Genomic DNA, 71,287 nt, shown 5'->3' with positions numbered 1-71,287 from the left:
TTACTTTTTTAACTTTTACTTATTACTAGTTTCCCAACAAGAACATACACATTAACAGTAAATGAAATACACACTTGCAAATTTCCAGTACATTCACGTTTAGTGTACTTTTAGCAACAACAACACATTGACCATACATTACTTCTTATGCAAAATACACGAGCCGAAGTCACACACACAGGCCGGCACATACAGAACGATCCCCAACTCAAACCCGTTGCAGGCCTGTTACGATGCTCGGGGGCGGTGAGACCTAAAACCAATGGTCACTTCACTCTATTGAGCCAAACAAAAATAATGGTACCGTGTGTAGTGCTGTGTGTGTCTGTCTATCAGTGATACCTCCCTCCGACCGCAGGACAACGAGGGATGGCCGTTGTTCGACGAGTAGCGAGCGTTGGTGTCTACGTTCTTCCTCCAACGTGGCCAGAGGAACCGTGAGCATCCACGTAGCTCACGGCGCTATCTGGTTTTCTGACGGTTTTAACAAGAAACTCCCGTGCAAATTGTCCCCGCGCAGGCAACAAACTTGACTGGCTTTATTCAGCCGGGTTGGCTAACAGCTAGCTATTTAATTCACTGAGTTAGTGAATACAACACGCAGTGCTAGCTAGCTAGCTTACACACAGTAAGTTAGACTAGCTTGAGCATATTTTCTTTGCTTCTTGTCCGTAGAATTAATGTCTGTGTCTTTACTATCTCGCCGATAATAAAACAACAAACAACAATATCATACACGTTCTCTTCTCTTACACTCACACGCGGACTTCCAACTCTTTCGCCATTCTCCTATATCGCATTTCTCCCTTCTTCTCCTTCACTCCACTCTACCAATCCACAAAACAGCAGACACGACATCATCACTCCCAACCCTTCACAATAAAATATGTACCGTTCTAAATTATTAAATGTACCATATTGTTTCTTACACAATAACCTTTTTAACTGTTCAACATATCTATTGAGATATAACATTTTAAACATATTTAACATTATAAATCGTACAATTTCAAATAAAATAACCAAATGACAATACAATGATTGTGGAAATACCCCAAAATCCCACAGGGCTACACTTCTTTCAGCCCAGTCGACTACAGCAGCCTCCCAACACAGGCCTGGAGGAGCATAAAACGACGAGCACTTCTATCAGACGCTCGTTTGTCTCCCGATGTTTTATCGAATCTTTTTTTTTTTTTTTTTTTACAAGCTAGCTATGGATTTCTTGTCTGAGACTCTGACTGACTGAGTATAAGTGGAAGCATATCATTAGCAAGATGTCAGTGCTTATTTAAAACAGATGTATATCTGCTGTGGCGTCTGTTTCCCTTCAGTGTGTGTCCTGTCCGGGTGTTGAGTGTTTGTGTAGGACCGTATTTAAGGGGCGCTGGGGTTTAAGCTGGGGCGGTGATGGGCCCTGTCCCGTCAGTTAGCGGTCAAAGTGTGGAGGTTTGTTGGGGGCCGTGTGGGAAAGGGTGGTGGTTTGGGGGTTTGTCTGGGAAGGCAGGGGCAGGGAGGGGGGGAAGGGGATGGTTCCAAGTTCCGTTCCAAAATGTAGTGGAAGTGCTGTTTGTTTGTGTTAGGGGTGGAGGGGCGGGGTGGTGCATCTTTAACATCTGTTACATCTAGTAAATGGTGAGAGTCACTGTTGTGGTAATGTGCTGCATGATAGATTATAAATACAGTAGAACAAAGTAGAACAGAGTATGGTAGAGTTGAGCAGACTAGTGCAGAATAGAGCAGAGCAGAGTAGAGTAAAAGAGAACAGAGTAGAGTAGGGTATGACAGTAGAACAGAGTAGAAAAGAGTAGAGCTGAGTAGAATAGAACAGAGTACATTACTTTGACAGTGCATGTCCCCCCCATCCGTAAAGCAGAAACCTCAGTGTCTGGAACTACCAGAGTGACTGTGGATGGTTGTTGGGTCACCAGTAGCAATGATTCACAGCATTTGGACATGGTAAAATCTGGCAGTAGCTTAGTCTATTTAAGATGACCTGACAGTGGGGACTGACTGGCTGAGAATTGAAGCACACACACATATACACACACACACACACACACACACACAGATGCACACAAACATATTCACACACACACACACACTCTTCGTTTTACATAACTTGGGAATATTGGTTTCAGTGGCTGGTCTTGACAGAATGCTGTACAATTCTTAATTGCACATTGTGCTAGAGGATGGGATGCACTTTAATAACCCAACATGTGATTATTATGACACATTTGAAGGTTAAATAAATACTAGGGGCGTTATTGTGCCAGTAGATTTTCAATAGTGTGTGTGTGTAGGTTGTTGGAGGGTGGGGCCAGATACAATTTACTGCCATGTCTTTAAACTCCTTTAAAGGTAATGACTTTGCTCTCTCTGGACTAGGGTGTGGTCTCTGATGAAGATATAGAAAGCCAGTCATGTTTTCCTACAGTAGGTCAGCTTGTGTTTGATAGTCACATTCTCTTAGTTTGATAAATGCCATGTGTTTGTTTGTGATTGTGAGTGTTTGTTTGACATGCATGTGTGTGTGTGTACAGTATGAGTGTGTGTGTGTGTGTGTGTGTGTGTGTGTGTGTGATGGTGTCAGGGTTATGCACTGCTATATATCCACACTAGATTTGATGTAATTTTGCTGACAGTGCTGAAGTCATGTCCTCTGGGACAATGAAATCCAAACCATCTGGACTCCATCTGCTGTTCCAGTCTGGGTGTGAGGGTGTGTGTGGCCGCATGTGTCGCAACATGTGTGTGACTGTGTGTTTGTAACCGGCTTATCCATTTTTTTGTCAGCATACTGCAGGCTAATTCCCTCAGAATGTCTAATAGGCTTGTGTGTTATAATTATAAATCTTTGCTTGTACAGGGATATCAGATGTCACTACTGACTGTGTGTGTGTGTGTGTGTGTGATGGGCCTGCAGGTCTCACAGAGGTGCCTAAGAACATCCCCTCTGACACCAAACTCCTGGACCTGCAGAACAACCGCATCACTGAGCTGAAAGAGAATGACTTCAAAGGCCTGGCCAACCTCTATGTGAGACAGACCAGCCTCTCCCTCCACATCTCTCCCAAAGGCTTCTTTCCTTGTCTCCTGTCTGCCTCCCCCCTCCCTCCCTCCTCCTTCTTCTCCTCCTTCTGTTTACCTCACTTATTTCTCCCTCTCTTTACCGAGTGCCGTACTTGATTTTCCGCCCACATCTTTCTCTTTCACTTTCTCATCGTTGCCCACCCTCTTGCTCTCCCTTTTTCTTTCTCTCTTTCTCTGTGCCTCCTCTATCTCCCTCCCTCTCTCTCTTCTAACAATCTGTCTTTCTTTCTCTCCCTCCTCCTCTCTTGTTCCCCTTCCCCCCTCCCTCTCCATCTCCCTGTCTTTCCTGTGTGGATTACTTGTGCTTACGCTAGGCTTTCATGCCCTGGGAGCCAGAAGGGGGATTTTCTTGCTCACGTCCTTTCCTCTCTACCAGAGAGACTCGTCTCGTTCACATCCCTGCGTGCAGGAGAACACACCAAGAGCAATATTGAGCCTGGCGGGAGACAGAACTCCCAACACTGGACAATGGCATCTTTATTACGAGATGTTTTCTTCAGCCATGTCTTGTCCTGTCCTGTCCTGTACTCTGCCTGCATACCTGCCTGCCTGTCTTCCTGTCTGTCTGTCTGTCTGTCTACCTGTCTGTCTGTCTGTCTACCTGTCTGCCTGCCGGCCTATCTGTCTGTCTGCCTGTCTGTCTGTCTGCCTGTCTCCATGCTTGTCTGTCTGCCTGCCTGTATGTTGGTCTGTCTGTCACTTTTCTGTGTCAAAATGAAAGGCTGTGATTCACCGTCTACTCTGGTGCTCAGTAGCTTCTGTATGCAAGAGAGGAGCAACCAAACTCACTTCCTGTACTCTCTCTTTCTCCCTGCGCTGTTTCTCGTGTCCCTTTTCCCCCCTGTCTTCATCTGTCTCTCTCTCTCTCCTGATATCTTGTTCTCTCTCTCAATCCAGGGATTGTTGACATAACACACGATAGCCCTCATACTGCCAAGAGTACAATCAAAAGTGATAAATCAGCAGTAATTACAGATGTATCATGCTCTCTCTCTCTCTCTCTGTTTTTCCCGGACACCTTCCCCAGGCCTTGTCCCTGGTCAACAACAAGATCTCCAAGGTCCACCCCAAAGCCTTCTCCCCCCTCAAGCACATACAGAAGCTCTACTTCTCCCGGAACTTGCTGACAGGGGTACCCAAGAACCTGCCCCCCTCCCTGGTGGAGCTCCGCATCCATGATAACCGCATCAAGAAGGTGGCAGAGGGGGCCTTCTCAGGCTTGGGCAGCATGAACTGCATAGGTCAGCCCCTGCTTTCTACTCTGTAGTCTGAAGTCTGGCCACGCCTTGTGTGATTGATCGATACAACTTGATTATTGCGGTGCTTGACTGCAGGTTTTTTATACAAATCAAGTCGTAACTGACCTTATTCGTTTTCTCCATTAGCTAATGATTCGAATTGGACTATATTAGGCTTGAAGTAAAGGGATAACAGCCCCCCAGTACAGCCCTGGAATATAATTCAGTGCATGTGCAATTAATGGCAAATTGTATTGCTGTCCCATAGAGGACTCAGTATAAACAATTGTTTTTGTACATTGATTGTGATATATCATTATAATTCCTTTAGGGGAAATAGAGACTTTTAATGCATGCAGGGCTAAGGTGTTAACCCCGGCCCGATATTAAGGTTCTGACCTAGTGGCTGTCTGTTGTAGAGATGGGTGGAAACCCCATCCAGAACAGTGGATTTGAACCTGGCGCCTTCAAGGGACTGAAACTCAACTATCTTCGTATCTCAGATGCCAAGCTTACTGGGGTTCCTAAAGGTAACTGCACACACACACAAATTATCTGTGTCTCACACACACACACTTGTTCCCTCACTTGGATGTGTGTGTGATTTCCCCCCTCTAGACCTTCCAGACAGTCTCCATGAGCTTCATCTGGACCACAACCAGATCCAGGCTATCGAGCTGGAGGACCTGAGCCGCTACAAACACGTGTACAGGTACACACAAACACACATACAGTACAAACACGTGTACAGGTACACACAAACACACATACAGTACAAACACGTGTACAGGTACACACAAACACACATACAGTACAAACACGTGTACAGGTACACACAAACACACATACAGTACAAACACGTGTACAGGTACACACAAACACACATACAGTACAAACACACACCCACACACACAGATCAACCACTGTCCATTCTTTAAGGCTGTTACGACTGAAAAATACACTATCAAGGCCTTTACTGGCACATTATTGGTCAATAGTGCCACTCAGTGGTGATTGTTGGCACTGTAAATAAACGGCATTGCAATTACCTTTATTCCTCTCTTCTCTTCTTGCCTCTTCTTTACTCTACTCTACACTTCTCCTCTCTTTTTCCCTCCCTCCCTCCCTCCCTCCCTCCCTCCCTCCCTCCCTCCCTCCCCCCCCTCTCTCTCTCTCTCTCTCTCTCTCTCTCTCTCTCTCTCTCTCTCTGTGTGTTTCGCTCTCTGTCTCTCTCTCTGGTTGGCAGGTTGGGCCTGGGCTTCAACCACATCCGTATGATAGAGAACGGCAGCCTGGCGTACATTCCCCGTCTGAGAGAGCTGCACCTGGAGAACAACCGACTCACTCGTGTGCCCAAGGGTCTGCCTGACATGAAGTACCTACAGGTGTGTGTGTGGGGTGTGTGTGTGTGTGTGTGAGCTTGTGTAAGTATAAGTCTCTTTTACATAATATTTACCGTACTTAGTTTTGTATGTGGTACCAAGGTGAGCACAGTGCTACTGTACAAGCCAAGCTACGTCCACCCTCAGCTAAAATCCTGTTCCCTGCCACGCCCTGTTCCCCTCCTATCCCCTAGGTGGTGTATCTCCATTCTAACAACATCAGTCAGGTGGAGGTGGACGACTTCTGTCCCCGAGGCTTTGGGATGAAGAGAACGTTCTACAACGGCATCAGCCTCTTTGCCAACCCTGTGCAATACTGGGAGGTCCAGCCCGCAGCCTTCCGCTGCGTCAGCGACCGCTTGGCCATCCAGTTTGGCAACTACAAGAAGTAAAGAGAGCCAGAGAGCCAGGGAGACAGAGGAGAGGAAGGGATGAGGAAAAAGGGAAGAAGGGGAGAGGAGAGAAGAGAGAGGAGAAAGGGAGTGGTTGACATGATTGATGTTGTGAGGGGAGGAGAGAGAGAGACGGGGGGCAGGAGGTATTGGTTAAGGAAGAAAATGATTCATAAAATTGACATGTATTTGATTCTTTTTATATTTTCGGGAGAAAGAGAGGGGGAGAAAACAAGCAAAATTGAGCATGCAGTGAAAATGTTAACCTTAACAAAGGAACCTTGAGTGTGAAAGATTTCTGTTGTTTTGAGTCCGACACCGCTGATTGGACCATAAAATATAAAAGAGTATTTGTTGTCAGGGACAAAACACAGATCTATGTTTTTTTGTGGTTTGGATTTTCCGGAGAATGGTGCTTTTCCCTTTTGTGAGATTATAAAGAACAGACATAAAGTATGCAGGTATTGAACATTTGTGAAACATTTCATTCCACTTTTATACAATAGGTTTTAATGTTTTAGTAGTTATTATTGTAAATCATCATTTTAGTGAAGATTATATACATGCAAGCAATAGATACGTTATATACAGTTTTTATCTAAACACACTTCTTGTGTTGATTTTCGTAGTTGCATTCCATCCTTTACCTTTGTAAATGCTGAAGCTACAGTGAATGACATTTCCAGGCTTCTAATCATGGTCAGTTTCAAAGAATTTTGTTAAATCTGCAATTGTATAATTGGTCTCCCACATGAGGAACTAGGTGGTATTGACCCAGATCTTTAACATCCAAAGTCTGTCAGTTTTCCAGTAATTACTTGGTCTTTGGCACAGGAAACTGTATCATCCACCTTCCTGTGTGGACGTTGATTTGTGTCATCAAGCCCAGCACATGGTATTATACTGCACCTTTATAAAGGAATCAACTTGACCTGCAGGACTTGACCAGTAACCACATGGACACAGAGTGAGCAGTTCCTTCCTGTGCTTTGGGGCCAACAGGACTCTGACTCTCTTGGTTAAACACATATCATCGCTCCTGTCAACAAGAGCAGTGTCTGTGATGCTTGATGTTAACTGGGTTCCATGGGGAGGGTGGAGTTGCCATTAATGCTATACTGTATTCTGCCAAGCGGCCGCATGTGAGAATAAATATCTTCAAACTTGACAATTTGTGCGAAGCAGAGAGAAAGAGAGAGATTGAGAGAGCAAACGTGCCCCTAGTTTTGGAGGCTGGTATGTGAGAAATAAAAGAGAATTACAACCGTTTCTGAAAGTTTTGAAGTATGTGAAAGGGAGATGCATTTGTGTTGGATTGGTTGGTTGACTGTTCTTGATGTAAAAAAAAAACAGTACAATCACTAAATGCAATGATGGATGGAATGTTTTATCTACACATATTAGTGTAAAGAAACAGGGGAGAGTGATATGTAAAAGTCTCCTTTAACGGTCTTTAGCGCATTCTTCATACACACACCATTCCATCCACAATCAGCTGTTGGCGCATTTTCAATTTGCCCCGCAAATCACGTCATCGCACTGGCCGACCACAAGTCTCTCCGAGGGGCAAAATGCTAGGCTACAATGTGAGAGATGGACTGTTGACATCGGACGGATGCGGCCGTAGCGGTGCTTTTGCGTGAGAACAGCCCGATGACAGTGGGTTCTAGGCTATGGGAGGATTTCGTCCATAAGATGAGAGATTACGAGGAACAGTCGATGTGAGAATCAGGAGCATCTGGACTATACTGTGTGTGTGCTTCTCCTCGCTCGGCCCAACCGATCAACCATCAAAGCCGGGGGCTGAATTTGAAATGTCGCAGGAATATGGGGGTGAGCCGAAGAGCAGAAATCACATTTAGGTCTTTAAATGTAGGCTGCAAACGCAAAATATACAACAATATTCAAATGAAACCATTTATAAAATCGAGTGAATCATCTGCAGATATCACAATATTGTAACTATATGCGCGTTATTTCTTAACGATTGCACAATTATTCTTTTAGTTAGCCTATTTGTTATTAATTGCATTATAGATCATATTAATTGATTCCTTCACCTGTCAGTTTTGTCGTCTGATCGTTGGAAACTTGAGTAGCCTATTTGCACATGGACGCATTGATTCCTTTGACTTTGAGACCAGCCTCATTAATGTCATATTAAAATGTTACAACTGTAAATAAATAGGCCATGATGGTTTTATCGGTTTGTACACCTGTCTGGAAAACAGAAAGTATGGTATTCGACTTTATTTGATATTCGTAAACCCCAAAAGTCGACGGTCGCTTTAGGGATCGGGGTAAAAGTTCCTTTATAATAATATATAATAATCAAAATGTCTAGGCCTGTATATTTTTTATGAAATCACAAAATATTTTATGGCGGAATACAAAGAGTGTGAAGGTAATATCAAATGAATGCTGCTAAATGTTAATCCAGCAAATATTTATCATTCCTTATCCTACAAAAAAAATGAATGAGCCAGATATGCCGACATTCAGAGTATAGCTCACTACTAATTTCTCTGTTAAAAGGCACAATGACAGAAAGAGTAAAGAAGAGTCAAACTAAACGTTCCCAGCTTGACAGCACCAACACACAAAAACTCAAATAAAACTCAGATACGACAATTGTAGGCTAACATTGCACACACACAGACAGTATTACACATTTTACAACATTACTCTGTGGACAGTGTAGAATCACATAGTTTAGATGTAGCAAAAATGAATTACTCATTCAGTATGCAATTTTAAGTTATTATTGTTTTTTTTACATTTCTTTTGCAGTGACTTGTCTGGTCTTGAGACAATGGATGTACCTGCTTGGCTACATGGTTGCAACCTCCCATTCATAGTCATGGATACCACCCTCTGAACTTCCTGAGGCTCCCTCATCCTCATAGCCCTCCCCACCCCTCCCTCTGTCTTCCCTTCTCCACCTCCCTTGCCTATCCTTCCTTTACTTTTCTCTATATTCTCTCCCTCCTGGTCTTCTCTAGTCTCTCTGTGTTGGTCACTCTATCTGTCTCGAACACGCCTACACACACGCGCGCACACACACACACACACGCACACACACATTTAAACACACACACAAGCAGTCAACTTGATCTTTTCTCCCCCCCCCCCTCTCTCTCTCTCTCTCTCTCTCTCTCTCTCTCTCTCTCTCTCTCTCTCTCTCTCTCTCTCTCTCTCTCTCTCTCCCCTTCTCCCTCCCCCCCACCATGCCTTGTTTTGGCCGTTCTCTGGACTCCCCATGCACGCTGGCCCTCCTGGTGGGCTTCCAGTTTGCCTTCGTGCTCTACTTCTCCCTGGGGGGGTTCCGGGGGCTCGTGTCCGTGTTGGTCCACACCATCGAGCCCGAGTTCGACTACTCGCGCCCCCACGATGTCTACACCAACCTCAGCCACCTGGGGGTGCTGTCGCTGCCTGTGGCCCACACAGGCACAGGACCCCCAAGCACAGCAGCGCCTTTAAAGGACTGCCTGATCCCTTCACCGCTGCTGGGTGCGTGCGCGTGTGTGCTTGTGTGTTTCTAGCAAGGGTTTTCCATTAGGGACGTGTGTGTAAGTGTGTGTCTCTCTCTGCAGAGTAATGCACAGCAGTGTAAAGGTTTTCTCCGGTTTATGCAAGACTGTGTGTGCGTGCGTGCTTGCATGTGTGTAGTCGCCTACAGTACATTTGTGACCCGTCCTGTTTTTCCCAGTGTTGTGACCAGAACCGCATCGTTTTCATTGTTCTTTTTTGGGTCTCCTCCAGTGGGCCCCGTTTCTGTCCGTCTGTCCTCTCCTCTGTCCCTGGAGGAGATCCGACAGAGGAACCCTCTGGTGTTGCCGGGCGGACGCTACCGGCCGCCGGACTGCGAGCCCCGCCACCACACGGCCATCGTGGTGCCTTACCGTAACCGTCAGACTCACCTCCGCTCTCTCCTCTACCACCTCCACCCGTTCCTGCAAAGGCAGCAGATTCACTACAGCATCTATATTGTGCACCAGGTGTGTGTGTGTGAGTAAGCGTGTTAGGAAGGGTTTGTGTGTCTGCCCTGCTGACTTGTCCTTTTCGTCTCGCTGACAGTAACCCCCCTCGCTCCCCCTACCCCCCCCCCTTCCCTCCCCCGTGTCTTCCTGTGTTGCAGTGGGGGAACGCCACCTTCAACCGGGCCAAGCTGCTGAACGTGGGGGTCCGCGAGGCTCTGAGGGACGAGGACTGGAGCTGCATCTTCCTCCACGACGTGGACCTGCTGCCTGAGAACGACCACAACACCTACACCTGCCACAAGCAGTTCCCTACACACCTGTCTGTAGCCATGGACAAGTTCAGATACAGGTAGCTTACGCGCGTGTGTGTGTGGTGTCTGTGTGTGTCAGATGTGTGTGGGTTTGTGACATCTTCACCTGTACCGAGCAGTTCCCGCACACACCTATTTGTGACAATTGTACAAGTCTTTCATGTGCTTATATTTTATTTTTATTGTTGGTAAATCGAGATGAAATCTTAACAGAAGCAAGGATAAACTTTTTCCTCCACTTACCACAGTGGTGCTTGTGAACATTTGGCGAATTAAAAAAGCTACTGTACAACAATGCTTCTAAAGCTATAGACATCTCAGAAAAAGCTATTTCTTACGTACACATAAAACATTTTTGTGAGGAATTATAATCGTATTCTCGATGGTTACTTGCCGCTGCAGATCTACATAATGCCATACATCATCCAAATGTGCTTGTAAGTTTAAAGTGAAGTATTTGTCCCCCTTAGGCTGCCGTACCCCCAGTATTTCGGAGGGGTGTCAGCGGTCACCCCGGATCAGTATATGAAGATGAACGGCTTCCCCAATCACTACTGGGGATGGGGCGGGGAGGATGACGACATCGCTGCCAGGTGAGAGGAAGTGGGTCTAGGAGAGACAGGAAGAGGAAGTGGGTCTAGGAGAGACAGGAAGAGGAAGTGGGTCTAGGAGAGACAGGAAGAGGAAGTCACTGTCATGTTCAGCCTCACCTGTGAGAAACATGGGGGTGAGGGAGAGGAGGGCATTCTGGGAGTGTTACAAAGCAACCTCCAGTCGATGTACGTAGGTGAGGACTAGCATCATCACATACATTTGTGGCATGTTCCTCTCTCTCTCTTCCACCTCTTTTTCTGTTAACCTCTCCCCCGCTCACACAAGTGCATTTGTTGTTCATTTAACGTTTGCCGCTTCCGGTACTTTTTGTCGCGTCATCACTTCTGTCTGTGTTCATCCCACGTCTTCCATATTCTTCCCCCTCTCCACCACCAGGCCATGGCTGTGCCATGTCTCTCTTTCCTGCTGCTCTCTCTCCCTGCTGCTCACACTTTCTCTCTCCCAGTCCTGACATCGACAGATGAGTATACTCACTGGGTGTGCAAGAGGTCACCATCAGAGCTCCTGGTTTGTATACAGGCAACACTTTTTTTCCGGAAGGTCCCTTATGATTTTGCAAACCAACTGCAAACAAACGTTGAGCTAGCCCTATCCTTCATGCTAAACTACATCAGCAAGAAAGCAACTTTGAAGTTGCAGTCGCTATATAGTAACTGTCTGGCTTGAGCAAAGATGCGATTCCATACTCAAACCAAGCGGGTGCTACCATGCACATTTTTACCTCAAGCGTACAGATATCCTGAGTCCAAACCAAACCAATCTAGGACAAGTCAACATGGGTTTGTACTTGTTTCATTATAATATGCTTCCCCTGAGCTTAGACGTCAGCTACTTTTTAGTTATACTTATTTTTGTGACCCCCTAACTAGTTACTCTATTCCACAGTGTCTACATTTGACAAAATGGCTTTAACTTGGAGGGACCTGAGATGGAATGAGGGCATTCATTTTACTGTTCACTGTCACCATTTTTAAGCCTACATAAGCTTTATGTGTCGCATCATATTGTATGTATATATGCATATTGTACGGCTCCTTATCTGCATGCTGTCTACTGTGTTGTCTTGGTGTTTGTGCCCTTGTTTTGGATTTGAGAATATTAGAGTACAGTATTTAGTACTTGTATTGTGTGGTATAGCAGTGCACTACAGTACAGTTTAGTTTAGTACATTACAGTATAGTACACATACCTAGTACCTATGCTTTACTGTGAGAAAACCTTGTTTTTGAATAGTATGTCTGTCCAGTAATGATCATGTCCTGTATCCTCTGTCTGATTCCTCCTCTGCCTCTCTCCAGAGTGCGTCTCTCTGGGATGAAGATAGTACGCCCTCCTGTGGCCATTGGCCATTACAAGATGATCAAGCATAAAGGTGACAAGGGCAACGAGCAGAACCCACGCAGGTATGAATGACAGGGGGCAGATGAGCATGTCACACACACTCTCTCTCACACACACACACACACACACACACACACACACACTGGCAACCATACATAAACTGGATACACACACACCGTATCACTCTCTCCTCTCCTCCCTCATTGGAAAGGTTTGACCTGCTGAAGAGGACCAGGCTGAACTGGCGCTCTGACGGCCTCAACTCACTGACCTACGACCTTTTATCCAAAGAGCTGGAGCCACTCTACACCAACCTGTCTGTCAACATAGGCGACGACCCCCGTCTTCCCCTGGCCAAACTCCCGCCCCCTGTCCCCAAACACGGCGTCAAGAGAGCTGGGGGAAGGCCTAACTTCTCCCATCACGGCACCCAGAGGGAGGGGCAGATTGGGAAAGTGTCTTTGCCTGCCAATGTGACTACAGCCAAGCTTGTCGGTGAGCAGACAGACCCCGCCCAGTCTAAGAAGGCAGCGAATGAGACGACAGAGGAAAAGATGGGTGTGGTCAAATAGGAGCAGGAAACCGATGGAAATACGGGCCGCTTCTTCAAAGTCTTAACTGGCCGTGCTCCCTTTTGATCAGCGCCGATCAAAAATTACATTGATTGTCATCGAGTTTAGTCCTTTCACAGTAACGCAATGGAGACACAGGAAAAGGGGAAGAAATCCACTTCAGACTACTGGAATGCATTAAAGAAAGCTGTTGGAACTGCCTTTCTGCTTTATGGAATCCTGTGTGTTCCTACTGTGAACGAAAACGACGAGCGATGCTAGTTAGCCACATCCGTAGGTGAACATCGAGCACTGTTTCCAACCAGCCTCAAAAACATGGCACTCAACCCTGGACAGCATTAAAAGTCCACCACAAGTCCTCGAAGCATGTATGTTGAATATGAAGCATTAGAAAGAGAGAGAGAGAGAGTGTGTGTTTGCTTGTGTGTTTATTTTAACTTCAAATGCCTGAATAACTCAATGAGGATTCAGACAAACCTCTCTCTGCCATTCGGACACCAGGTTCGCAAACTATCTGCCCACTGCTGCTGTCAGCCAATCATATTCCAGCTGACTTTTAACTTCAGCCAATCTGCTCAGACGCTGCTGCTGTTGGTCCGCCCTACTGTGTGGGTTTGTGTTTCTGTGCCTTCTCTCTTTAACGTCCCATTTTATAGATTTGGATGAAGATTCAGATCTCATAAATTAAAGGTTTCAAATTGCTATTGGGGGAGGCTAAACTGATTCCAAATCTGTGCTAAAGTACCTATCTGGAGCAGCATTTTATATGTTGTGCAACGATCAGCTCTCTCACACTCCAGAAATGATCAGATGACTGTAGAGTTTATATTTCTATGAAGAAAAGTGTGTTTATTTGTTTACATTGATGTATCTATTTACTGTTTGGTGCCTCTTTAGATTGTGATCTTTTGATTTTAAGACAATCCGAGCGTAGAAGTGAAACTGTGTTACTTACCGATTGCCTCACAAAATAGATGAATCTCATAACTATCTTCATGCCTGCCAGATATTGTAGACTTGGCTATATGTAGTTATAGTTTGAATATATATACTGTATATGTACATATATTCTCTTTATGTGAATGAACTTGTGCTCACTGATTTTGGTGATTTTCCTTTTTTGTAGCCAGTATGAACATTTTGGGTTATACTGTAGACATGTGACTTAACATTTGCCAGTTCATGATTGTGTTTTGATATGAGAAAAGCTGCTGTTATGACAATGCACTTGGAAAGACATTAGGTGTTCTTTATTTCCACTATCCACAGCAAGGTGTCCTTGGTTCGTGCTATGGGGTTATATAAACCTTTCTAGTCTCTCACTCAATAGGCACCAACCTCTAAACATGGGGGAAAACATCTTTCACCACAGCGCAAAGGAAAGGAAGATGAACTATTACATTTAGACATGATGACAGAGATTTACGATATGTGATTATGGGTCCCTTTAGTATTCATATACACATATTTTGTTTTCCATCTCTTCCATTTTGAATGTAATGTTCATACTAAAGCACTGTTGGTGATGGAAATGACTGCTTGGAGCATGTAGCAGAGGGCGCCTGTGTTGGTTTATATTTCCTGCTGTTGATGTGTACAGTATATCACATCAGTATATCACATCAGTATTTCACATCAGTTCCCAATATGATTGGATAAGGGTCTAATAAGTACATCTGAACATCATATTTATGCTACTAGAATAATTCAAAAGAATCTGTAATATCTTGTTTTTAGGATGACTGATTATATCGTATTGTACAATAATTTTACTTTGACTTACTGTAACTTTTACTCATACGTAATATTACAGATAATAAGCTAATCTGAATATATTTTCAGTCAACCACTGTTTGTACTAACTCTACTATACTATACTCAAGCATAAACTATACTCAAGCATAAAAGTAAAAAAGTAAGGAAAGTGAGCTACATTTCATTTAAATGTTTAATTTATTTTACTTGTACCATTCTAGACAAAGTACTATACTGCATAGTAATGTACTATACTAACAGTTAATAACTGTAGCTGTTCTACAGATTCTGTCATAAATACTGTGGATTTGATTTAACCTAATGATGGATTTTATACTTGATTGTACACCCAGAGAGCGATGCAGCAGGTATAAATAACGAGGGGAATGTACTGTATGAAACACACTTAATATACAGTACAGTACAAATACAGTATTTGACCTTGGAATCCAATCCTATCATTATGTATCATGCATTATGACGACTATTATGATATTAATGTTCAGAAGCGACCAGTGTTCAACAGTATGGATCCAGCTCTTGATCCAACTCATGTCTACACCAGTAGACATATTCCAGCCAACAAGTCGTATTCATCATAGCATTATAGACCGTTCGTGGTATTATTATCAGTCGAAAAATCGGACCTTTTAACTTGAGAGTAGCAAACAGAACAAATAACTGTGTTGAAAAATATGTGTTGCTGCCGATAGTACAGTATTTACAGTATGTGCAATTAGCAGCACAACCTGCTAATGTTTTCCTACTGTATCTTTGAGAGTTAGGATACAGATAAATGGGGGCTACTGTTAAGCATTGTGCTCTTTGGTTGTAGCTGAATACCTACTGTTTGGTGGCATATCACTTTTTCAGTGTTTATGTAATTATTTCTGGTACATATCACTTGTTTGCAACCACTGACAGTAATCTTTACTAAATACTCTGATCAGACTAGTGAGTATTATAGGACATAGTGTGCTAAACTGGAGATTGTTGTATATTTACTAAAATAGCTAGTTTTATATAATAGCTAGAGATATTTTGATGAGAATGCATTAGGGAGATATACTATAGGCAAAATCTACCAAACTCACTTTTCGTGACATATCTTAGGTAATTTCAGTGCAATGTTTTTTTTTATGACGATAGGATTGTGGGAGTAGACGAGTAAACATTTTTTTAAGAACCTTTTGTATTCATTTAATGGTTATGCACCATGCCAGCAGAAGGATTGACGTGTGACATGTAATGTACAGTATTGGTTGCATCTCAGTTGCGTTTAGGACAAGTACATTATCAAGCTTTCAGCTGGATTAGCGTTGTAGTTGGTGATGACGTCCTCTGGTTTGCTGTATCCACTGGTCTGGTGCATGTCTGGGATGAGGACAGGTTGATGGATTGGTGTGTGTGGAAAGCAAGACCAGCAGAGTAGGCCACCCAAGACAGTCAAGGGACTATGACTTGTAGTGTGGATGATACATCTATGTAACATGACATACTGAGAGACAAACAGACCAATAAAACATCAAAACAAACAAAAAAGATGCCTTGTTTCTTTTCTCTTTCGTCCATAACCTGCCACTGGCAAGGAGTGCACATTCGTTTAATAGGTTTTAAGTTACACATCCATTATAATATTTTGCATTCATATTTTCTTTATTTACACAGATACTGCTAATTCAGTCACTAAGATTGCTATGGCATCAAATGATTAGCCTATCAGTGCAGCAGCTAAATGGGAAGTCACTAGTGCAAAAATGTTTTCGTTTGTATTTTTTTCACATCATTTTAAATGGTCGTGATTTAAAAAAAATACAAAAGTTACACTCCCTTCCATTTCTTAACCCTAGTTGGTTTGATAAGCTAGCATTTTTATCAAGCAAAATTATCTAGGTGAACTAGTAGTTATCTTGCTAAATCGCTTAATTCAATGACAAGTAGACCTAGGCCTATAGATTCCTTTAACTTGATAAAATGGCTTCAAAGTGATTTATTTTTATATACTTTTTGAAGTACAGCTGATCAGACCCCCTATTTTCTCTGAAACACAACTCAGAGATTCAATCTCAATGCAAGAAGGGTACCAACCAACAATTTTGGCTTTTTTGCTTAGGCGGGTAGTACAGTATTTGGTAGTAGGCTATATTGTGGAGCATATCTTCAGGCTCACATAGCAAATCTACAAAATGTCTCTGAGTCATTAATGACATTACAGCCTACATTATGTTTTTAGTAGAGGTGGTGCTGTATGCGTCTTTAAAGTGTATGTGTGTACTGTAGCTACACTTGTTCTCAGCTAAATGAATAAAGATATTTGCTCATCCAGCATCCTAAAAGCTTCACACACACATCTAACTTCTCTGTGATGTCCCTGTGTTCATTTCCAGTGTTGAGGTTTCCAAACAGCCCTTCCACCAGGATTCATGGTGCATCACTGGTTCCCAACAGTGAAAGTACTGACAACAAACACGGCAGAACCTCCCCTTTAAGCACTGCTTTTGCCTGCTTCTCTGCTAAAAAGCTATTCAATGGCATCGGTGGACAGTATTTAAACTGAGTAGGCCCTATGAACAAACACACAGCAATGTACCATCCAGGAGTCTACACCAAGGGTTCTAAATCAGATAGCAATGTCAGAGGCTGTTCTGTAGGTTGTAACGTACGTGTGTATTCACACATGACATACATCTGTGTCCAAATGATGACATCACACTGTATGTTCCATAACAGGCCATAAAAAGCAGGATTAGAGAGACAGCTAGAGATGAGATCATGCTTAGAAATAGATTTCTGGTTTTTGTGTTTGATCTGTTTCATAATCTCTGAGTCAGAGATGCATAGAATCACGACGCTGAATCTGCCCCTTTAAAATCAAGGAGATGAAAGGGAAGTTCACACCAGTTCAAGGTGCTCAACGCACCACAATAAAATGACTCATCGACAGCTCCCAAAGTTGCTGGCCGGTCATTTGTCCCGTGTAAAAAATAATCACAGATCTTTGTACGTCGATGTCTTTCTCAGCAGAATGGTAGCTGTTTGGACTGACGTGGGGGCCTGCTGAAGTGACAGGGCAGCAGGGGCACAGAGAGGTCTGAGACAGGCGTTAGTCTCCTCCTGTTAGCTCCTCAAAGACATGACTGACCTCTCCTATCCTGCAGAATCTGCGCGTGTGTGTGTTTTGCGTGTATCTGATTCGTATACACACACATATTGTATTTACGCATACTGTACCCGCATGTACGTGGCACGCAGGGTTAGTTGGGGAAGTCTGGAACCTTCTGAAGATTCCAAACGGATTTTTATGGTAATCATTCAAACATTTTTGTCATGAATACCACAAATACTCCTTGAAGTCCCCCTTTACCTAATCAGTCATATCACTTCACCTGCTCCAGTGTCCCTGTCAGCAGAAGCACATACACGCAAACATGAATACTTACTCATGTACACACACACATACTTGCTTACACACACTCACACACACACACACACACATACACAAACACAGACAGTGCGTGTCTGGAGCAGGAAGCTTTTAATATGAGAACGTTAGCAAATTAAGAGGGGTTAAGAGTAACCAAATATACAATTAACACATTAATGTCCCACTGCGTAAAACCTAACTTTAGAAGAACTTCTTTCCACCCATATATTTACTGTAATTACTATGAAATCAGTGTTTTGAAATTTTTTGTGAGATATCTTTTTAGATTTCTTTCTATGTGACACCTTGACCAAATCTGGTATAAACACATCCCCCGAAAGTCGTTCCACTGGGGACATTTTAACTCTTCTTCCTCAAACCAGGTCAGACTGAGCAGGGCAGAGCACCGTCACAGAAAAACATCTGAGCAGGATCCTGACGCCTCGTCACCGACTGACATGCTGTTATAAACAGGAAAACAGAAGCTGTCGTGGCTGTGGGTCGCTGGCACCACAGACACATCCCATCCCGTAGCAGCAGCAGTTCAGCTGCATTTCAGCTGTTTCTGGGATCCATATTTTCAGCCCCAGTGGTCAATGTCCTCTGCCCTGGGCCCTGCACTATTCACAACTACACATACATCAAGTACATTAATTCCGCTGTTGTGGCCGCACAGTGCGGATCTAGGTCATGCAGTAATTGCAACTTGTTTTTTTGTAATCTTTTTTTTTTTTGCCAACGCTTATAATAATGGCAACATCCTGTCCTACACAATCTGACCTTGACGTCTTTCAGGTGAGTTCCAGCGAGCGCATGTGTGCATGTGTGTGTAGGCGTGCGTGCACATGTGTTTGTGTGTTGTTAAGATGGGGTAGGTATAATGAGACACGGGGTGAAAGAGAATAAGCCGCTGTCTATACTTAGTGTTTGCCTGCAGCTATCATGAAAGAGAGAGAGAGATAGTGTACAGGGGGTGGATGTGGGTGTGCAGGCAGAGCGAGAGAAGGAGGATGACAGAGAAGGGAGGGGAGGACGAGAGGAGGAGAGGAGCCGGCAGGGGGGGGGTGGGGGGGTGGGAGGGGGGGCTCTGTGACGCACGCTGATCCACTCTGCCGCGCTGCCATTGGCTGCGGCCGCCGCCAGTCGCGGTGACAGCAGAGGGAGAAAGAGAGGGGGCGAGAGAGGGAGAGAGAGGGAGAGAGGCGCACAGACAACGCTGGGGGAGCAGATTATGAAGCGGAGCTCGGCAGAGGCAGTCTCTCCTGCATTGTCTCGATGGCTGCACACGCATTCCTCCTCCTCCTCCTCCTCCTGTCCCTCACCCTGCTGTCTGCACTCAGCCAGCCAGCGCTCTCCTTCGATCAAGTGCCTGACATCCTCGATAGAAGGTAGTGCGTCCCATTGTGTGAATGTCTGTGCGTGTGTGGTGGTGGTGGTGGTGGGGGGGGGGGGGTGGGGGGGGGCGAGAGGCAAGCAGAGATGCTGATGTGTCATGAGGGTCTTTTCTCTCTTTCTTTCTTTCTCTCTCTTTCTCTTTCTTTCTCTCTGTCCCTCTCTTCCCATTTGTATTCATCGTGGTATGTGCAGACATCATCTGAGGCTTCACCTGTCTTTACTGGTGATTTTGTTTACAGTTGGACGGGGTCTAGATTTGTCCCCTAAGGTGGCATGTGTCAGAAATTGGTCATCGATTTGGGGGCTGTTGTTGCTGTACAGTGGTGTCGGTCTGATAGGAAAGAGGTAAATAAGGCCAGGACAATGGGCCTGCAGGAGAGAGACCTAGCCTCGCAGTCTTGGAGCAGGTAAACAAGGATGGGACTGTGAGGAGAGGAGGAGAGAGGAGGAGAGGAGGCCAGGCATCGCCGATTGTCTTTTGGGGTTTTGTTTATTGATGCAGTCAGAGAGAGGGGAGGGAATTCTAGCCAGCCATGGGCTGCATCATGCACATGCGATCCTGCAGGTCAAATCGAAATGAAATATTCTGCTGGCAAACCAGGTACATCAGCACAGCGCTAGCACAGAGGAGCGAGACAGAGTTAGTCAGGATACGGAAAGTGCGTGCAAGATGTATCACTTGAACTGTGGATTTTGATTGACCAAGGGCATTGCAGTGCTAACTTTAGTTGATTCAATTCATTTCAGTTGGACTGGAAAACGTACTTAGAAAAGTACCTAGAATATTCTTGTGTTCATTGTGTGGGATGTTGCTGATAGTTATAAGACAAAACAACATGACAGACTCTCCAGCCTACCATTCAGCACCACTCTACATTCCAACATGTTCTATGCACACATGCCTCTGAGATGCTTGTGGAGGCGTCTGTTTATGTACACAAAGCTAAGAAGTTCATTCAGAAATTCTAGGGCTGAGATATTTTCTTTTTTCTTTTTTCTATTTTTAGTACTTTTGATCCCATGTTTAAGTCCTTAATCCGTGGACAGATATGTGGCCTACCTTTGCTTTCTCACAATTCACACTTGGTCACGAAGAGCAGAAGAAATGTAAAATGTGAGTTTCAAATAGTCACATCGACCCAAATGCATTTGCTGTCACGTTTATGCATTAAACAGTCCGACAACTCCTACTCAGCAAGATGAAAATGCCTTTACAAAGAAGGGGCTCTCATTTCTGATGTCTCCCTTCCTGGGGTAGTACACCCAAGAAAAGGTAAAATGGTTGCCTCACATTCAGGAAGAGGCATAGTGCTATCTTGGCTACAGTCATTAGACTGGCGCTGTGGGATAGTGGCCACAGCCAGAGTGACTGATGTAGAGTTGTGATGTAGAGTTGTGGTAGGATGCTGGTGGTGGTGGGGAATTCAAGAAGGAGAAGAAGGATACTTTTTTTTGGGAGGAGAGAGGCCCACTGATTTATTATTGAGTAATTGCCCAAAAAATACAGACGCTATCAAGTTTTTTTGACATGACCATACCATGAGAAAGAGGCATGACTATGTATCATATACAGTATGAGTAATATCTTCTACGAACCCAATTTGTACCCATTGTGCTACAACAGCGAATTCTTTTTTTGCCAAACCATTTTTTTCCCCTTATTCAACTTAAAAATACTCTCATTGTGAAGCATCTGCACATACTTTAAAAACTATGTAGTCCTGTTATCCGAGTAAATCCCATTTGATTTCAAATTCATTTCAAGTTTAACTCCATTCAAGAAAAGATGCACGATGGGGACAAACAGGGCGGCAGGCAGAGGAAGACCTGGTGTGAGGCAGTCCTGGAGGCAGTCCAGGAGGCAGACAGAGGCAGGCAGGGAAGCAGATGGAGGAGAGCATGAATGAGGCAGACGGAGATCCCTGAGATGTTTAAACGCCTCTAAGGTTGACCTGGAGCCACGCCTCGGCCATTAAAACCCATGTTTACCTCTCGGTAAACACTTAGGACTTAATCAGAGATATTATCGACTATTATTGGACACACACACGCACAAAGGATAAGACATCTTGGCATAGATAAGGATTTCGGTTTCCTGTGTCTACCTCTGATTTGAGGGAGAGAATCTGGAGAGGGTGTGTCCCTGTGTAAGATCAAGCAGAATGAGGCAGAGAAGGCTCGTTTACAGTTTGGTGTGCATCACACCTTGCTTGGTGGTGCACAGCAGAGCACTGCGCTGTGTGTGTGTGTGCCATATACTGCATGCACGTAGGGATGAGAGTGTGTGTGAACACGGCTCTGTTTCGGAGATTGCGTGTACATTGTTGTGTTCGTGTCCTGTGCCACTGTGGTGCGAGCGTGTGGGTGTGTGTGTGTGTGTTTTTCCGGTCAAGTTGGTGTGCGAGTTTCTTTGTTTTGTTTGCCTCTTTGTGTGTGTCTCCTGTACATCTCTGCGTGTGCGCCTCTGTGCGTGAGTGTGTGTGTGAGCGAGAAAGAGAGAGAGAGAGAGAGAGAGGTGAGCCAGGGAGTGGCTCGGGCATGGCTGTGATGATATAAAGGGCTGTTCAGCACAGAGGCACCGTGTGACAGGCTGAGCCAATGACAGGGTTGCAGCAGCCCCGGGTTGCTGACCTCGCTAAACTGGCACAGGAACAAACGGCTGGGCTTAGTTAGCATGCACACACACACACATGCGCACACACTCACATGCGCACACACACACACACACACACACACACACAAAGAAACACAAGGTATTTTTCTCTAGCTTATCCCAGCCAGCTGAGGTCTCGGTTTGGGCATGTAGATGTGTTGTGTTAGTGTCCGTTGCGGTTTCTGTTTATTCCGGATGTTGCGACAAAGTTTTGGAGGAGCCTAGTGGTTGAGGATTCATTGTGAGAATTTACAATGCTTTAAGATTATGTACAAACACATCTTTTTTGATGATTTGCTTTGGATGCACGGACGGCCCAACCAACGTGGTCCTACCCTCTTCCTTCCCCAACCTTCCACAGTATTTATGAGTCTTAAACTGTCAATGCATTTCACATTCCTTAAAACATGCCACAGGCTCACTTAGTTAACAACGCTGGGCTCATTTAACATATTGTATTTGGTGTCAATCACTGTTGTAGTGGTCGGATGTTTAGGGACTTGCATTCATAAATATGCATAAGGCTTGTAAATCAAACATGCCGTTCAGATGTCGAGTTTTATTGAAGGTCTGTGTCGTTATACATCGGTTTATTTCATGTTTGGTGTCTGGGCGGAGGAACAGGTGCAGGTGATAAGTCATACGTGCCAAGCTGCCTTCTCACCCAGTACTGCCAGCTGCCAGCAGTACTCCGAGAACGAACACACACACACACACCCGTGCATGCTGTACACACACACTCTTGTTAGCAGTCTCACTCACAAAGTTCACATCACATCATCCGTGGTATCACTTGGTCATACCAGATTATCTCCCGGTCATCACAAAGTGTCTGGCTGTCTTCTGGTTTGGGAGGACTTACCCAGTACTTGTAATTTGATTTAAAGTGAGGACACAGCAGCTTATTTGCCAGTGTCATTCCAGTGACCTGGTCCTAAGTCAGAATCAAAGCCACTGAGTGGGCAAGAATGAGCTAGTTTCCCTACATGACACAGTTATCACAGACTAGAGAGAGTCAGCATGACTGGGTCAAAAAGGGGTCGGCGCGGCCTCCTGAAGTTTTAGTCTAGTGTAGGTAATGTAAGTAGAGATGAAAGCACCATCAGATTTTATTCATGCTCCTTGTGTGAGTTTATACCCTCCAAAGCTGGTTAAGGTCGTGTCAGAAAGGCTGTTTTTTGGGAGCACCATTTTAGTGTCCCTCCGGAGCATAAGGAAACTACACTGGAAAGTCTATTACAGCAAAGTTTCGCATGTGGAACTTTGAAGGGACCTTTTTGGTCCAGGTACAACTACAAATGAAGGTTCATGTATTGTAACAATCTAGCTAGAAGAAACTCATGAATTGAAAGTTTTATCAGTACACAATTATTTTTTCTCTTAGACATAGAGTCTGATAATACAAATACTCTTTTTAATATGCATTTTTACTTTACTTTACAGTACTGTGTACAATGTACATTGCAATACTGTTCTATATTTATACAATTGACTTTATTTGTCTTTTATCTTTATTTCACAAGTTTGTGAAAAAGACATCTAGCACGTGTCAGGGGAACATCCCAAGCCCATTGGAAAGAGTGACACTTTTGTTTGTCATTGTGCTTAAAGTTTGGGGTTCGTGGCAACGGGGCCACATCGGGTCGCCCAATGGGAATTTGACCTTGCTTGAACTGTTGCTTCCTGATTTCTGACGGAATAAAACTGGATTAAAGGGACAGAAGACAAAGGTCACATAAACCAAAAAGGACATGCCCAGGCCAATTGTTTAACAAGTAATTAACCAATTCCAGTAATGACAGCCCCTATCTCAACTTCAACTATCCTTTAATTCATGACCTTACAGTGATGTCTAATCCCTGTCCTTACTTTATATTCTATTTCTTCAAGTGTAACTTCCTAATCCTAATCTTTAAACAGGTGGCCTGGCACTGGTTTACTGAGAATGACCCAGGTGTCTACCAGAGATAACCGCTCCAGACAGACTGGCTTAGGAAACCCTGGCAACACCCTGCTTGCTCCCTCGTAGCAACAACCCTTGTTTACCACCAACTGCCTCTCTGACAATAGAACGGTTGTAAAATACAGTCAAATACGGTGGCAGTTGATAGCAGACTGACAGAGATGGAGAGTCTAAGTGGAAAAGGGTTAGGGTTACTGTACTGAGGCTTCCTGTGAGACATACAGTAGTTATATGTGTTTCTGTGAAGTTCCTGAATAACTGTAAGACCTGCAAGTTTCCCCAAATGACTAGCTTCTAAGAAATATCCCAAAACATGTGCCATTGTTTCTGCAAAATGTCCATGGAACATCACTAGTAATACTAGTTGTTTGCTGGTCAGTTGTCCCAAGGTTATGTGGGATTAGCACTTGTTCCCACGCCCACACAACCAGTGTTCCAGTTGAGTCCAATTACACTTGGTCAGGTTAGAGTATTTCTGAAGCCTATTGCGGTGCAGCATTGGCGCCTATTTAAACCACCAGAAACAAAACACTGCTACGGAAGCCGACCATGACATGGCCAATAACGGATTCAAACTCAGGCCACGGATGTCAGGTTTCAGTCCACGTCATACGCATACTTAACCTGCGTGTGTATGTGTAAGTGAATGTGTGTGTGTGTGTGCGTAGTCTCATGGTAAGTCCATTGCCACGGCATTATGTCTGATTACACAGTTAAAGGGATCTGTCTAGAATTAGACACCAGGGGTCCGGAAGCCATGCCTGGGAAGGCCCACACCGGCCTTCCCAGGGCCAGGGCCAAGGCCAGGGCCAAGGCCAGGGCCAAGGCCAGGGCCAAGGCCAGGGACAGGGATAGGGATAGGGACAGACTGACCAACTAGTTAACATAAGGAATGATAATGGATATCTGTCCTTTGTGAATGTCGATCAGACCTCCTGGTAGGACTGTAGTTAGTCCACAGCATCTGAATCAAAACATCAGCTGTGGAGGCACGTGCATTTGTACATACTGATATCAATAGCAGCAGTGAGGGAGATGTTGTTTGGGAGGACAGCGCATATTTAGTGCTTCAGAGCAATTCTAGCAAACTCCCATGCATTTGCATTGCTAACAAGCTGATATGGGGCAAACATCAGCGTCTCAGTTGGGGTGGACACAAACACAGTCTGGATGAATGGATGAGTGCAGTGGGAAGCATGGTGGGAATGCTACAATCCAAAATGGCTTGAATAAGAATGAACAATCATGCCCCCCCCACCCCCCAGCCAACACAGTTGCACTTTCTAGGTAGGGATTCTATGCAATGGGACTCAATATTGGATGCCTTGATAATGTTCTTTATATTGTTCTTATTTTATTTATGTGTGTATATGAAAGTGAGTATTGTTTTAGAGGCTGCACAAGTACATTTCGTTGTATGGTTTTACTGCACAATGACAAATAAAGTCTAATCTAACCTAGCCCTTCGACATGTCTGCTCTTGTTTCTACAGCTCAAATGTCCCTCATCAGTCAGTGAGAATCAGAACAAGTAAGTCACAACACTTTGAAGTGACAAGAGACCTGATTTAATCAAAACTGTCATGTTAATGCTAATACTGTACAACGGCCGGGGTAGCAGCCCCTGCATGCCCCTCCACATCCATATGCACGTCTTTAATTGCTACACTGTAACATCTTAGCACTGTTCTTGTATAGGATATTTAGTTTAAAACCAGGATATGTGTTTCAGATCCAGATGGACTGGGTTTGGAAAGTGAAGAAATTGTTTTGTCCCCTGAAGAGGAAAACCCACTGAGGAGAATACTACAGGTAGAAAGCGCTCTGTACTCTCTCTCTCCCTCCCTTCCTCCCTTACACCCTCCTTTCTGTCTCTTCCTCCTTCCCACCATTCTCTCTCCCTCCTTTCTCACTCGACAACGCACAGCACAGCGTGCTACAATGTCATATCTCTGCCAACACTATAGTGTTTCCTTTCCTGTTTGCGACACTGGAAGTGTTTCCTGCATCACAGGCACAAAGCCTATGAGGCGGTCATCTAAGAATGCGAGGCTGTGACCAGCCAGTGATGCTTCATCAGCCCTTTGAGGGACATCCCAGTCATGGCCTCTGAGATAGTACAACATCTCCATCTAGAGGACATTGTATTTGTAAAGCAATACTCTCTACCCATCGCTTAGGAGTTCTGACTGTGCTCCCTACAGAAAGTTGCAAAGAGGCTTTTTTTCTTTGGGTAACCCATGTCCATTTCTCTCGATCTCCCCCTCTCCACACAACTCTGTCCGCCCCTCCCTGGCCCCTCTCTCTTCCACTGTATCCCTCCACCTCTCGCCCTCCTTCCACATCTCGGGTCCCTCCCTCCCTAACCTCCACCGCCCGCATGTCCTTCCAGCCTTACGGATGGCATCACCAGGGCCAGGACCTGAGCAAGCGGAAGCTCCTCCAGTCCCTCAGCTCCGGGCCCTACTCCCCCCTGAGCGTGGTCTACAACGGCAACACCTGCATCCTGTTTAAGGCCAAGCGGCTGGCCATTCGCTACAAGAACCACACCTTCGTGGACCTGACGGAGAAGACCTTCGGGCCCGGCGCCCCGGTAGACACCAAGGGCTCCATCTGCACCAAGGAAAAGGCAACGTAAGGCACAGTTCTCCTCTCTACGTGCCCTTGTTTTGGTTGACCAAGCACTAAGAACTAGAAGAACGTTCAAATCAAATTCACCCTATAGAAATGTATGTGAGTTACTTTTCAATAGAACCAGGCTTGATGATGAAACCAGAAAAGTAGACTCCTCTGTTGTTGCAGAACTGAACCAAAATCATAGATGACAGTAATTGTGGAGGGTTAGTTGGACGGATCCTTTGGTGTCATTGCAGCCTGTGGGACGGGGAAAATTAGGTGCAACAGGAACTGAACTGGGACCCTATTTTGTGATTGTAACTGGCTGCTTCAACAGCACTGTGGTGAATTCTTCTCATAACAGAATATGAGATGCGTTTGTTACTCGGCAGGCAATCTCTCTGATGGTTGTTTGTTTTGGCACACAGGCTCTCCCTGAGGTTTGGAGATGTGGAGGACCTACGAGGGCTCGTCATCCGGTACTTGTTTTTCCTCCCTCCTTATTCTCTCCCTGGTTTTCCCAGTCAATATCTTGGTCACATCTCACTTTTTTACATCTGCTTCTTTGAACTTTTGATCGTTTTAACTTAACCAGATGAAATACTGTATGTGTAGACAATCTTTGAGGAACGTCAGTTTCTCATAACATAGCATCAAACACACAATGGAATAGTACAATCCACAATACTACACAATATACAATATGCACAATATAATGTAGTATGTTGTATACATACTCAAATATAGTGATTAAGTCCTCAAGAAAGAAGTTCATGCTATAGTACAAAGTGATGATCCTATGAACATGATCACCAGTTTGGAAATATTCCCTGCATGGTGACGTCCAGTAGACATGACTCATGAACAAGCCTGTCCTCCGACACAGGCTTCAGATGTCCAACAGCTTCTACGAGTCGGCGGGTCAGAACTGGTTCACCCTCGACAGCGTCCACATCCATTACAACTGGACCCAGGAGGCCACGTTCAACGCCAGCGAGGTGTACGCCCCCGCCACCTCGTCCTACCACTGCCAGCACGTCAGCAGCCTGCACAAGTACGACACCCTGCTGATGCCCAGCTCGCACAGCGACACCTCCGCAAACTGGCACATCACATTCACCGACTTCCAGGTAGGGGAGGATGGGCTGTGGGTTGTGTGGTTGCTCGTCTGACAGTACTGTCTGGGTGTGTTTGTTTGTGTGGTTGGGTGGTGGTAGGGTAGGAGGTCTTCTTCTACGTTTGTCTATCTGTATGTCCACCTACTTCTTTTCCATCTATACATGGAAATAAGAATTTACCTAGCCCCCCCCCCCCCCGCGACTTACCCCTGTCACCTCCTCTGAACCTCTCTCCTCCGCCGCAGATCCAGGCCTTCAACGTGCAGTCAGACAAGTTTGCCTCGGCCACCGACTGCGCCACTTTCCTGACGCCAGCCATCCTCATGGGCCTGGTGACCTCCCTGATCCTGCTGCTGGTCCTGGCCTACGCCCTGCACATGGTGGTGCACCTCAAACACATCGACCGATATGAGGAACACAAAGCCACGGTCTACTTCCCCCGGAGCCCGGAGGCCGAGTTGCCGGACAAGAACAGCCTCTGAGCTAAGGTGGGAGGACGTGAGAGAGGGAGAGGCGAGGAGGGATAGGAGGTCGGGAGAAGAGGACGAGGGGAGAGAGAGAGCGCACATGGGTGAGAGTGGAGAGATGCATCCTACAGCTTCAGAACGCCTTATCGTGCTTCATGTTCAATGGGAATTACAGTTTGCCTCCGTAGAAGATCAACATATCGAGATAAAAGGGAAAAAAACGTAAATGTCATATTTGTTTGCACCATCGAAATTGTGCTTGGATCCTTATTTCATATTTCTGTCAACATGCATCAAGGCACGTGACATTCCGCTTCTGTTAAAGGCAACTGGATTTACACCCTCTCTCTCGCTCTCGCTCTCTCTTAGAGGAACCCTTGGTCTCTAAGGTCAATGTCAGGGGCCCTGAAGGACTATAGTGTCTACAGATGTTCACCCCAACCAGTGTGTTGCATCACAGGCTTAATCCCACTAACCTTCGTCACATATTGACCTTACATAATCAGGTTTACCATAGTGTACTTTCCTCCACAAAAGAAAAATCCTCCATATGAGCAGATTGCGTAGCTGAAAAAGCCTTACATGCTACATGCTATCATAAGTTGATTTCTGGAGGCAAGTCTTATCTGTGTGACTATTGGGAGATGAGGAAGTGGGATGTTTCTACTCAAAAGATACATCTGGAATTACTCACAAACCTTTGACGAGTCATGGCATAAAAATGCTTTTTTGGGGGGAAACACACTGGGTTCCGACACCTGGCTGGGGGGGAATAGGATCTGCTACTGTGCTTCCAGAGCCTCTTGGTTCTCCCACCCCGCCCCACACGTACTGCAGCCACGGCCGGACTGTGAAATGGCCTTTAAAGGACTGTCCAGACCAGGGGGTCTACAGACTATGGTAGCACAACATTGGTTAGCACAACACTAACTCTCAGCTGAATGAATGGAATCATGCTGCACAAGACGACCCTTCTGAGAGGGTGAAGGAAAGGATGCAGATATCTGGATTGACTGGAGTGTATGGACATCGAAGGTAATGGATCTGCCAACCACTTTGTTGGGTTTTTTGACTGCCAAACTGAAGCTAAACAAGTAGCCATACGGCATGGTACCAGGCTGGGGTGATGGGTAAGGAGTACATGTTACAGCAGTGTATAGAACAAAAACACATCATTTACAGAAGTATCACTCTGAGGAGATTTCTTCTTTTTTTATAAACAGTGTAATCGAAAACTTTAACTATTAGGTACAGGACGTCTATTCTAATCCTCATAACCAAAAGGATATACATCACTGTAGATACTAAAGGTCTATATATGATCATAGTCATTTACTATCTTTAGATATCGCACAATTACTAAACATAGGATTGGTGGAAATGTTGATGATGCATTAGTTTTTTTTACAGTAGTACCATGTTACATTGTCTGTCAATTTGTTTTAAATTGGGCCTGACATGATACTTTAAGAAATTGTCAAGCCAAATTTGAACCGTTTTCACAGTTAAAGAGCCAGAATATATTTGTTCTACCAAATATTCATTATTCTACTACACCATGCTAAACAAAGGTACAGGCACTTTTTAAGTCATTTTATTTGAGAAACTTGGGGAAATTTACAACAGCCTCATCAGACCATTGAATATATGTTGGTATCTGGAAATACTTCATCCTTCTTTCAGAAACGTAAATCTCACTGTACAGTTCATGCAGTGATGAAAAAGCTTGCTGTTCTAAGATTTTGTCACTCCACTGGAGCGATCTACTCACCTCTGTTCCATTTATTGCATTTGTAAAACAAGACCCAGATGCCTGCATCTTTTTCTTAACTTGTCACGGCTTTTGCTGTTGTGATTAATTTCTCAAAACCGAATGAAATTACCTAAAAGTGACAGTTCCCTTCTAGAGCATGGCGTTACAATATCCAGAGGGATTTGTTAAAAAACGGACATCTGGCCCTATCCTTTCACTAATGTAACCATACAAGGACGATACTTATGGAATGCCGTTCGTCCACAGGTGCATATAGCGGCCATTATATACAACATACCACTCTAGCTGCAGTAACAACATCAGTAAACTCACTAATACAGATTAATAACACTCAGCATGGCAGTGAATAGATATCTTACATTCGATATGGCAGTTCTGTCAATCTGTAGCAGTGTGAAATGTGTTGTTTGGTCATAAATGTATCCTACAAATTATGAAATGAGTGGCAGTGGTTTTTCAATTACCAACTGATGTAGTTTGAACAATAAATGATAATCAAAATAAACATGTTTTGTATTTTCTTTACTCTTAATTGGCCATAAATGGTCTTCAGGAGGAGAACTCGTAGTTTGCTCGAGGTCCAGAATCCCTGCCAGCATTGCTGCATCCTCGTCAGACGCCGCAGGCACCGTGTTATCTTGCTGAACACATGGTCTTTCCCCCGCATCCAAAACAGCCCCTAGCTGTGATGGTAGCCTTCCCATTTTACATGATATTTGCCGCAGGTTTCTTGCACTGATTAAACACATGCATCAATGGCCACCAAAGACTGAATTATGTTGTCCACCGCCAAAACCTTCCCTGTGGCCACAGCGGTCACTTTGGTGTTTTTGTGGTCGGCCTTGCACTGCTCGCATCTCATCATCAGTATTGACCTGCTGACCGTGTCAAGAGGATGACCTTTTACACACAAGTAGCATGACAAGTCATTGTCATGTCCACGGTGACAATTTTCCTGACAACTTTTAAGATATCATCTTCCAATGGTTGTGCACCTGTGTCTTCTACTATGTGGAAACTGATCGGTGTAATGAAGTTTAGTACCATCTTGCCTTCATAAAATGGCAGGAGCTGCTGTGCCAGGCTGCAGTCCACGACCGTGGGGCACTACGCCCACTGGCCCATGGCCATATACGAGGTTATTTTATGGCCGCAGAAAAAAATATGGATCACAATATTATATATATAGCTGTCCAGAATGTTGAGAAATCGAAAACATCTGCTGCAGAAAGACCCTGCACTACCGCATTTATACTAACCACTTGATAATCACAGGAATCACTGGAGCAAAATGTGGTGGACTCCTGGATATGTATTAATGAAGAGGGCCCATGAAAACAGGATAGATCATATGATTCCTGTCATGTGAATTTAACTAGTATCCCGCTACAGTCACACTTTGTACGTGTTAACGTCAGCACCAGAGATACAAACCAAAAGGATCAACTCTTGAAAAACTCTTGCGGGGACTGCGAGGAGTGATGCAGTGAGGGAGGAGAGGGAAGAGATAGAGTAGATGGAAAGACACGGTGATGGGTGAACAACGCGATTTGAATTCGAGGATTCGCTTGGAAAGATGGCCTGCATGGCGTTAGGGTGTTGCGATGGATGGGCGGCAGGGTTGAAGTGGAAGAGGTTGAGCTCTCCTACAGAGAGAGAGGTGGGCGTGGGGTCGAGGAGCCTTGAGGAGGAAGTCGTTTAGGCGTGTAGCCTCTCGCCATGGAGACAAGGCAGAGGTGCTTCCTGACAGGCTGAGCATGTCACGTCGGATCATGTGTGATCCACCCACCTTCTCCTCACTCGAGGCTGAGACGTTTCTGTCCTTGGACAACTGCCACAGCTTTTCCTGCTAACCGTCCTCACGGATGTTACCGTTCTTCTCGGGCTGGACTCGTGCTCTCCTGCCTGCGGCGGCCGCACCGGGAAAGTGGGCCCAGGCTGGTCATGAAGGTGGTCTGTCTGACGAGATGTTTTCTGTGTGCACTGGATTGAGGCTGAGATTTGAAAAGGTCGGCGTGGACGTGTTTCCTTGTGTGATGCGGGGGAGTATGACAATCTCAATCTGTTCAGTTATTTCAGGATCCCGTGCAAGCCGCGCTGCTTAACTGCTTTTCACCGCTTTTTCAAACCGTCACACCGTCTCTCTATCAAACGTTCAGACCCACTGCTTCCTGTATGAGGTTACGTGCTGGCCTATGAATGCCCAGTTGAGATTCATTATAAGACCAACGAGGCTAACCACTGGGACTGTGTTCTGATGTTATGCATCACAGACTGGATGGTTGACATTTTATTATTGATTCCATATCAGTTTATCCAGTGGAGGTCCATCCTGCTTTTTCACATACAAGCAGCATCAAGCTTAGAAATGAGGGAGACCAAACTCAGGAAGGTAGAGGTTCTGACTTTATTCCCAATGGCAGTAGGCTAATGTACAACTGAGGAGAGAACAGACATAGTGGCAGGTAATCACATCACTTAACTCAACAGGTGAAAGCAGTGTCCAATAAAACCAACCAATCAAAATGACAAGATTGTTAAACTCCCGTCCCCTTCACTTGAAAGAGTTTTTGAAGCATTGTAAGACATGTGTGTTGTACATGTCTGACAACTGTGTTCTTTTGGTTCACTGATCATGGAAACTATCAGAAATCAGAAACTAGCATTGCATACAGGTTTTCAACATTTAACACTAGTCTTATCACTGGTTCAATCAGCATGGTGTAATCTACTTAAGCCACAATTCTTAGCCTGAGTTATGACTACAGTGTCTTTGAAAAAAGGAAATATCTGAGCCAGAATTGTAGGTGATGTGGTTCTGTACTCATTAAAAATGAATGGCTTCATGCACTAGCAAGTCAAGTTTCAGAAGTCACTAGCAATTAAATTGTTCTATAACAGTGTGACAGAATGTAATATAGTCTGATGGCTGGCCTAATACTTCAGAATATGAATTTAGTGAATACACTTACATTTGCAATATTTCACACCAGGAACAAAGTGTTTTGAAGAACACCAGTTCATTACTTTATACTTTATTTTCTCTATTATGTTTTTTGATTCAAATGCTATTTGTGATTTTAATCTAATTGAACATCAATTACATCAATTAAATGGGTGGGTTCTATGCAATTCATTAGCACAACTCACAAAATTCAGACAAAATAATATGCTTCAAATATACTTAAAGGCAGGGTAGGTAAGTGTTGCAAACCTAGCAATTTTGTCTTGAGTTCTAAAGAATTCAACCCAAAATATCCCATCCCCTCCCTTCAAAGCCACTCCCCCAAAATACATGAACGTGCTGCCTAACTACAGCCGGGAGGTAGGTGGGTGGACAGACAGACAAGTAGCCCATATCATTAATTAATACATTACCGACCCTGCCTTTAATTCATCCAATTAAACTACAGAAACAGCAATAGAAATGGGGGGGCGTCAAGGTGGGTTGAATTCACAATGAATGACCCAAACATATTTACACAAACCATCTTCTTGGCCCAGAAAATGCAGCAAACATAAAAACTCCCACCTTGTTCAGACTACGGTAGTCATACCATCTCTATGATTACATCATTTTAAAGTGAAGACAAAATATGTGAAGGACTTTGAGATGTTAAAATAAGTATTTTTATGATGTCTTATCTGTCCCATTAAGCCACAACCTATTGTTTTAGATTGTAACGGTCTAATTATTATGCAAAGCCAGAACTGCTTGATATGCAAACGCACACCTTGCACACAGTAATAAGCCTCTGTCCTATGAACTGTATGGCTTTCAGTAATGGATACAATAATGAATTTCCATCCTAAAAATACAGCAATTTAAACACTAGAAAAACCTGTTCTACTGATCTCTCACAGTGTAATCATTCACAATCACTCTACTCATTCTCTGCAAACATATCCTACCCTCAAGTCTGGTGATCAATACAGAAATATTGCTATGGTTTTCATGATAGGGAAAATAACAAACTCGACTGTATCAAACCTGTGCCCTTTATATATAGAGATCAAGGGATCATCTCCACACATGCCGCATACTCGCTCACTATCTGGGGCTCCAGGGGTTTCAGGCACAGACTTGAAAATCCATTGAAGGGAAACTGAACAGGGACCAGTGTCGACAGGCAATTATCTTCTTCTTATCCTCTTAGTCACATTTATATATTTTCTTGACACAGGATAGCCATGTGGTCTGTGAGACATTTGTTTGGGGTTTTCTGGGTCCTCATTCCTACATTGTTTTGTTGAGACAGTGTTTACCAGTGACAGGTAGGTTAAGAGCTTTCGCTCAAATAAATAAATAGCTGCAACCAGGTACGCATTTGAAATCTTTGTGGAGTAACCAACCTACTGAGCGAGCTATTGAGCTTGCAGCAAATAAGACCTTTACTACAGGGCAAATAGTGCTGGGAGTTGACCTTTTTCCATTTGGAATTGTCAGTCAGAACCATTCCCATTCTCATTATCCCAAAGTGCAGACAGTTCTACTTCTATACCCCTCCTGTATGGACCATACAGGTACATGCATTCTTACTGTGGACAGAAATGGAGATGGATAAGTTGGCATTTGTCTGCGTGAACTTGGCCAAGCAAATGAGGTGACTGAGATGATATAATGACTGAGATATTTGTTGGCTTCCATATATGAAATGCAAGTCTTATTTCCAGATTCACTGATGCCCAATTCATTATTAAATGAGACATCAAGACCACAACACGACGCTACCCATTAGTCCTGAGCTTAAGGAATGTGCAATACGGCCATGGTTCCCATGGTGCCACGGGACCACCAACAAAGTTAAACGGAGAACAGGATACTGGGATATGTGATCCCAGGATGCATCACATATGTGATATGTGATGATCAATTGCCTCAAACTAATTCAAGTTAAAGGTGTGGTGAAATACTTTGTCATATATTTAGAAAATGTATATTTTTAAATATTTCTAAGTAGGTAGAGGTGGGGGAGGGGGTGTACCGTTGAGTATCTAAAGAGGTCAAACTGGTGCAAAGAGTACAAAGAATCTCATCGAATTTGTGATAACACTTTATTTGAATAGTCCATTTGTAGATGATCTACACATTACTATATGTTCAATCAACGATCGACAAATGTTAAATCACTATCAACTAACCCTCACCTACACCCTAACCAATTAGGAAATTGACATAACCAACTGGAATTTAGTTTCTTGAAAGTTTGATCATCTACAGATGAAGTGTTACCAAATTTGTGCACAAGTTGTCTTGTATGTCTCCTATGTGATGCAAGATTCCCACCCAAAAAGTTACCACTTTTTACACACATATGACAACATCTTACACATGAAACCAACCACCTGCCCCGGGCAGTGTAGCATCCCTTATGTTGTCTAGTCAAGGGCACTGGTCCATCTCCTTTTACACCAGTGGTCCAGCCCTTTATTAGAAAGCTCAGTCAACATGCAGTGGTTCCATATGATCTGTCCCATCTCCCGTCTCAGCTTTCTACCCTCTCTGAATCAAAACGAGAATTTTCAGTCAAGTTTCAGACTTCGTCCTTAGCATGGAGTCTGCAATCCTGTCAAGTGAACTATAGCTGTGACTCTGGGAAGTGTGATGCTTTAATCCTGCTGGATCTCAATGCTCAATGCAGGGTTGGCATCCTACTCAGAAGTACTTTTCTGACGAGAACAGGAATTTCTCTTCTTCTGTACTCCTTGGGAACCGTTTTATTTCTCGTTATGCTACCCATCAGGTCTTTTTCTGGAAAAATATTTACTATTACTGGGCTGATAATACACAAATGTACCTTCCATTGAGACAATGTGATCGCACTTAACGTCCCTCTTTGAATGCCTTAAGGACTTCAAGGATGATATATCTAACTTTCTCCGCACCTCTAGGTCTCTAAGATCTACAGACCATATATTTTGCCAACTGCCTTCTGCTTGAGGCCTTTGCCCCCATTACTGACACATTCCATCTAAAGACTCTTCTCCATGGCCATGTCTGTCATGTCTTTCCATGTGTTTAACATGATCAAGAGGCCATTTTTTTTTACAGTAGAATCTTGCATGATATAGCATACATATAAAACACACATACTCAGATTCAGCTTCTTCATATATCATTTTCATGTGAAATGCTACAGTTACCAACAAAACAAACTTCAAGTCAAGGCAGAACAGGAAGGGGTAGTCAGGGATGGAGCAGGTAGGTTATTTGACCCCTTATCAGACAGACCCATGCTACATCTGTAGTGTGCTGACCATGGGAGTCAACATTTCGACCGTTATACCGTCTGTAGTGGAGATCTCTACGGAATCTGATCCTGGAATGCCGTAATGCATTTGTTAATTTTTTGTTCTGTGGTTTGTGGACAGTGCTCTTTTGTGCATGTTTCTGTTGTGGAGAGGTGTGTACCCCTTCTCCAAAGTGCATACTTGTTCCCTTAAGTAAAGGAAACTCCAGTAGCTTCAGGGGTTGTTAGTGTTTACTTCTGGGGTACATGTGTACCCTATTCTGCCTGAGCGACTAATGAGGAAATACATAACAGCCACCCTTAGCTATAAAGGGCCTTAAGGTGCAAAGGTTTCTTAAACTTCATCGATAGCAAGACTGCACACTGTAATATTCAAGTGTTTATGTGTATTTGAGAGAGCGAGATAGAGGTAAGGGTGTGAGGAGAGACATGCTATGCAATGGATTATATACTAGGCAATGGATAATGCGTTGCCATGGTGATGAACGTAGGGTTGGTTGACATTGTAAAAGGAGCAACAGTTGGGTTTTCTTTCAACACTATTTCAATTTCAGGAATATTGACCGAACCAACTGGCAACGTATGGATCCTTATACTAACCCACTTCCTCCATGGCTGTGTGTTTCTGGGGGTGTGTATGTGTTGGGAGCAGGAAGTGGTAAAGGGTCAGGAAGTTCAGGCTCGTTGTGACATGACAAAACAGAGTTATACAGCTCAGTCTCTGAGGTGCAACAACAATCCAATGAGAAAGAAAGAGAGAATCACTTTCCTCCTACTTGGAAACATCCGCACAATCCTGAGGAGTGCCGAGTAGAGCAACCCAAGCCCCCTCCGTCCACCTACGCACATTGACTGACACGCAAAAGTCCTGTTCAAACTCCACTCACCCCGAACACACGCTAACCACACGCTAACCGCTGCCCTCTTACAGGTAGTGGCAGTTTGGAAGACGTTCTTTCCCCTTCCTTTATCACTTCATGTTCCTCTTCTCCTTTTTCACCGTCCTCAGTCTGGATTGTGCACTGTTTTGAGAGAGTGCTTCTCAGTCTTGGTTTGGGGTGTTTTTTTGTTTGTTTTGTAGTGTGTTTTCTCTCCTGTGTTCTATGTGTGTGTGTCTGTCTATGTCAGGGCGTGTGTGTGTTTTGTCTCCTTTGGTGTGTGTGTGTGGCAGGGTCGGGGTGTGCAACGGCTCTGTGCGTCAATTAACCGCACCCCAACGCTCCCGCTAAAACAGCACACTCTGCCTTCGACCCCTTCCCATGGCTGAGAGAGAGAGAAACAGAGAGAGAGAGAGAGAGAGATGACTAAATAATTCACAGGAAATACATTCACAACAGCACTTCTTGCTCATTAGTCACACTCAAAACAAAAACCAAATTCAAATCAAATTCAAACCAATAGCACGTTTTATCTCTTACCTCATCAAATTAACTGCATTAATTACTAACCAGCACCTTATAACATAGAAATAACTCATAACTCATCATGTCCAACGTCATTGTTAAAAACCCATGCAAAATGTAGAAAACACACAGCATCACTCCTCACACACACTTACAAGTCTACTAGAGAGGTTACATCTCCCTCTGCAGGAACCTAAACAGAACTGAACATAAACATGAAACAATTTCAATGTCCTCTGTTTACTTAGCCAGAGTCCTGTCATACACTTGTCCCAAAATGTCTCCTGACTGTCCTGTCACCCACCAGGGAGTTACAAATACAGAGTGGCTTCGGAGGAGGGAGAAGAAAGCAAAAGTGAGGACAGTGCGTGAGAACATACACGGCAACGAGGATGGGAGGGCCAGCGACATCTCGAGAAGGGACATGAAAGACAAATGGAATAATCCAAAACAGGGCGAGAGAAGGAGAGAACGAAACACGTGGAAGTAAAGCAAAACTAACTGAGTGAGTGAGGGGGTGTGTGCACGAGGAAAGACATTGATCAAGTTCAGGATGGAAGTTTAGAACTTCATGGGGGGAAAACAATGAGGCAGAAACGAGGCACGCACCAAACAACAGCCAAGAAGGTCAGGGTCCCGTAGAGAGAGGGGGGGGAGAGAGAGGAGAGGATATCGACTGCAGATTGAAAGAGAGGAGCGTATTTACCAGAATGGTAGGGGCCACTCAGCCAGTAGAAGGGGAGGACGGGGCACGACTCTGTGCCCTGGGATTGGATCCTTCTCTCTGGAAGTACTGCGAGGGGGCGGAGCCTAGCTTAAGAGCCACTGCTTTAGGGCGGAGGGCAGTTTGGTGTTGTGGGGGTGGGGGTGTTTTCAGGGGTTTGGGGGGGGGGGGGCACACAAAGTAAGAAAGGATTGAGGCAGAAGAGGACAGGGAACGAGAGAGATAGGGAGGGTGGTTGGGGTGAGGAAAAAAGTCAGAGGAAGAAAGCCATGTACAGAGAAACGGACAGTAAGACAGACTGAAGCACTGACTGGACTCTACAGAGGCAGATGTCGATGTGTAGCTTGGTTCACACGAGCCTCTACACATGCTTCCTCACTAAGCACTTGTTAAGCCTGTAAAATCCACAGCATTTAGCCTAGAAAGTAGGGCACAGTGGTGTACATTGGATGGAGTTACTTGTTAATGTATATAAACAAACAAATATTCACTAAATTGATTTTATTGACCTACAGTACATATCAGGTTTTATCAGAAAACATAACAGATGCAAGCACACTTTTAGATAAGTCAAAAAGCAACAGCTATTGTGATTATTTAAATGAATCACTTTCAGGTGTCACTACACTGCCAGTAGAAATGCTGGGGTTAATTGATTGTATTCAAAGTCAAGATCTGGTTATGGAACTTTCCAGACTTCACTTCCATGACTGAGATGTTCCAAATTTGAAGGGGTGGTACTGGCTACACATTGCAGTTCCAGTAGCCTTACCCCAGTTGAGAACTCATGGACTTGCTTATGTGAACACAAACTCTCACGCCAGCTACAGTTAGTCAGAGTAACCAAGGGGCGTGTGAGAAGCAGACATAGTTCAGTAAAAGGACAAACACCTAAAAGGACGAGTGCGTGACGAGACTAAACAGTGGCAGAAGAGATACAGGAAGCAAGATGAAAGAGGTGGCAACTGACAATACTGCAGAAGAAGAGTTGGAAAATGGAGAGTGACCGAGAGCACACCCTTCACCCTTCAGGGACGGTGTTTCTTCCCTTTGTTCTCTATTCTGAACCCCAAAGAAGAAGAACGAAAACATCGACATATTCTACCCTTAAACAGACGCCTAGCGCGCTCACTAACCCCAGCATGACTCACCTGTCTCTGTGAAGCCTGAACCCCTCTTTCCTGGATCTCTTTGGAGATGGATGTCCTTCACTGTGAAAATGGAAGAAGCTGAAAAGAAATGAATGAGGGAGTCAATCTTCTGCAGTATTACAATTCAGGATGGTACAGGACAATCCCTTTTGGAAAGCAAGAAACCACGATCAACCATAGTCCTTTCTATGGTCTGATATCTATATTGCTCTGTTTGAGTCATAGGTCATTAGTTTCTCTGGGTCTGCAGTTGGACTATCATTGATATAAATTAAAGTGCAGCTTTGGCATGAGGTAACTAAGTATATTTACCTCAGTTACTATAGTGTTTTCCTACATGTTGGGTTACCCTGAAGCTAAGCACTCTATGAATCCAAGGAATAGAGTTCCCAGAGTTATCAGAGTTACATAATGGATATACTCAGACGTACGTTGTGTGGTCACATAGGGCTTTTAGTCGATGCAGGCCCTTGCTAAAGATTTTTCTTTGGGAGACAGAATAAATAATTACTGGCTAATGTGCTTACAGTAAAAAAAAAATACTCAGGTTAAAATGTGTAAGCAGCAGAGCACCCACTTTAGGAGACAGATCCACCAAATAATAATGATAATTCATCTAGCAGACACTTTTATGGAAAGCTACAGCAGTACAAGAGGGTCTAAACCCGCAGTAAAGTGCTCTAAACACAGAGCTATAACCACCCTAAACCTGAAAATGCAGAACAAGAATACAAGAGTATTATGTTCAGTGTAAACAACTTGAAACATCCTACTAAACAAAGGCTTGGGCAGCATGCTTGCAGGGTACTGAAAACGTGCACTGCAGAGATAATGAATTGTTTCAGAGAAACCCAACATGTTCAAACCCAAGAAAACCGAAAGAAAGACAAGGTTTTTAACTGCGGTCCAATAGCTGTTTTTGTGTACAGTAGAGAGTGCATAGAGACTTCTTTGTGAAGGGTGTGGCAACTATATTTTTCCTAAGCTCACAACAAAGTATACCAAGGAGTTAAGACAGGAGACCAAGGACTTGTAAGTAAAAAGACGGGATAACACAAACCCCTGTTTTATGCAACTTTCCAGTTCAGAAAAACAATTTTCCCGCCACTATGCGCTGGTGTGTAGGCAGACGAAGCACAACAAAAGCTACTGTTGTTTTGTCCTGGGAAAGAAGTTTACTCCCAATCAGGGAACCTGAATGGAATTCAACCACCGAAAAATTGAAACGAACCCAAAAAGTAACCCCAGTAGCAAGGTGAACTAAAGCTTTAAGGTACATGGTGGGGTGTTGCTATTGTTAAATCAAGATCAAGTCTGTGGTGATGGTGGATGTGGGTGAGTGAGGTGGATAAACTCACTGTCAGCCAGGGTTTGAACCTGCTCCCCCAGACTCTTGAAGTAGGGGTGTCGGAGGGCGTCCTCTGCTGTCACACGCTTCTTCGCTTCAAACTGTAGGAACGGAGACAGAGAGGGAGGTGAGCAGATATTCTATGGAGATCTGGAGGGTTTGACGCCTTCAATTGGTTCTTTACCTGAAGTAGCAAGGAGAGCAGGTCATGGCCGTCACTGTCTATCCTGTGAGAGAATACGAGTGAATCAGGCGTGTTAGCGTGGCTGTTTAACACAAAAGGAAATGTTACTTCGAGTTCGGAATTGCAATCGTTGGAGTTTACGTAACATTCCTAGACCTGCAGAGCTCCAGAAATACAGAGCTCGAAATGAAAATCGGTCATCGCTGGTGGAACTATTTCATGGCTATTGTATTGTATGGCCAAATCAGATTTTTACATCCAACATACAATTTGAATTTCTAGAATACATCTTTGGATGGAGTGGCCTGCCCAATGTATGGTGTAAAATTAGGAATTCAGTTGTTGTAGCTGCAGTGTGTATGTATAGCAGGCTAGCTGCAGTCCGAGCTTCAAATCTTAACATGTCACGGGATAACAACAGGCCCGTAGTAGCAGGCAGACAAATGCTCCGAGCAAATCATAGAGGAGACACCAAAACTAAACGCAGAGAGCACTCCGTGACCAAATGTGCATTAGCATGCACGCTTGTGCCTCACGATACAATGCAGCTCAGACATAAACACACACACAAACCTGGGTGCATGGTTGACGAGAGGCTCTGCACGATACCGAGGGAATTTGTGGGTCTTAAACTCTTCACTGGTGGTGATGCCGGGCCAGGTTTCCTCTGTAGGTGTACCTGAGCGAGGGAAACTCTGTTTGCTCAAAGGAACTAGAACATCTGCAGACGTGTTGCATTTATGATGTGAATATAGCTACAACCATCCCAATTATGATATCTTCACACCCGACTATTGAAGACCGAAAACAGAGAAAATAAAAAACATATTTTGGACACATCGAGCGCACTCTGCTCCCTAAACCACATCAGATTCCTCAAGGGAAGAAAACAAGGAAAACTACAGAGAAGGAAATGCAGTCGGGGAGAGAGACAGAGAGAGAGAGAGAGAGAGACAGATAAATAAAGAGAGTGAGAAACAGAGAGAGACAGAAGGGATTGAAAAATAATTCAGCTTCTACACGCACACACACCAAAAGTGATGAAATCTTACCTAGTATGCGGAATATGAGATGCAGTTCATCCTCCACCGTGGAGCCGGGGAAGAGAGGTCTTCCTGTGATCATCTCATAGAATATGCAGCCCACACCCCTACACAAACCACACAGTCAGAATGTGGTTTGTCAGAATCAAAAAATCTCAACGATTTGGTATTCCCTTTCTTTCTCGGGCGCAACAAATTAACTTTTCATCTTGAGTAGGGGACAAACACGCAGTAGGCCAGTGACAGAAGCTATAGGCTTTGGCCATGCTTGTGTTTGTTGGGTGAAGAACAACATACAGGACTAATACAGGTATCGAAGCTATACGCTGGAAAACTTTGTTAGTGAGTCGGTACAATTCATAGGTGCTCATTTACATTTCCTGTATTTTGATCCATATAAAAACAATTTTTTGTATAAGATTTTTTTTAAACATATATATAACACAGTTGTTAGCTATGCTTTGTATTTAAATAATTAAAATGCCATAGTTGGATTGAAACGCAATAGCCTAATCATCTACTCTGCCACGCTTATGGAGACAGATTGGCACAGGACATGTGGTCCGGCACAAGATTGCTGACAAGTTCAACTTTGATTCCACGAAACCCATGGAAAAGAGGACAAGCATGCAGAGCGGGAGGTGCAGGACTTGTCTCCTGATGAGAGGGAGGAGGAGAGAGTACAACCGTGCCTTCAGGGATAGGAGTGGAGAGAGAGAGTGAAAGAGAGGAGTGGGAGAGAGAGAGAGAGAGAGAGAGAGAGAGAGAGAGAGAGAGAGAGAGAGAGAGAGAGAGAGAGAGAGAGAGAGAGAGAGAGAGAGAGAGAGAGAGAGAGAGAGAGAGGGGAGTGCCTCTGTACAGTATGTGTGTATATTTAGATACTAGAGCACTTTGAAAGACAAGAGATGAAAGCCACCGAGCCAGGGGCTTTGAGAGAAGCACATTAGTCAAGACTAAGAGAGGACTGAGGAAATGGGATTGTATGTGCACCCACCACATGTCAATGGGTGTAGAGTACTCTGTTGAGCCCAGCAGGACATCAGGGGGGCGGTACCATAGAGTCACCACCTCGTTGGAGTAGGTCTTAGTGGGGACAGACTTGGCCCGGGCCAGACCTGGGTCAAACACACCACACAAACAATTGGGACATTAACACAGTTTGAAACACCTGCTCACACGTATTTTACAGGCTGGATTATGTTTTTTTTTCATGTGAACTGGCATACACGTCAACACAAAACAGGACATTCTTAAGTGCAAGTTCCCCTTAACAATAATAAACATGAGAATTAAAATAATTTATGAAATAATGTTGATTATTCAAGGACAGATTGAGGTATGTAAGTGTATACAATATGTGGTACATGTACAGTATGTTATCAGTATCGGTGGACATTAAGCACGTCATTTAATATCTAATAACATAAAAACCAAGCAGTAGTGCAGACTATTAAGATCCTGCAAGGAACATGCATACTGTAACTGTGGGAACCAGGCCCTGAGTCCCAGTCTCAGGCAGGTCTGTGATCCTCTCTTGTCATCCCTGACAGATTCTACACAGCACAAGAGCTCTCCATCACTACTGACTACTGCGTCTCTGTGGCAGCCTCTCGCTCGGCAAGGAACCTAGGCGTCATCCTCGATGACAACCTGGGTTTCGAGAAACACTTTGGGGCGAAACAATCTCGTTGCAACATGAAGAGGATGTGTCTGTTCTGACAGAGTTCTCCACGCAGCTGCTCATCCAGGGTACAGTTTTCTCCCGTCTTGACAACTTTCACCCCCTCCTCGCTGGCCTCCCGCCGTGTGCCATACACCCTCTCTAGATCATCCAGAATGGAGCCACGTGCCTAATCTTCAAGCACTTGACAGTTGAGGTTGAGATAGTATTGTTGTTCACCGCACCTGGTAGCTGAGATAGGGTTACTTTGCAATGCTGTTACTTTATTGGGTTACTGTGCCTGGTAAATACAGTCCATTCCTTGACTGACCACCGAAATACTTCAGATCCTACTTCAGATACTACAGATCCTTGATTTTCTTCTGTATAATAATAGACATGTATGCTTGAAAGATGTATTCTTTTCTAACAAACGCAACAAATGGATACAAATTGAAATCCCCTGTTGACTCCTACCAAAGTCAGCCAGTTTGAGTTCTCCCTTGTCATTGATGAGCAGGTTCTGGGGTTTGAGGTCTCTGTGGAGAACCTTCCTCCGGTGGCAGTACGCCAAGCCCCGCAACAACTGGAACAGGAAGATCTGACAGCGAAAGAGAGAGCGAGTGCTATCAGCACCATTCATACACATGGTCCACGTTGGTGTTTTCCAATAAACAAACTCACTTTGACATTGTGTACACTCATGATACTCCCACAGTCATCCATGTACTGCTTTAAGTCCTTCTCCTGGAAAGAAAAACAGAAGAACAGACGCTGGAAAAAGGGGAGTGGCTACGGTTTACTGTGTACATGGTGATCAGGAAACAGCCAAGCACATCGTATACAGAACACATGCATTTATGCATTGACTCACCAGGTATTCAAACACCAGTGTTAGGCACTTATCAGTGTGGATGATGTCATGGAGGGTGACTATGTTGGCATGCTTCAAGTCTTTTAACAGAGACACTGGGGGAGCAAGAGAGAGAGAGAGAGAGACATGAAACCCTTTTAAGTGTCATTCTGTACAATATTAAACCAGCCTACTCCACAAACAGAAATGGATTCATTAGAATTTTGCAGGTCAGCAGTGTCACATACACAAACACGAGAACGTACAGCTGGTTAGGAGGTCAAGGTTATCAGTGGGCTAGGTTATCAGTGGGCTAGGTTATCAGTGGGCTAGGTTATCAGTGGGCTAGGTTATCAGTGGGCTACCTTCGCGGATGGCAGTGCAGGGCGCTCCCTCTTCATGCTCCAATCGGATCTCTTTCAACGCCACCAGGTTATCTGTCAGCTTGCTCCGGCCCTTAAACACTGTGGCGTAGGTTCCCTACAGAGAGAAGATAATATTGTGGTTGTGTTCATGGGTACGTGTTTGTGTGTGTGTGTGCAAGTCCACGTTGTGCAACTGTGATGGTATGAGGTCAGTCTTACCTCTCCGAGTTTATCCAGTTTGATGTAGGTCTCCAGTTTGCCAAAGCCGATTTCAGACTAGCAAAGAGAAGAGATGAGATCCTGTTACAAAAGCAGTCTTGCAACGCTTGTGTCAGTGACAATATTGGCACAACATGGCCGCCGGTCATTCTTGTCCTGTGTGTTTCAGCACGTGGGTTGGCATCGTTCCCTCATGTTTGGCTCCCTGTCCACAACACAACAGACATCACCTCATGTGCCAACTCCTTACCTCCCTGTCATATCCTGGTGATTTCACTATGTCTACAGTCACATTTTCAATCCTTCACACACCTGCAAGTTGCACAAACAGCCTTTGGCCACAGGGGGGCAGTATGGTTAAGGCTAATGTCCGTGTATCTACAATTGATGAATTTGGACCAATTCTAATAGGACTAATTCATACATACACCCTCTAATTCAGGCAGCTAATTTAAGAATGTAATATACTCCCTTCAAACGTAATTGCTACCCTCGAATTAAAGACTTGAGGTTATGATAGCTACTAATGAGTACTTCAAAGTATAATGTGTCTGCATTATTGATGGAGCAATTTAACGCGAGAGTGTGTCCCTTTCACTTCCCATATCTTCTAGAATGTGTCACTCTCACTGTATCAATCGTGTTCAGGACGCTTCTCAACCCTCTACTCCTCCGTAGTCACGTGACCACTGTCTCCGCCTGCCCCTAATCGCACCGAGGGGAAGGGTCTCCGGTGACCAAGTTGGCTAATGAAGCGTGTGATCTCTTTAAGGCATGCCCAGAAGCCAGCGCTACGAGGCCCCCGGACAGGGATGACACACGTGCCCGCAGACACGCCAGGATGGGCATGGATCTATATGTGCAGCAGATTTAACAAGGCCCACTTTTATCTGTCACACACACGTGCACGAAGACAAAGAGTTTCATTTGTTATTTTTTCCAATGATGTGCTGGTTATCCCACTGCCAAACCTGGCCTTTTAAACCTAGCTACTGTACTTATTCCGAATGAACTGTATTGTGTGTGTGTGTGTGTGTTGTAATCTGAATACAAATCCCTATGAGTTAATGCTCGTATAGATTGCTATCGGCTAGTATTTCCAATCCAATGCAGGCTCAAACAGTCACCCACGGATTGCTACACACACACACACACACACATCTCCCTTGTCTGTCAGTGACAGCTGCTGTCAGTTTGTGTCTGGCTTGTTGGGGAGCTGTGGTGCTGTTCATGTTAAAAGACCCTCACTGCACCCCCCCCCCCCCCCCCTCCCCTGGCTGCTCCTCAGTGTCCCCCCGCTGAGGGGGAAACAAGCCGGCCGGCCGGCCGGCCAGACCAATTCGCAAATGCAAATAAAACATGAGCTCGCAGATTCATCTGGGTACCAGGCTGGGAGACGTGTATGTGTCCACGCGTATCTCTTTTGACTCATCCTTCCTTCACATGTGTGTGTGTCACACGATGGCATTAACAAACAGGCAGAGGGAATGAGTGAAGCGGAGAAAGAGGACAGGTTGGGACAGAGAAATACTGTTTCTAATGAAAAGGCTGTGCCTCTGGGAGATTGGTGATTCATGTCTTCGTGTTAGTTTATGCGGCCATTCTTGTCAGAGATATACTGTGTAAGGAGAGACAGAGAGAGAGAGAGAGAGAGAGAGAGAGAGAGAGAGAGAGAGAGAGAGAGAGAGAGAGAGAGAGAGAGAGAGAGAGAGAGAGAGAGAGAGCAGAGAGAGAGAGCGAGCAGAGGTGAGGCAACCATTTCATTAACCTATGTGGCCACTCTCTGAGTTCATTGGTTGATAATTCATCAACCAATGAACTGTTTGTTTCACGGCACCTGTTTCCTGGGAACCTGCCAATAGCAACATTAAGGGGGTGTTACCGCCAGGAGTCCACAGGTGTTCGAATTCAATCAGATTAAGAGTGACATCAATCACTCTTATTAATCATTTAAATGTAGACTATCAGGAAAAAGCAGGTAAACGGACACCTTCATTTGACAGCGAGTTTGGTAGCGCAATCTGGTGAATAGTTGTATTTAGACCATGGCTAGTAGTACAACAAGTGTTGTGTAACATTGCATAATGTTGAGACTTGATATGATGCAACATGTCTAATTCATTAAAATGACTGAACACTGAATCTTACTGGGCAACTCAGTAAATAATTGATGATCCCGGGTCAAAATAGTTGGTTTCAAGGTCACATCATGTAAATGTCCATGATTGGTTTTCCTCTTCTTCCTCTTCTCTCATTGTTGAAATGAAGTACCAAAAAAGGAAGGAAAGATGTTGAATTCAGACTGTACAGTACAGTGTAGCCAAACCTACAAGTTAGCCTACTACATTTTTGCTGCCTTGGTAAAATGAGGAATATTAACTGGACTGGGCTGGCGGCCAGATGTACGCTAGATGTATGAGAATGATCTAGATGTTTATTCATCTTTATCAACTTTCAATTTGAAATAAAACATTTCAACCATGTTGCTTTCTGGTTTTATATCCTTGTATGAAAAGGCAGCAATATGCCTATGTGTTCTTTTTATTCCTCACCAGTTGGTTGTAGATAAATGCTTTATTAGTACACGTGACTTACTATTGTTGACATCAAACTTGAAAGTAGAGTGGTTTAAGGGTGGGACATGACTTCTGATAGTCTAAGTAATAGTTCAAGTTTAAGTAAACAGGTTTATTTCTGTATTCTGTTTGCTTTCCATCAAAAAATGTCCCTAAGTAGGGCGTTGCTATCTATTTCTCTTTCCTTATTCCCACGTTGTCATTTGTATACTTTCTTTTCCTCCCCTACCTCCTCCTCCCTTCTCTCCTCCATTCAATCCTTCATCATTCTCTCTGTCTGGCCGGCTCACATCTCTTTCTCTGTTTCCTTCTGTCAGGTGTCCCAGTGTAACTCCAGGCAGGAGGAGCCCTGAGGAGACGGAGCCCTGAGGAGACGGAGCCCTGAGGAGACGTCAGACTGCTGAATTATAGATACATGGAATCCCAAATAGCTGGACTCACCTGTAAATGAGACCTGAGTCTCAGTATGACTTTCCTGATCAAATAAAGGTAAAAATACGACCTCCCTCCCCCATCCACTAGTGGCTACAAAAAACTGCCCAAAGGAAAATGCATTAGTACGACAAAAGGGTACATGGGCATCCTTCCCAACCCCCGACCTGCCACCCTGCTCTGCATTGTGGGTTGTCGCAGACAACAAATCCGTATTTTTCTTTCGAAAGGCAGCTAACGTTTAAACCAATTCTTGAAAGTGCCCGAAATACAGTCTGGAGCATCGGAGTCATCCTGCTAAACTCCCAGTGGAGGAGGAGGAGACAAAGGGAGGAAGCAGTCAGAGAGACAGAATGAAACACTAAGAGAAAAAAGAAAGAGCAAGACACAAAGGGCGAGAAAGAGACACAACGAGACTCAGCGAGCATTAGAACAATAAAGAGTGTCCTCGTTCTGAAACCAATGAGACACACAGAGAGGTACGAGCCGAGGGGCTGCTTGAACCAGAGTCCAGTTGAAATAGTCAAATGACATCAAAAGAGAGAAGAGTAAAAAGAATATGGTGAGTGGGTGAGAATGAGTACTTTAGGAGCCAGCCCGAATCGAAGATTGGATAACAAGGGGGTCTGATATTGCATATTCATGACAATCTGCCCACCTCCATCCCCCTTTCCTCTCACCCCCCCTGTTTTTCAACCACAATGTTTCAGGACGGGTTCATGATAGTATACAATGAAAATCATCCCCCTACTGGGTCAAAGACATAACTGTGTGTGTGTGTGTGTATGTGTGTGTGTTTGTGTAAGTGTGTGGATGTGTGTGTGTGTGTGTGTGTGTGTGTGTCTGTGTGTGTGTGTGTACCGGTATGTGTGTGTGTGTGTGTATGTGTTGGCCTCTCATAGTCTTCTCCCTGCCTGCCTCATCCCATTTTCAATAGAAAGAGAGAGAAAGGCCATAACCAACCTTTTAAGTTGCAAACAATGACACAGGAGGACGTAACACAGGAGGACTACATAGCTTTTGTTTCGCCACAAAAGTGCACAAATGTCCTAGCTGTTTTTTCAGCCATTTAACTCACTCACCAGAGAGGCGCGTCGTAGCCTGCGGCTCATTGGCTTGTCGAAGGGCGGGCTGTTCATAGCGAACTTCTCTAGGTATCCCTCCGGCAGGCGGATGTCAGCAGGGAGAGACAGGCGCTTGTTTATGTCCTGGGTCAGCACATTTAATAGAAAGAAACATGATGTTAAGGAGAGAGACTGTTATATTTGAGCAAAAAAAACGAACAAAAACGGTATCACAGATTAGCTAGCAATAATAACGTATTGTATACAGCATATCTTACAGTGGCTAACTTAAACATCCTTCTGCTTTCTCCTGACAACAACTTTACACAACACTTTTAGAGATTATATTACAAAAACATGTTGAGAATTAGTTATGAGATAGCAATATATCAGTTCAACCACACAATCATTTGTTGTTTCGAGACTGCTAAATGTTGTAAAGTGCTTGCGGTTGATAAGTTGTTTGGACTGATGTCCATGAGAGGAAACAAATCAACAGAACATTTCATTTGTTACTATTGTACTATACTTTGTAAGATGGCTAAAACTTGACACAACTTTTACTATACATTTAAGATTATATTTGTAAGATAAGATAAGGAAACTTGTATTGGACACACACAATGGGACTGCTGTTAAAGTAAGAATAGGTAAGATTTTTTCAGGAAATGTTTTGTCCCCTATGTGTAAGCTAATGATACCCTCTAAGAGTTGTTTAGCAAAACAGACAGCTCAGTTTCAGTGGAATGTCAATGTCAAATGTTTGGAGTGGCCCATCCAGTCATTTATGTTCCAGCAATGCTGTTCCAGCCACTTGCCTTCGGTGAGGCAGAATTTACTCCTCGGCTTATTTTGTGAAACCTCTGTCTTCGAGTTGGAAGAAAGTGCACAAGAATTGGGGGCATAGTTGCAATTTTTTTTTCCAGTATTACCTAGTACAGCTTTAAAATGCAGATAACAGAGCACACAGTAAATATGGAACATACACGGTCAGTCACCCATTTACCCAGTTACATGGACTATGTTCCTGAACGCCACTGACCTCCTCTTCTGCACTAGAACTTGACGCTCTACCTCACTGTGTGACTTCCCTATAAGGCTGCCCCGAGTCACTCGAACTGCAGTGTCTTCATATGCTTCCCACAGTGTGATCTAGTCTAAGTGGGGCAGTGTGTACCAGAGGCTCAAACTATTCTTCAGGGGTTCTTCAGGTCTGTAGATCTTCAGAAGTTGAGCGAGGCAACTTTGGATTTGTATATGTATGTGAGAGCTGCGCGACCCTTGAGGGATTCAACGGATCACATGTAAAGAGACGGTTTACACGGCGAAAGGCTTGTTCACATCCTTTAGAGAAACAATCACAAACTGTCTATAGGCACCTCTCAATTCCTAACACTTGTTATTTAGACACTGGTTTTCGATCAGTATTTAGGGGGAAGTCTGGTTGAATGAATCTACTCCTGATCGGAAAGTGCTGAACTTCAGTCGAGCGTGCGTCGCTACATTCTGTCTTGAAGGACACAACTACAAAGTGCCAATCACGCCCAGTTACCATAGCAACCGTGGACAGACTAGCCCCACAGGACGTGTGTGTGTATGTGTGTGTACGTTTCAACAGATGCGTTGACATCTGTATGGCAAACACAACATGGTGGAACACATATGAGCCTTTACCTTAAAAACTGTGACTGCTCAAACCACAAACACAAGCTTGCCCACACGAACAGACACACGCAGGCGTACACGTGTCGCTTGTGTGTACCGCCAGTGCCAGTGAGATAATGAAACCGGGTGCAAACAATATCCAAATATAAATTAGAATAAATTATTAAACATCTAGGTTGATGTACTACATGAATTTATAACACAAGTACCACTCTGTATTTACTACACACATTGTGTTCAACAGTGAAGTATTCGGAATATAATCCATGGTAATCAGACCCACACACATGCCCTCATACTCACAATGCAGAACAGCTGTATTAGGTCCTTCATTGTCCTTCTGAACGTTAATCCTCTACACACACATACTCTCACACACACTTTGCCTAGTGAATCTCCCTGGCCTGCCACATCACTGTCCACTCACCAACTGACAGAACGAGAGAGAGGGAAACAGACACATCAAATGGCAGAATACCCCCACCCCACGCTCTGAGGAAGAGGGGGATGGAAGGGAAGTGAGGAGAGAGGGTTAGACAGACTCCTGAGGGGCTGAAGGCAGATGGGCAAAGGGGGGGCGGGGGGGGGGGGTATATGTAGAGGGGGAGAATGGCCGAGAGGAAACTGAATGTCTACCCCCCTCACCCCTCCTTTTCTCTGATACTGTATGTCTCCACCACTCTCCCTTCCGTGTGCTTCATCTCTTGGTTTATCATTGCACTACACATGATTATTTCTGCTATCAAACATATCTCCCTTCTTCTCTATCTCTATTCTACAACCCACCCCCCACCCCCGCCCCTTCTCTTTCTGAGGTAAACATGGTCTAAATTAGCCCAGTCCACTGTTCACAACCACAGAGCAGCCTGTATGTCCAGAGGCATTTCCTGCAATACTGCTGCTCTCATCACTCTGCAGCTGCCCCCCCCCCCCCACACACACACACGAAACCCACGTTCACAAAGACATAAATGAACACACAAGCACAACACATACCTCCCATACCTCCCAGATGTAGAAGCGCATACCACACACTGCAACACACACATACAATTGAGGTTTCAGACGTTCGTCTGTTGTGGTCTGACTGAAGTGTGCGTTCAGGTAACAGAGTGTCAGTCTAGTAATCGTGACCCTCCCTCAGCATAGATCATGACATCATACTGTCCCCAGGCACAGTCAGCTGCTCTCGGAGGTGTTTGGGTGTGTGGGTGCGCGTGTCCCCGGGGCCCAGTACCTCGTTAGAGATGCGTCGGTGGTGATTGTTCCTCATGCGCACCCTGACTGGGCTCTGGACCTCATCAGAAGACGTCCCAGACGCCTGGTCGCTCTCACCGTCGGAGCCCATCTTCACATTCTCATGGACAATACCTGCAAGCACACATCCACACAACACGGTGAATGACCCGTTCGTGACACAGTCATTTTCATTTGTTTAGGCCTGTTCTACCTAGCATTTGATGTGGAGAGTTATATTGCTGTACGTTTTCCCTTCAGTCCCTGGTATTATTCCTGATTCAGTTGATCACCCAGCTCTTTGTTAGATTTAGGGCTGGTGCAAAAACCTACTTGGTGGTCCAGTATCTCTCCAGGGACATTTCCTGGAGCCCTGATATCATGTAAGCAGTGCAGGCGTACTGTCATGAAGATGTTTGCAACTCCCCCTCTCTGATGGGGGGGGGAGCTGTCACAATTCATCCAGTATCTCAAACAATGTGATTACAGATACAAATTACTACCTTGAGGCATATTTTTTATAATTTTTTATGAATTTTTTGTGTGTGTGCGGTTGGGGGGGAGGAAGGGCTCTCTCTCCATCACACTAAGTTTCCTTCTCTTCATGGTTGGAGTCTCAGACAGCTTTCACAGATTAGGTTGTGCCTGGTGGGGGGTGGGGGGGTTGTGTTGAGATGGGGACAATCAGAGGTATAGGCTAGAAGGAAGGTGGCTGAGTCTCTCCTGTCGTCTGGTTTATATTGGTGCGTATTATTACGGATCTGTCTGCAGAGGGTGGGCGTGGTCCAAATGTCTGTGCTACATACTGATAGGCTTACCGTGCAGGAGTTGGATAACATCTGTGTTCTAATTTGTCATAGCCATTCGTACGGACCCAAAGGTTGAGCTTTTCAACTTTTACGACAGGATACAAACCGGTAAAACCTGCCGGCTGCCATTTTGAAAAGTACGGAATCAAACGCAGTTGTACATACCTTACATTGAAAAGTTACATACAGTTAAAAAATGTATGTATTATAAAAAATATATAATATAATAGTGTTTACCAGGAGTACTGTAACTCTCACAACATCACTTCTCTACCATTTCCAGTCCAGCCATAAGCCCCCTAAATGATTGGAGCAGCACAGAAGTCCGTGAGAAAGAAGGAGATGTCTGTCAGAGATGGAGGAGGGTCATGTTGTGAAGAGACCTCGGAGGCTGATCTGAGGTCATTTTCAAGGGTTCTTACTTAATGGAGAAGGTCTGAGGCGGGAGGGTGAAGCCTATATGTTTAAAAGGGGGTTAAGGGTAATATCTCTCCTGGTACTATGGAGGGCAATGAGTACAAAAACAAAACATGCTGTACCTAAACAAAGAAAGACACACACACACAAGCCATAAAGTTGACAAGGATCCGATGACTTAGTCTGAAGAGGACCAAACATCACTAAATGTTGTAAATTATAACCACAGACTGTTTATTGTTTCTAAACATACTGGCACCTTTAGCTGATCCTGTATCTGGCAACAAAGGCTAACATGCTCAAAGATGCTAACTCCAGCAAAACTAATTATTCCTTAACTCATTTTGCACTTGACTATGCCACCGTGTCATCTGAATTTTGTTATGCTAGTTCTATACATACAACTCACGTAAGCACTCATTGTACCTATAGAGGATTCAGACTCAGTTTGGGTGCACTGCTATGGGTGCAGTCTTTTTCATCTCCATTCTCCTTCATTGGTTGACAAATAAAGGGAGGTAGAATGCAAACAAACCATGTACACAGACATACAGCATGCAGATGCAGTGCAGATATCCTGCTGAGCGCCAGTAAGCTTTGAGTATTGAGTAACACCATAAGACCTCTGCATTTCTTATTCTTTCTGCTTTCGGGAAATTCTTTACATTGTAGTGTATATGTTTATGTGTGTTAGAAAGGGAGGAAGAGAACCATTTTTAGGGTTAACTACAAATTGACGGGGGCTTTTTACTCATGACTTTGACAAACAAAGCTATTGTAATGTGAATTGTTAGGCGTCCAAGCAGCCAGGCAGTCGACACATTATGTTTGTCAGTATGGCATATTCTGTAATACAATTATGATAATAAAAGACTTGAACTTGAACTTCTGACCCTCATCTTTGTAAGTCTTTTCCTGACAAAATTCAAGCGATAAAAAACGGAAATGATAAATCAATACCATGGTTACAAGTCTTTTTTCCATGTTTGTATGCATTAGTTGTCACAAAATAAAACTCAAAACATTAAGTAAGGTAATATGCCACTGCTCAAATAGAATGAAATACTTAAATGACATGTCATGAGTCAGGTTTAAACTGTAATTTTCCTGTTTGGGTTGTGTGCGTCACAAACAAAAAGGAATTGAAAATGTGAATGCCAACGACATGGTACATCAGAAGCTTCCGGTATGTCAAACAACCACAATGGGGTTCTGGACAATTACAGTATCTGGCTGAAGTGTCTACAGTGCCTAAAAGAGTATAGTTGTGGGGAGTTTGTGAAAACTTAATAGAGGTGAAGGCCCTGGCTTCTCCTTCAGAGAATGGTAGAAACTATGGCTCTTAATGACACAGAAGTAACACATAGCAGTACACAAAAAAACGGATTTCATCGTGTTTTCAGTGTGTCTCAATGATATTAACTTGATCCCCTTTGAGGTAAATACTTTCCTACCCATGCAGGGCTCTAGAGGGCTTGTGTACGGGTGCGACTAAATTTGTTCCTAGGTCGCACCGGTGCACCTAACCTCCTCGCATCCGCTGTCTCTCCACAAACGAAGCGTTTGTTATCCTAAAACGGAACTGACACTCATGGTTGGATCATATCGTGGTCTAAACCAATCAGAGACAGAGATGTGGCGGGTCTTTGCCTCTGATTGGCTGTGGTCCAGATATTCCTGTAGCTCCGTGCTGTGTGATTGAAATTACGACCTCACCACCAGAGAGTCAGTTTAGCAGACCTGGGCATTGTACGGCCCGCGGGCCATAACCGGCCACAGGCTGTCTCAATCCGGCCCACGTGAGGTAAATCAAAAATTTAAAATAAATAAATGTGTTGAGCGGTAGTAAATATGTAGTCCTGAAAGACTACAGTGATCAGGCGATTTACATATGTGCGCTTGCGCAACCTCACCGACAGGAGAGTTAGCTGTTGGTTAGCCCTCGAAAATGAAAAACTTTGCCACTGATTAACTTTTAACAAGACATGGACTTCTAAGTATCTGTTTACTGAGGTCAAAGTGAAAACTGTGAAGAAAAAAAACTAACGCGGACATAATAAGAACTTGACTGATTCAGTGGGCGCGGGCTGATGGTTTGCTAGTTGAACTGCAGACCCTGATCATTACTTGTCAGCTGTCCTTCGCATATCCACCTCAGACATTCAGACAGATTTCGATGCACTTGTTCAAGCCCAGTGGATTTCTCTCACAGAACAAAATGAACTGAAAAAACGTATTGCTTTTTGTATAAAGTTGATCAATTCCACATCTTTAACATACTGCAAAACAACTTTTCAGTGTTTGTGAAGATTAACTGGTTACAAATAAAATGAAACACTGTTGTTGTTTATACTGTTTATTACTTCTATAATCTTTCCTATTTGACCTACACCAAAATCTAAAATATTTATATAAATATTTACAGAATATCCTTATTCTTCTGATAACCAGTAGCAGCTAATCAAAATATATACTTTACTGCTTTTTACAATGGGAGAAAATGAATAGTGAGCGAATTGATGAGGCCCTCCAACACATTTCAGGTTTCTCATGTGGCCCCTTGTAAAAATGAATTGCGGACCCCTGAGTTACGAAGCTGGGCCACGGAGCTAACCCATGGAGCTAGGATTTTGATGCTAGGGAGAGTGTGGCAAGATGATTTAGCCAAGGCCATAGGGCAAGAAGGCCAAATTACAGGTGTTGGCCATCTGAAGGGCATGGGACAGCAAGGTGGGACCCGCTATAAGACTTTGAGCCATGAAATGTTAGGTCTCAGATCAGGGAAGCACTTTTAAACTGTAGCACTTTCTATTTTGAAATGTTTTATTTTGCTTAAAATGTTTTAGTTTGGTAGCTCAGTGAAGCACTTAAAAGATTTGTTTTTATATATATATACAGTATGATTGTGCTTCAAATAAAAAAAATATTTACCTACACCTTATTCTTGTTTAAGATCATTTACATAATATATATGAATGTATATGGAGCGTGATAAAAAGGTGACCTTGAAATTGTGGCGACGCAAGGAAACATTTGGGTGCACCTAAATTTTGTGCTGGTGCACCTAAATAAAAAAGTTAGGCGCACCAGTGCAACCAAGGCAACAAGTTAGTCTGGAGCCCTGCCATGTAAATTGTATATCTTGACATACATGCACATCTGTTGACTGACATGTGCTGATTAATTGCCCATTAACTTTGTAACATCTGCACAAAATGTGAGCATGTGTGTGAGTGTGTGTAGAGAATTAAGATGCAACATTAGAAACATAAACCACATGTAGAATAGAGCCATGATCACATTAGAAACTAACACTGTTTCCACACCGGAGCTGAGTAAGTGACACCAGACCATGAGGAAATTTAACCAGGATATCTCCATACTACACACACACACACACACACACACACACACACAATAACCAGTATTGCTGTTATGTCACAACCCTGCTAGTCTAAGAAGTCATGATCTCATTTGGTTGAGTAAACACAGAGGTAAAAAGGTTCCAACATGTACTTTTAGTGACAAATATATGTATCTTTTTACAAATAAACGTGACAAGGAGTTCTCCTGTCATTGTGCTGGTTTTGTTCAACTCTATAGAACACTAGGGTGTGGGCATGACTTAACAGTTACCACTTCAAGATATTACAACTCATAATCTGTTAATAGGTGAAAGTTCTGTTTAGCTTGTGAACTATAGTTTCAAACTGATCATTTGTGTCCCCATTCTTATTCACATACATTGTGCTAATTTCAAATTTACATTTACATTTAGTCATTTTGCAGATGCTCTTATCCAGAGCGACTTACAGTACAGGGACATTCTCCCAGAGGCAAGCCTTGCCCAAGGACACAACGTCATTTTGCACAGCCGGGAATCGAACCAGCAACCTTCGGATTACTAGCCCAATTCCCTAACCGCTCAGCCACCTGACTCAAATGTGAAATGTCACATAATGTAAGTAGTATTTCCGATAAAACATATTAAAGTATGTAGTATTTCATACATACTGGGATTTAAGTAGTATGTCAAAGGGCATGTGAACCAGTGAGCATCAATATTGGGGGGGAGGGGAGGGGGGTAACTCACCGATGTGGCTGCCAGGTGGGTAGCAGGTGTCACGCCTGTGGAGCATGCGGAAGGGCGAGAGCCTCTGAGGGGCTTTCCTCTCCCCGATCCTCCCCCTGTCCCCACGCCTCAAGTCCCCTACACTGTCACCCATCTCCAGAACACCAGCCTGGGGGCTCCCTGAAGTGTCCATTTCTTTCAGAAAACACCTGTGTCGAGGTTTCTCAAAAGCACATTCGAAACCTACGGGAAAAACTCGGACCCGACCAGCGCTCACTGCCTGTTGGGATGTAGGTCGTCCTCAAACTGTCTCACTACCTCCAGAGCAGCGCAGTCCACAGAGAGGAGACACCACACCTTGCTCTCTCACACACACACACTCCAACCGGGGAGAACTCTTCAACTACTCCAGTCTATCTCATATTACCTTTAGACACACCCTCCATCTCTTCCTCTCTCTCTCTCTCTCTCTCTCTCTCTCTCTCTCTCTCTCTCTCTCTCTCTCTGCGGTTGCTTACAGAAGGTCAAACGCAGCACGGGTAGGCACGCTGTTAAAGAAGCAGACCCAGACACACTCACAAATGGATCATGTCAAAAAGCCATCTGAAAAGCAACAGTACAATGTTTTTTGGTTTGTTGGGCTCCCTATTCTCTATCTAGCTCCCGCTGTTGTTTCCCCTTGTTTCAGTGGCGTTCCCTTTAACAATCAAATCAGCATGCTCGGACTGCTCCGCTCCTCCTGGTCTCTAGGCTCCTCCCAGCCCGGTCCAGCATCACGGTCTACACTGTTCTCTGGCTCAGGCTCCCTCCATCACTCCCATTCCATACTTTTCTCTCTTTCTTTCCATCTTGATCTCCCTCGCGTGTCTCTCTCTCTAATGATCACCTGCTTCTCAGTCCCATACCCATATCTTGGCCATGTTCTCAGATATAGAAATTGACTTAATATTACATTTTACATTACATTTAGTCATTTAGCAGACGCTCTTATCCAGAGCGACTTACAGTAAGTACAGGGACATTCCCCCGAGGCAAGTAGGGTGAAGTGCCTTGCCCAAGGACACAACGTCAGTTGGCATGACCGGGAATCGAACTGGCAAACCTTCGGATTACTAGCCCGATTCCCTCACCGCTCAGCCACCTGACTACCAGTATTAAGTAATACATTGAATGTACATTGCTGTACATTTCTAACAATTACTGTTCGCAATGAGATGTTGAGAAAGTCGGCTCAATAGCTACTTGCCTTAATGTTTGTAGTGATGATATTTCAGAAGTATGTTCTGTAGCTGCCATCGATTCGTAGAGCAATAGTGAGAGCACTTGCCAACATAGTCAACATAGCATCCTTGGAAAGCAATTTTCCTTAAACTTGGGTTTAATGTTTTCTTAGCCAGCTGGTCTCATATCAGTTAATCTGTGAGAGTGCCAGAGTTATAAAGGCTGTGCCAAAATTCAGATGAGCCACATATTGGCTAGCAGACTTCCCAGAATGCTGAGGTATTTGCGTGAACAACTGCCGACAAGGAGAAGGCCTTGAGGATCAACAAAACATCTATGAAGCTCGTCTTTTCATAGCATGCAGAGGTGCCACACTGATTGTCTCCACTCGAGACTGTTCCTGTCAAAATCTGGAACCGAGTGTCAAGTACATTTGAAGACATGTGAGGACAGCTATGTTAGTGTGACTCTGTGGGCGGATCATTTTAACACACCTTCAGGGATCCCCAAGCACAAACACAATCCTCAGATTGAATTGCACATTCTCTACCAGAGTCAGGTGTGGGTGGCTCTTGGAACTCTTTCCTTGTATTCCCTTCAGATCAGATTTTGTGGAACTAATAGTCAACACATTTAGAGATAAATAAATAGTCCTGTGTCTTCTGCTACTGTGGTGGGTTCCAGCTAGTCACTCTTTAATGCACACTATTGTCCACCTGGTGATGTAGTTGCTAATTTAAGAATTCTTTTGTTCATTGTTCAGAGAAAGGCAACAGCAGTGCACTGATTTGATGATGGAAAAAAAAGCACTTTTCATTTGAAATAGATTTAAAAGAACTCAATCCGTAATAGATAAAAAGTGCCAAACTAAAATTGGTTGTATAGGAGTCTCAAACATAGCTTCTTAAATGTTTCATGGCAACATTGGTCATTTTAAACACGTTCAAGCCTATTACTTAACCCTTAATAGCTCCCAATTTTTCCTGGTGAAAAATAAAGTGCCAGGCCACATTAAACAACAGAAAGTCTTTTGCACATAGTCTTTTGCACATAGAGAACACTCCCATGCCAATACAGCATAATGATGGGGCTAAGTGCACGCATACTGAACACATGCTGACGCACACAGACTGCAGCATCCTTGATCTTAAAGCTGTTTAAACACCTCTGGATGTATGTGGAGTCAAGGACAAAGGCACTCCTTCCATCACCTTCCTCCCTTCATCCATCTCTCTCCACCTCCATTTTCATCCCTCCCTCCCTCTCTCCCATGCCGCTTCTGCCTCGTCCTTCTCTTCAAAATCTCACCAATGACTGGCTCTCATTTCCATTGTTTTTTTCCCTGTATGTTTATTTATCCCTTTGAATAACATAATGGCAGGCACATTTTTTTCGGAAGTGTTTCGAAAATGCTAAAAACGAGTGGAGGATTCCGTAAGGCCTTGGCAGCATGCATGCACACAGGCTGGAGGAAAGGGAGCGTCGAGGCTCTAGTAATTACCTCTAAACCTTTTATCTGTGTCTGAGGAAGCTTATTATTCAATTACTGAGAGACCAGAGGCCCTACAGTATCTCCCTCGTTTTATTTATATTTGTTTTTTTTCTCATATATTTCTGCAATTCCATCCTCCTTTTCCTGTCTAACCCTTCCCAGTTTATCCTGGCCTGGCCGGACCAGTTAGGCCCAGTCCTGCTAATGACACCAAACCTAAAAGTCGAATTATGAGAGAAATTCATAAGCATTCCGTTATTCTTATTAAATAAGATCAAAGAGAGAAACATGGGAGGGGGTGGGGCAGGGAAGTGGAGACAGAGAGGGTGGAGGGAAGAGGAGGGGACGGTTGGGATAAAGGAGAGGAATGTGTGGGGGGGGGGGGGGAGGGGAGATAGTAATAGGAGAGAAATTATAAGTACAATATAGGAATGTAGGGCATTCACAGTTTTGGCCAGTCGGCCGCTTTTCCTTGTCTGCGTGATGGACTTCTAATCCCCAGTAAGGGAGGGTGAAGGGGAATGGAGAGATAATGTGGAAGCAAAAGACGGGCCAGACTGACAGCTGTGTTGCTATTAGTGTCGCCACAGTAGGTGAGTGAGACGGGCGAGAGGCTATGAGAGTGACAGATGAATCACATGAGTCTAAAAGCCCTGTCGCTCCAACCAGTAACCTTAATCAGCATTCATCCACGCACATCAACTGTTCTTTAGCGCCCCCCCCCCCCCCCCAAACAGATGTACTCAGAGAGATGAAAAGTGTGTTTCGTTTGAATCAGGAAGGGTCGGCGGGCGAGAGGAGACAGAGGCAGGGAGAGACAGAGAGAAAGGAAGAGCAGCGTGAAAGGGCATCAAGAGTGGGAAGAGAGGGAGACCGGGATAGGGAAAGAGAAGGAACGGAACGGGGGAGAGGGAGGAGAAGGGAGGGGGTGGGTGGGCGCAACGGAGAGAGGAGGGTAATCTCTTTAGTGCGGTAGAGGAGCAATTGCATCATCATGCTGCTCCATTAAAGGGGGACGTGGCTAGACTGCTGAGTGGGACGCAATGAGTCAGCGAGACCACCAGTGGGGGCACACACACCTCCTGGTTCTGAGAGCAACATCAGACACCCACCCATCTCAACACTATCTCTTTAGTTCGAAAGTGAACCTACGTCAAGTCTGCCGGACAACTTGAGAATCCTCTGGAGCAGTGACGGAAGCAGTAGTGCAGTTAAGCAGCGCCGCCAGTACAAAGAGCGTGATCTCATTCTTCATTCTCTGTATTTCTCTCGAGCTCTCCCTTTTCTCTCGCTCTATTTTCCTTAAATCTCTCCCTTGCCTTCCATCCCTCACTCTCTCTCTCTCTCTCTCTCTCTCTCTCTCTCTCTCTCTCTCTCTCTCTCTCTCCCGCTCTCTCTCATTCTCCCCAGTGAACCTCCTTAGCTGGGCCGAGTCTGGTGGCCGACATTTCTCCAGTCTTATAGGCGTATGGAGACCGAGTACAGTGAGCCAAGTGGTTGTGGAGCAGGTCTTTCTGTAATACCCTGGGCCCAGGTGTCAGGAGAGTCCATTAAGATGGTGACATTTCCTAAGATGGAAAGCACCCACTCACCCTTCCCCTTTCCGTTCTTCAGACATCCGACGTGGCAGCCCTTTCTCATTTCCGCCTACCCGTTTTTTGCCCTCCCCTGCACCCCGACTCACGCTGCGCCCCCCCCCCCCCCCCGCTTCTCTCTCTCCTACTTCAACCCCACTCCCACAGAGAGAAATGAGCTTCCTGGGATTCCTTGGCCCCTAACCAGGGGCGGACAGGGCGTGTGTGTGTGTGTGTGAGGGTTTAAAGACATTCAAATACATGTTCTACGTAAAAAATATATATAATTGTGAATGCTAAAGAATATCCAGGCAACGCACACCAATGCTGTCCCTCTGTCAAGTCCAAACTTTAACTGGTGTGTGCTTAAGTGTGTGTGTGTGTGTGTGTGTGTGAGAGGGTGTGTGTGTGTGTGTGTGTGTTCCACCACCAGGGGGCGGCTTCTGTCCTGACGGCTCAGCCGTAGCTCACATGCACAAAGACATGAAAGCTCTATGCTCTTAATTAAGAGAGGATGACGCTGACTCCAGACATAAGACGGGTGTCTGCACCACACAGGCCTCAGATGAGAAAAAGGATTGAAAGCACTGAGTCCGGAGGCAGACATAGCACCGTGTCAGATACGCAACAAAGGAAGAACAGAGGAACAACATCGACACAAGTCAGATGGTTGCTACCCCCCCAAAAAAAGCAGTGGTTAAAAGAGGGTCAAGAGGATGGGGTGCAAACCTTTGGAAAGTTGTACTGCAGTGCATAGTTGTCCTCGGCATCTCTACGCATACATGTGCCGTGTGGGCGTACAGACGCTGGTTACAGGTGAGGGAATATGTGTGTGTGCTCATCGGCATGTGATTTGTGTGATTGTGTTTGTGTGTGTGTGTGTGTACCGAGAGATCCGGTCCTGTGCAGGGTGAGGTAGGGCCTGTCTCTGTCCAGCCCTCCAGCTTCTCTACGCAGGGCAGTTCGGCCCAGGTGGCCGGCGTACTGACGCAGGAAGGAGGGAGCGCTGTGAGAGGCGGGGGGATGTACAGCACACACCACCATAGGTTCTGAGAGAGATGGAGGGGAGAGCGAGAGAGAGAGGGGAAAGGAGGAGGGGGAGGAGCACCGGGATGGGAGAAGAGGACAGAGGAAAGGAGGAGGAGAAGAGACACGGGGAAGGACAAAAGAAGGAGGAAGGAGAGGGTCACAGAGAGACCAGAAAGAGAGGTAATAACAGTGTGTCTAACAGCAGATAAAGAACTGGGTAGAGATAGCAGTAATAACTCTGAACGAGAGACGGTCAATGTTTGCTATGACTATTAGGTAGACTGGCTATGTACACTGGCAGACATGACCATAAAGGCTACAATGGAGGAGATAGGAGAATAGGAGGAGAGGAGGAGATGATCTGTACAGTAGGAGAGGTGATGTGTTGGTAGCTGGTGACAGCAGCTGGATCAAAGTCCAGAGATCAAGACAGAGAAGCACATGAACATAGACAGAGTGATGGTCAGACAGACACATCTAGACAGACAGTCAGAAACAGAGAGAAAGAGATGCGGATTCAATTCAAAAAGGGGAATTCCAGTTGTAGCATGCTAGGTGGTAGACACTAGACTAAGAAATACAGGAATGGAGCAACCTTTGATTGACAATGTCGATGATGATCTTTGATGTACAACGGAAAGGTGCATGATAGGTGTATGATGGGAGTGATAGTATCATGGAAGCATGAGGGTTCTGTGAAATGCCTGAGGGTTGAGGAAATGAGTGACACAATGCAGTGAGTAAATAGCCCCTCATCAGCTTAACCGTTCTCTGTAGTTATCAGCTAAATGAGGCTGTTTGACAACTTGTTACAGTGTTTTGCTGGAAGTGGTGGCAGCAGGCACATTTCTTATCTTGTGCCGCCAAAATCTGTGAGTGTCTGTGTCTACTGTAGCCTTTCCAGGGATCGTCCTTCTATTGTGTGTGTGTAGTCCTCCTCTATGTCCCCTAATCCCCCCTATTGTTGTCGCATATTATCTCAAAACACAGCTGGCCCTAATCATTCCCCGACTCTCAACATGGGACGCAATACTAAACATGGAGGTCATGGCAAAAACTGACTCTGAAAGTGTGGATGACAAGCTCCTCTACGTTCAGCTAGCTTTCCAATTAGCGCCTTTGGAAACATGTGGACCTTTTTCAACAACTTCACCGCTAAAGCTTCGGCGACAGAAATGTCAGACATGTGAAGGCAGAGAGATGGGTGGCGGGACAAGATTGAGATGTACTGGGAATGTAGAGCAGTTGGAAGTTTCCTGTTTCTCCTCACGTCCCCTTTTTGCCCTCCCTTTTCTCTTTTCTCTCTGGATTTGAACTCCTGCAACTCCAGCGTTTGCAACAGTAGAGGATGTTATAAACTGCAGTAGAAGAAAGATGTGAAGGAGTGAAATGGGAAAATCAGGGTGGGGATGGCGAGGATAACATCAACAAGCGATGACCATGGGAATGGGATTGGAATTGTAACTATATGGGAATGATTCATGATATTGTCACTAGAAAGAGAATACATCAAGGAAAATGAGAAAATGCATTCTCCTTCAACTGTCGTCATGCAGTGTACCCACAATACTGTTTGTGCCAATTTTATACAATGTGTTTAATGAATCCTTTTGAGCTAATTTAATGAAAATGGCCGCAGTTTTTTTTTTTTTTTTTTTTACATTTTGGTCAGTTTGGATATCCACCCAGCCTGCTTGAAAATGACAGGGTCTGTCATAACATGTTCTCACACACATCGTTACTCTAACACAGCTCTCAGTCAAATCAAATGCTACTGAAGGCTAGAACATGAGGGTCTGACGCAAGGGTTAGAGAACAGCTTGCATGGTAGAGGGAGCTCCTCTTGCTGTTCTGACCTGCGTCATGAGGAGATTCAAACACACACACACAGATGGTTCACACCTCACCCCACATCTAGTCCCCCTCCACCTGGGTATACTGTGTGTGTGAGGCCTGACATAACAGGTCCATGGGCCCGTCACGACTCTCCTCTCTAAAACAGTTGTGTTTGTTTCTCACCATTGTCTCTGGAGGCAGATGGCTCATCCAGGGTCATCTGCTCGGCCAGTTCAGAAAGCGAATCGTCAACAGGCCGCGCGCTGCGTAGAGACATGGACAACCTCCGCTTGATGATCTTCATCCTGTCCATCTCGCCAACGCAGGCTGGGGCCCAGGGGCCTGGAATCACACAGACATCCTCACTTTAACGACCACGATCGTTACTCCTCATTATCAACCACAACCGTGTCATCATCAACACAATGGATGCATGACAAATGCTGAAAACGCATTGCAGCAAAAGATTGGCCAAACCTAAACATTCTGTATCTAAGTATCCTCACATGCTGTGCTCCCTGCCAAGAGCAAACATACCATTAAGGGGTAAATGTGTCAGGAAAATTGCTAGAACTGTTATAGTAAATGTATCTAGAACAAAAGCATTTTATAAAAACGACACAGCACAGCTGATGTTTGTGATAAAGATCAGTGAGTGTCCCATGTTTAAACACAAATTAACTCCAGTTATTCATGTGTGTTGACGGAGCAATATCGTATTCAACAGAAAGATTCAAGATATGACTTCTGCCATGCATTTAAACAGCACTATTGTTTAAATCTGGTCTGCAGTACACACACACACCAAATCAACCTTTTGTTCATGATGGCAGGGGGACACTGCACTAATTCTGTGTTTTTGTGTGCGTGCAGTCATATAGGCAAGAGTACATTAACGGTCTAAACAGCGTAGGAGCGGATGCATTGTTTTAGTCAGAAATAATAATAATAAAAATATATAAAATAAGTAGTAGTAATAGAAAATAAACCTTTTTTTTATCCACACAAAGTTGAATGTTCACCCAATTTACTGTCCTATATCTTCGAGCAATTCACTCAAAGTAATTTACTTTCAGGCCAAAATAAGTCAAGAGCCATTTGTAAATTGTACTCCTGTGTGCTAGCATGTAAGAGCTTATTTATTGTTGTGTTTGTGTCGTTGTTCTGTTCCTCCGGGTTTCTTCCTCTACTGCAGGCCTGAAGGGAGAGGCAGCTACGCCAAAATATTTCTGCCTCTGTTCCAGTTACGGCTCCTCATTTGTGCCCCTAGGCCACAGGAGCGCCCGCACACACACACACACACACACACACACAGACACAGTTCCCCTCTCTTTGTGTCCGACCTTAGAATCCTCAACAAAAGCCATTCATCCCTTGGAGTCTTTCAGCTAAATTCAAAACGTAGTGACTCAGTACTCCAACACATCTCAGAATAGAGGATGGGCTTAATCTAAGAAGAATTACTAATAATCATAAATTAAGAGCTTTCCTCAAGACTTCTCTAACAGGGAGCTCTGATCTGTTTTATATTGCGGGATAGTGCGGGGGGGGGGGGGGGGGGGGGTTGAGGGACTTCACTTTAGACCAGTCTCTGGATTTGATCCCCACCCCCCTCATTAGCATGTTCTCCCAGTTCATATAATGAAATGCCAAGGTTGCTGAGTTCATTTCATTCACCGCTCACTTTCTGTCTGTGGGAAAGAATGATTAGTAAATGTTATTCGATGAAGAAACAGAGATTCTTAATTTATTCATTCTTAGGTTCAAGCATTCTTAAAAGAAGAGAAAATGCTTCACACATGCACATCTGAAGGATTTCAGTCTGAGGCTTATCTGTTAAACTAGCATGAGCAGACAGACCATGCAAATCTTCTGAGGTGGGGGTAAAAACCCTTGGAAGACTGAGCATGGTACAAGCATGCTAAAACAGATTTGTGTCAACAGCAATGCAAATATCTTATACTGTACTATAATTATAAGTGTACACAAATAAGAACCGTATTATACACTATAACTTATTGAACAACTTTTAAAAGAGTAAAACATGCTCTATATCAATTTGAATTCAGTTTGATAGACATGGACTGTGTCAGGCTGGAATGGTTCTCAGGTCTAAAATCATCTTCATCAGATGCACTTGGTATCTGAAAGTATTTGGCAAAGGTATGTCAGTGAACATGAGTAATGAGATGTCTACCAAGCATGTACAGACTGACCACATGCCAAACAGTGTCTCAACAACAGTGTGTTACTGACACACTGCAACGAAAACACAGGCCAATGCCCAACAAATCATAAAACAGACACTAGTCATCCACACTATTACCGTTTCAGTCCTTTTTTAATGACTTGAAGATTACCTGGGAAATCAAGTCAACAATGGGATGAACAGTTCAGCTGCATATAACCTCTAGGCAGTCATGGGCAGAGCCCTCCTGCTCTGCGATCTGTTTCATCACCAGCGCTACCGTGGTGATGAGCCAGACACTCCTGCCAAGGAAGGACAGGAAGACCACCTGATTTTATTATTATTATTCAGCACGCTACACAACCATTTTTGGGTTGCTCGGTTACAGACATGGCCGGGAACTGCGGTCTTCACAAGGCGGCGGAGAAGCAGGAGGGGGGGGAGCTCCGAATTTAAAATCTGCAGCCCTTCTCCGCCTCCTCCGATGCCTCCTCTCTCTCTCTCTCTTTTGCTCGACTGTCTGTTGCTTAGATTGGCACGGACAGTTAGAGACATGCTGTTCCTGTCAAGGTGCTTGGCTTTCTCATGCCCGCCGTCCTCTACCAGGTCTAGCCCGTTATTACATTTACATTTAGCAGACGCTCTTATCCAGAGCGACTTACAGTAAGTACAGGGACATTCCCCCCGAGGCAAGTAGGGTGAAGTGCCTTGCCCAAGGACACAACGTCATTTTACACGGCCGGGAATCGAACTGGCAACCTTCAGATTACGAGTCCGACTCCCTAACCGCTCAGCTTTCAGATAAAGGGCAGGAATCTCTGTCTGTCTGTCTGTGGCTCGATAATCTTGAGAACAGACCAACGTATAAATGACGTTGAAAATCGTTTTACATATGACGCAAAGACGTTCAGTTTTGCATGTGAAGGTGTTTGGATGAGCTGTCTTTTAGACTGGGTGGTTGTTTTGAATGATGGTTTCATAAACAAAGAGTTCAAATGTACTTTTTGTGACTTGAGAAAGAGATGGTCGTATATTTCTGTAGGACTACTGTGTGCAATGATTTGTTTCAAAATAAGGATCCGTATAAGCCTACCATGCTCAGTGAAGTATAGTGGTTTCAATCATGGTGGAAGTCTTTGTGTAAATAATGCCTGGTATCAATTACTATCACAAAAGTTTTGTTTTCTATCAGTAAGACATTTCACTTTAAAGAATACCCCACTTATTGTGGGGTATTCTGTTTGACTCATCTATTGTTTTCCAAAAGAAAGTTCTGATGCTTGTAACCACACCTGCTAAAGGTCAGGAACTGTTTGAACCAAAACACTCATCCAAAAGCATTCAGACTCTAGAAACCAGCTACACACACGCATATGAACACACACAACATCACTATACAGACACACAGTGGCAGAATGGAATGGGCACTCAGTGCCATGTTGTTCAGTGCAGCAGCCTAAGGATGCATGAGTAATGAACAAAGTCTGCCCAACTACAAAATCCCTTCCCTATGCCTTCCTGTCCCCACATCACACACACTCATTCCCTGTATCTATTACCGTCAGCTCTTCGTAATCCAGAAGAAAAGAAATGATGGAGAAAGACAGAAAGAGAGAGAAAAATGTAAAATAGTTGCATGCGTTGGAATTTGACAGTAAGAAGCATGTTGAAAACATTTAACTGCGGCATTGTACATTCATTGAGTCTTATCATTGATGACAGCAGATCCCGGTAAATGGGGTAATTTAATTTAATAAGGCCTGCTTAGGGACACCCTTTTAGCCATATAGGCTAACCAGAACTGGTTTTGTTGGGCCACATTAAAGATGAGCCAACAAACAGTTTGACAAAGAACCCCAATATATTGTGTGTGTGGGTGTGATAAATGTAATCACACACGTGATTTAGTTTACTACAGTGTTAATATAGCCTATATTTTTCATATAATAAACAGTGTCATTAACTATATATTCCTATCAGCGCAAATCGCGACAAAACATAAGGTCAGAGCTACGTCTAACACAGGTGACATGCAGGCATATTCGCTGCCGCGTCTCTGTGCAATTTAACCCACGGTTTTGAAATCTAGGCTAGCCTACGTGATTTCTCTTCACCCATGGTGCATGACATGAGCCAGCACTTCTCATGAGAAATGCGCATTCGAGGCAGGAAACTATGGTTAGAACCTCACATGCACGATTATGGGTTTGTGCTCGATGGTCTTGTCGACTGGTCAGGCAACGTGTTTCATTAGTGGTCGCTTCCTGTGCATATTATTTTACACGGGACATCCCATATCGAAAGTCTTCATCAATAATGTAGGGTAGCCTAATGCTTAACGACACTTTCTAATGCTGTAAAAACATCTGTAGATACGTGTCTTAATGTCCGGGTAACAGGATTTGAGGCTAAGCCTATTTGTTAACATGCAATTGGTTTAGACGAGGCTATATACCTTCTTTCTCATTGACAACACTGGTCTGCGTCTGTCCCGTTTGCGGACACCCGGTCTAGATCATCACAGATATACATTTATGAAAAATAAGTGTAGCCTTCAACAAATACCTCTTTAAACACTCTATTAGGCCTACATTTTCGCTAAATGGTGAAGATATTGCGGAAATAATGCAAAAACATTCCAGCATCTCCGGCCTTTCCCCTCTGTCCCTCCCTCTCTCCCCGTGTTTTCCTGTGGCTATACATCCGGGAGGGGAGAGTCTAGCAGGGCAAAGTAAAGTTATGGTGCCGAGATTTTAAATGTTGAAAAGAATACTAATGTATATTGTAGCGTCTTTCCATGATGTAAATTGATACAAACCCAAATTATAGGAGTTGCGCTACGTAGGCTATAATACATCGTGGCCCGTACAGTACAGGTTAGTGGGGTAGGCAGGTATAGCAACTGAGATCGAAACTTAATTAGCCCATGATCGAAGTAGGTGATAGTAGGCTATTACAATAGGAAGTCGAGAAACATCAATCGTTTTCTTATGTCGAATTTCTCTGTGGATAATTCAGAATGCCAGTTACACCTGCAATGACATGTTCGAACAGTAGCCTAATAAAAAGCATGAATCCCCGACAATGGCATTCTGTGAAACAGAAGGCTGTCACATTACAAGTCGACTATTTCTACACACATAAACTATAACCGCTTTATAGAAGTGGAACTGACCTGGTAAATTATTCGGATGCAAATGACAATATTATGAATTAAATCCTTTAGATTCCGTTAATCCGGCACGATTATCCACTGCGACAAGTTAAATACCGTTGTGGTGGATATCAACTAGCCCACAGTTTCGTATGAAATAGGCCTAAGTATTACCACCAAGAGCTATTTATCCAGGGTAAGTTGGCGGGCGTCTTCTCAGTTTGATCTCTATAAACGCGCAATGCTAGGCTACATTTTTGTTCTACATTTAAATAGTTAACAACACACGGTCCCGTTCGGTGATCTGATCTCGGATCGCTCTGGGATCCCAAGAGAAAGCGATAGCGTGATCCCGGAAAACACCGCAAGGGGCGTGTGTGTGTAGGTGACTGTGGTGGGGGGTCATTAATTAAAGGGATTTTCATCCAAATATAGCCTGCCAAACATCTTCAAAAGCCTTCTAAATAATTAATGGCTAGAAATACCATCCATAAATTAATTCATTAATTCCTAGTGGAAACGTATTGGTAGCCTACCATGTTTTGTTGATGTTTTTATGTTATAGGCCATCCAAATATAGGTAGCCTATAGGCCTACATCAATTCTGCTCTAATTGAAATAAGCAACAAAAAAAACTACTGTTGCTGGCCATTGATTTAGGTTAGGCTACTGTGTCTCCATGTGAGCATCTAAGTAGCCTGTGATTTCATAGCCTACCGCATAGCCTACATGACGATCTTTTGGCGCACCTGTTAATTTCGATATAGGCCTATACTGTATGTCAGTTTCGACATTGTATAGACTATAATGTCGAAACAGACATAAATCGCATATGAAATATGTCACCTGGACGAATGAGAAAAATAACGCAATAAAGATTGGTGTTCCAAAGGTCAAACGTCAGCCTATCACATGTTCATGCACATTCAGTAGCCTGAAGTATCTGCCCAGTATATAACTTTTTTTCCTCATTGTGTGATCTTTCAAATTCCATTGAAGGCTCACAGAGTTAAGGGGGCACTATTAAACCCACCATGGGGAGATTAAGAGGATATACATCAGAGGGTTAGTGTAGGGATTACAGTCAGATAACAGCTCTAAAAAGCATATCCACAATCCAGATTAGTGTGTTTACTGCTCTGTGGTAAGTGACTCCCTCACTGTTTTCTCTGTCTCAGGATAACCTCGTACAGTGACATGTGAATGATGTTGCCATCTTGTGGTAAATGT

General features: G+C 44.3%; 4 protein-coding genes across 9 annotated transcripts in view; 3 read left to right on the top strand and 1 right to left on the bottom strand.

The window, feature by feature from the left end:
* bgnb (biglycan b) overlaps positions 1-7,157 on the top strand; it is a 24,496-nt gene extending 17,339 nt beyond the window's left edge. The window contains exons 3-8 of the mRNA XM_062458471.1: positions 2,930-3,042; positions 4,124-4,337; positions 4,754-4,864; positions 4,953-5,046; positions 5,581-5,719; positions 5,911-7,157. Of these exons, the coding sequence (XP_062314455.1) occupies positions 2,930-3,042; positions 4,124-4,337; positions 4,754-4,864; positions 4,953-5,046; positions 5,581-5,719; positions 5,911-6,108 (869 nt within the window). The 3' untranslated portion in view covers positions 6,109-7,157. The remainder of the gene's footprint in view (positions 1-2,929; positions 3,043-4,123; positions 4,338-4,753; positions 4,865-4,952; positions 5,047-5,580; positions 5,720-5,910) is intronic.
* Positions 7,158-7,620: 463 nt separating this feature from the next.
* b4galt3 (UDP-Gal:betaGlcNAc beta 1,4- galactosyltransferase, polypeptide 3) lies at positions 7,621-14,817 on the top strand. The gene is made up of 7 exons (XM_062458469.1): positions 7,621-7,941; positions 8,899-9,618; positions 9,871-10,106; positions 10,247-10,437; positions 10,870-10,992; positions 12,313-12,417; positions 12,567-14,817. The coding sequence occupies exons 2-7, from the start codon at positions 9,336-9,338 to the stop codon at positions 12,925-12,927; spliced, it is 1,299 nt and encodes a 432-aa protein (XP_062314453.1). The 5' UTR covers positions 7,621-7,941; positions 8,899-9,335; the 3' UTR covers positions 12,928-14,817.
* Positions 14,818-19,273: 4,456 nt separating this feature from the next.
* LOC134018499 (V-type proton ATPase subunit S1-like) lies at positions 19,274-29,126 on the top strand. The gene is made up of 7 exons (XM_062458468.1): positions 19,274-19,494; positions 25,610-25,647; positions 25,849-25,928; positions 26,509-26,750; positions 27,161-27,211; positions 27,619-27,862; positions 28,096-29,126. Exons 1-7 carry the CDS (start codon positions 19,382-19,384, stop codon positions 28,330-28,332), a joined length of 1,005 nt encoding a protein of 334 aa, XP_062314452.1. The 5' UTR covers positions 19,274-19,381; the 3' UTR covers positions 28,333-29,126.
* A 6,003-nt stretch (positions 29,127-35,129) lies between these two features.
* Positions 35,130-70,392, bottom strand: LOC134018498 (cyclin-dependent kinase 17-like). Of its 6 annotated transcripts, XR_009929945.1 has the most exons (19): positions 70,079-70,392; positions 64,899-65,057; positions 62,738-62,899; positions 52,267-52,400; positions 49,383-49,508; positions 45,293-45,349; positions 45,074-45,188; positions 44,730-44,824; positions 44,540-44,602; positions 44,333-44,456; positions 43,190-43,310; positions 42,205-42,302; positions 41,726-41,831; positions 41,153-41,195; positions 40,979-41,069; positions 39,621-39,698; positions 38,452-38,573; positions 37,901-37,948; positions 35,130-37,605 (listed from the first exon to the last, which is right to left on the bottom strand). XR_009929945.1 is itself a non-coding variant. In XM_062458462.1 (18 exons), exons 2-17 carry the CDS (start codon positions 65,026-65,028, stop codon positions 38,470-38,472), a joined length of 1,647 nt encoding a protein of 548 aa, XP_062314446.1. In that variant the 5' UTR covers positions 65,029-65,057; positions 70,079-70,392; the 3' UTR covers positions 35,130-37,605; positions 38,452-38,469. The 6 variants fall into 6 exon arrangements, 5 of the variants coding, with proteins under 5 accessions (XP_062314446.1, XP_062314447.1, XP_062314449.1 ...); XM_062458462.1 differs by lacking the exon at positions 37,901-37,948; XM_062458463.1 differs by lacking the exons at positions 37,901-37,948; positions 38,452-38,573.
* Between the last annotated feature and the right edge of the window lie 895 nt (positions 70,393-71,287).

The sequence above is a fragment of the Osmerus eperlanus genome, chromosome 4 (assembly GCF_963692335.1).
Source record: "Osmerus eperlanus chromosome 4, fOsmEpe2.1, whole genome shotgun sequence".
Lineage (NCBI taxonomy): Eukaryota > Metazoa > Chordata > Actinopteri > Osmeriformes > Osmeridae > Osmerus > Osmerus eperlanus.
Note: the sequence above shows the minus strand (reverse complement) of the source record. Positions and strands in the feature narration are given on the sequence as shown.

Bases quoted from the DNA above. Each gene is read 5' to 3' on its own strand.
- b4galt3 (XM_062458469.1), top strand. From the start codon at position 9,336: ATGCCTTGTTTTGGCCGTTCTCTGGACTCCCCATGCACGCTGGCCCTC. The intron at 9,619-9,870 runs GTGCGTGCGCGT...GGTCTCCTCCAG, and splicing joins GATCCCTTCACCGCTGCTGG to TGGGCCCCGTTTCTGTCCGT. The intron at 12,418-12,566 runs GTATGAATGACA...CTCATTGGAAAG, and splicing joins AACGAGCAGAACCCACGCAG to GTTTGACCTGCTGAAGAGGA.
- LOC134018499 (XM_062458468.1), top strand. From the start codon at position 19,382: ATGGCTGCACACGCATTCCTCCTCCTCCTCCTCCTCCTGTCCCTCACC. The intron at 25,929-26,508 runs GTAGAAAGCGCT...ATGTCCTTCCAG, and splicing joins CACTGAGGAGAATACTACAG to CCTTACGGATGGCATCACCA. The intron at 27,212-27,618 runs GTACTTGTTTTT...CCTCCGACACAG, and splicing joins CTACGAGGGCTCGTCATCCG to GCTTCAGATGTCCAACAGCT.
- LOC134018498 (XM_062458462.1), bottom strand. From the start codon at position 65,028: ATGGACAGGATGAAGATCATCAAGCGGAGGTTGTCCATGTCTCTACGC. The intron at 44,825-45,073 runs GTAGCCCACTGA...TTGCTCCCCCAG, and splicing joins CTGCACTGCCATCCGCGAAG to TGTCTCTGTTAAAAGACTTG. The intron at 43,311-44,332 runs GTAGGAGTCAAC...TGTTTGACCCAG, and splicing joins ACTCAAACTGGCTGACTTTG to GTCTGGCCCGGGCCAAGTCT.